The sequence below is a fragment of the Pinus tabuliformis genome, chromosome 7 (genome assembly GCF_031772625.1).
Source record: "Pinus tabuliformis cultivar Carrire ecotype Pingquan chromosome 7, CPIR1, whole genome shotgun sequence".
NCBI classification, from domain to species: Eukaryota; Viridiplantae; Streptophyta; class Pinopsida; order Pinales; family Pinaceae; genus Pinus; species Pinus tabuliformis.
In genome coordinates, this window is record NC_142293.1 from 1,585,864,195 (window position 1) to 1,585,936,283 (window position 72,089).

At 37.1% G+C, this 72,089-nt stretch overlaps 1 protein-coding gene and 2 pseudogenes across 1 annotated transcript; all 3 read right to left on the reverse strand.

Moving 5' to 3' along the window:
- Nucleotides 1-30,030: 30,030 nt before the first annotated feature.
- On the reverse strand, nt 30,031-30,620 carry LOC149254150 (membrin-11 pseudogene; annotated as a pseudogene).
- A 21-nt stretch (nt 30,621-30,641) lies between these two features.
- On the reverse strand, nt 30,642-31,092 carry LOC149254151 (small ribosomal subunit protein uS13z/uS13y/uS13x pseudogene; annotated as a pseudogene).
- A 5,750-nt stretch (nt 31,093-36,842) lies between these two features.
- Nucleotides 36,843-38,679, reverse strand: LOC149254152 (trimethyltridecatetraene synthase-like). The gene is made up of 2 exons (XM_089456993.1): nt 37,708-38,679; nt 36,843-37,629 (listed from the first exon to the last, which is right to left on the reverse strand). Exons 1-2 carry the CDS (start codon nt 38,650-38,652, stop codon nt 36,979-36,981), a joined length of 1,596 nt encoding a protein of 531 aa, XP_089313119.1. The 5' UTR covers nt 38,653-38,679; the 3' UTR covers nt 36,843-36,978.
- Nucleotides 38,680-72,089: the final 33,410 nt, after the last annotated feature.

A 72,089-nucleotide genomic window follows, 5' to 3' on the forward strand; every position in this document is an offset into this window, starting at 1 on the left:
CCTCCCTCCTGATATTGGTTTTCTATTGTGATTTCTTCATTCTCTTCCAGCACTTGAAACTTGTTCCAACTGACCTTCTACCCCTCGTTATGTTGTTGCTTTAGCCCCTTTTTTCCTCCTTTTCCTCTACTTGCAACTTTCTGAAAGATTTTTGTGTCCTTCGTTGTATTAAGTTTACCTTTGTTGTCTGCTTTCCTTAGAGGGAAGTCTCTGAACAAATGTCCATGTTCATGGCATCTACGGCATCTGAATGGGATATGCTCGTAGTCCACTGTCTACACCCACTCCTCATCAAAAGCTTCCAAGATAACTTCATTCAGAAGCGCTACTAATAGATCCATTTCCACATATATCCTTGGAAAGGAGGAATATTTTCCTCTTCTTGTGGCTTCAAAAGCTTTGACAAAACGTCCTAGTTTATTGCCAATGGTAGCTAGCGATTGAATTTGCCAATAATCAAGAGGTAGAGAATAGAGCCTTACCCAAATTGGAATTGAAGAGAAAGTCTCCTACTCTGGGACAAATTTCATCCTCCAAGGCCTCATATAGAGACCGACTGCTACAAAAAAGTAGGGTCCTCCTTCGAATATTTTGTCTTTATCTTCAATGTTTGAGAACACCACTATGAAGAATCCCTTTGACCCAAGATGTAGGTCAATTCTTCCTTTGGGTTTCCAGTGATACTTGATCCACATCTGTAAGGCTTTTTCAATGGGTCGCAGTCCCATGAATTTACAGATAATGGCATAGGTCCCCATGTGCTCCCTGTGCGCCTGCAGAGCAGGATCATTTAATATTACTGTAGGAGTGATTTCTGCTTTTGGTTTGCAAGGTCCTTTTTGTTTTTTGTCTTTTGAACCCTGACATTTGTCTTCTTCCTCTTTGTCCTTTGTGTTGCTATTTTCCTTGGTCTTGGTCCCATCTATCTCCTTTTCATTATCCCTGTTCCTTTCATCCGCAAAACCATTTCTATTCACCATGGGTGATTTACCTCTGCTGGCAACAACGTCTTTGTAAGAGGGAGCCAAGCTCCCTCCACTACCGCCCTCCATTAGAAATGATCCCTGCAATTTTCTGTAACCTTGGTTGGTCGCTTCAGCTCTCCCTATTATTGTAGGTCAGTGGTAATCTCACCTAAATTCGAAGGAGGTTGTTCGATTATAGCATAATAAACCACTCACTTCATTTTCCTTCATATTTTCCATTTACATTCACATACACTTTCCATTACTTTTTGTCCACTCCTAACCCACAAATAAAAGAAAAAGGCTCAATTACATGCTTATTGCCATTGCCATTATTACTTTCCATTGCCATCTTCCATTTTCATTTCATAGATAAACCCTGCTTCAATGCAAATTATTGAGTCCATAGTCCTTTGAGTCTAAATTCCTTGCAAAAACACCTTGAGGCTTGCATGCCTTAATGGCAAGTCCTCATGCCGACGAACAATGAGAATACATTAATGTCCCTTGTTCATCGGATCTTCTAGGTGACTCAACATTGGCAAATTTATTATTATCTAGCAAGATGTGTTTGGGCATCTTGACTCTCATTGTCATCAATGGTGAGAGTTCTCATGTTGACTGGTGGCATCCATTAATGGCCACTAAGTCAACAATTTCCTATTGTGCTCAACATCATAAAATCTATTCACATAGTAGGAATTGTGCCAATGAGTTTTGAAGACATGAAGACTATTATTTTCAACATTTTGGAGCATATTCAACAAGTTTTAGTAGCAGCAATAAAAAGTCATCTTGAATCTTTTATCCATGACTCTTTTTGTCCAGCCAATTGAAGAAGATTATGATTAGAATTTTGTAGCCACCACACATACAAATCATCCATTTCCAATGGGTAAGTTAAGGTACTTTATTTTCTAACTTTTTACCATAGAATTCCATAAAAATATATAATGATAATTATTGGAAAAACATTTCTCTTCCTCATTTCATAAAATTGCCAATACCATTAGCTGGGGGGGGGTACATTCATATTCATATCTTACCATGTTCATATCATATTCAGAAGCCCACATACTTCCAAAATATATTAACTATTACATTATTATTATGGGCATACAATGGCTTTTCAAAATTGCTTAAAGGATAATTCGATACAAACACAATCATGGTTGCTACACAAGAACCAACCATGATGCAATCCAATAAAGATATACTTTGCAAAAATAATCAAATTATCATTATGCAAAGTTCAAAGATCAAAATAGAATGCAACAACAAAATATCGTTGTAACACAAGAACCAACCATGTTGCAATTTAAGTAAAACACTTTGCAGAAGTATGAAGTTATCAAATGATATCATGCAAAGTTAAGCCAAAGCTCAAGGATCGAAATAATTAATGTAATATATATAGCATGAGGACATGCAATAGCTTTAGTCGGGGAGTATGTTGGGTCTTGAAATTGTCATTCACTTCCATTACACTTTCACTATCATGTTCATTATATCACCTCTATTTCACCTTCATTTCACTACCATGTCACTACATTCATCTCACTTTCATCATTATTGGGTCACATTTATGTTTTTCCAAAATTTATTAATTCCTAGCATTTTTAAGTGACTTTGTGGTTAAAAATTAGAAAATAATGTGCATATTCTTATAACTAACAAGTGGGATGAGATTGTTGACATGTGTAGGTCAAAAGGAAGCTTCTAAAAGACCTTTATGTGGCATCCTAAGGCCAAATTCGAATTTGAGTGGAGAAGATCATGGGATCATGAGGATATGTGTCACATTTCCTATTTGTATTGAAATTCTAAGAAGACATGTGTCTTATCATTTCTTATTTTGATTATAACTCTATAGGTATAGGGAGAGATTCGTGGACTCTCATTAATGAGATGACTTCTCATCTTTCTGTATAAATAGGAGATCTCTCTCCTTCATTTAAAAAGCTTTTTAAACTTTGTTAGCTCAACTTGTTGTACTTTGTAATTTTGAAGAATTTGAATGAAGATTTGAGGTTCCCAATATAGAAGGAGATGTGAAGTAGGAAATGTCACAGAGCATATTAGAATGTAAGGTAGAGTAGATTTTATTTTGTAGTTTTGCTTTGATTTCATTCAAGTATGTCATTTTATATTTATGATTGTTTTCAAATTTAATAGTTTAGATTTTCCATTCATGCAAGTGTGTTCAAACAGTTGATTGTAGATCTGTCTAACGGTGTAATCTATGCTGAACAAAATAGTCCAAGAAAGTAGTCCTCCTATTTTCCAATTGGTGCGAGCATTAAAGAATAGTAGATTTGATGTTAGTTTAATAACTCATGTTGTAAGTGAATATTTCTGAAAGCCCTTTCAGTTGATGGTTCATCTTAAAACTAAGTGGTGAAGTATTTCATTTATGAATGAGTCTTTCTCTGCATTTTTATGTTTACTTTTTCTTAGAACAATGAAGTATGGAGTCCCTCAAAATGTTGTCACAAGGAGGTAGTTCTACCAAAATTGTATAGCAGAGTGATAAAGCACTTCATTTAGCTCTTATAGTAGATTAGTTGCAATTTCACTTTCAGTCTTAGTCTTTCATTTAAATTTCATTTTTTGTTTTAGAACAATGAAGTATTGAATCCTTCAAAATGCTATCACGAGGAGGTCGTTCTCCCAAAATTGTGTAGCAAAGTGACAAAACACGTCATTTAGTTACATGTTTTGTATTTTCTTTCCATTTCAAATAGCATTGTCATTTTTTCTTTCATTTCAAAGACATTTTGCTGGCTTAGATTAATCTAACTATTCAAAGTTTTGATTTGTTTTTATCTAATGTTCATTTCCTTTTCTCCCTTCTTTAGAAATTAGATTTTAACATGAAAAGTCATTAGATTTAGTTCTCCATTAACATTTAGAGATTTCTTCTAGAAGCATAACTTTTCTCTCTTAGATTAATTTCCTTAACCATAAGAAACAAAACCCCCAAAAACAACATAAACTATAAAACAACGAAGTAAGAGAAAGGTTAACTAAGCACATATAGTGCACTACACTTCATCAGTTTATGATACCCAGATTAATAATTTATGTAAAGCAATTTAGGACATTAAATTGACTAGACATCATGTTACCCCTTCTCCACACCATCAAAGATGTTCCCATTTACAAAAAGCTTATTAATGAGGAATATTTCAAAAGGCTTAGGCGAAGAAAAAGAGATAACCCCCATAATCAATGTTGTTGGACAACTATCTGATCTCATGATTTGGAGGGTGATCTGTCATAAATACTTGGACTCTAGTAGCCCAATAGTGGATGTGCACATTGATGCCATTATGGTCCCTTATACTTTGATTGATCTTGGAGCTACAATCAATGTAGTGACCAGGGAAACCATGCTAAAACTCAATCTCCAAGGGGTTTTGAGGAAAACAACTAGAGTGTTGCAGATTGCAGATAGATCCACAGTATCTCCTAAAGGATTTATTGAGGATTCCATGGTTTCCATTGACTCTTGGGATTATCCCACTGATTTCCTGGTCCTCCAGCCAAAATCCAAGTTTAATGACTATCCTCTCATTTTAGGAAGACCTTAGTTAGCCGCTATTGATTCCTACATTAGTTGTAGGGTTGGGTACATGACTATTAAAAACAGATATTTATCAAAATAGCCTATGTTATATGCCCCTGATTAGCCTTCTATTAAGCATGATTTAGGCTTATGGCTAGAGGAGGAGGAAGAGGAAGAATCTTATCAGACATCCCTCTACCCAATCTGCGCTATAGACACTATTATAGGAGGGGGGAATCTTGATGAAGATGACCTTATTGAACACATCTTACAGAATCATCCTCTCACTACCATACCATTCAAGGAACTCACAAAAGAGTCCAAGAGTAGTCCTTGGACTAAATTGTGCTTTGTTGACTCTAACCTGGAACCTATCAAGATTGTGGAGATTGGCCCATCTAGGACACTAAAGATCAACCCCGCTCTTTCTTCTGAGAAGGAAGAACAATTATTCAGTGTGTTGAGGCAAAAACTAGATTCTTTTTCTTGGGATTATAAGGAAATTAAAGGTCTGCATACCTCAGTCTGTACTCATCATATTTACATCAAAGAGGGATGAAAGCCTATGCACTAACCCTAGAGAAGGATGAACCCATCTCTTAAGGAAATTGTAAAAGAAGAGTTGCAGATGTTACTAGATGCAGGGATCATATACCCCATTTCAGATAGTGAGTGGGAGTCACCTCTTGTTTTAGTCCCCAAGAAAAATTAGAAGTGGAGGATCTGTTTTGATTACAGAGAACCTAATAAGGCTACAAAGAAGCACCATTTTCCTTTTCCCTTCATTGACTGTTGAAATATGGAAACAAGAATATTCCAATTTAATTTGTCCTTGAATTATATTGTGAATTAAAATCAAATTTAGTCTTAATATCTACTTGGAAATAATTAATTTATTTATTTTAAATTAATTAGTTGGAGAAATTCAAGTTAGAAGTCTTTCTGAAATCATGAAAGAGTTATCCCTAAATTAAGGAGATAAGATTGAGTTATATTTGAATTGTAATTAGTTAACTCAGTTTACTGAGTTAAATCTAGTTAAATTAGTTCCAAACTGTTTGAGGAACTAATAGTGAGTTAACAATTAGTTGATGCATTAATGCACTCAAATAGTGCTACTCCAGCTAACTGAAGATTCCCTCATAAAAAACTCATGCATGTCTATTCTGAGAAAGACCCAGTTGAGATTAATGTTCAAGGACAGTGTATTATCAATTGCATGTGTTTTCTCATGGACAAAACTCATGCATGCAGTCAAGGATTCATCCTTGAGGATTGCGTAGTTTTGAAGGCTGGTTTTTCCACTTGGTAAGAGGCTAATCATCCACAAGGAATAGCACAAGGAAATAGGAGCTTGGAGGGAAGAGAGGAAGGTTGGAGAGAAGCCAATATTGCCTATGAGCATCTGTGAGGATTGTACTAAGAGGTGGCTAGCTATGAGAGCTAAGGCTTTTCATAATTCCTATGTATTTCCACCATGTATGATAATACAATAGTGTGGGGTTTTTATCTGAGACTTTCCCCAAAAGTATTTTCATGTGTATTGTGCCATTGATTTTTCCTCTTCTGGTGATATTGCTCATCTCGATCTTTAAGCTTCCACAAATTGATAGTAGAAGTAGGTTATAGTATTCTGCTTTGATTTATATTGCATTATCGGGTTAACCTATCACAAATTTTCTACATGGTATAAGAGTTATGAATAGTAGATTGAGAAGAGAATTCAAAGTTTGACATTTGGGGTTGCAGGTGCAAATTGAATTCATATCATACTTCAAGGTTCGCCAATGGCGTTTTATGGCTTGAGACATAAGTATGCCTTGGAAGGTAGCTTAGGTTACATAGCATGGAAAGATAAAATGGAGGTTGTATTAGAAGACAATGGCTTGAAGGAATTCATTGATCAAGAAATCCAAAAGCTAGCTTCAACTAATGCACAAGAGTTGGCAGAGTGGAAGAAGTGTGTGGCGAAGGCGAGACAGGTCATCGTTGAGGGAGTTTGAGACCATATTGTCTTGAGTCTCCATGGGAAGGATACTCCATTTTCAATGTGGAAAACATTGAAGGACCTCTACCAGAACAGTAGCGACCAAAGGAAATTGGTGCTCAAGGATAAGCTTCAAAGAATCAAGATGGAGAAAGGAAACACTATTTCCATGTATCTAAATAAGCTCACTACCTACAGAGATGAGCTTGGCAATGTGGGAATAACTACTACCGATGATGATATGGTGAGCCTCGCTCTGCTTGGCCTTCCAAAGAGTTGGAATAGCTACCAGGACTCTGTGAATGGAAGGGAGAAATTGTCGAATTGGGAACGAGTGTTGTCAGATCTTATGTAAGAGGAGATCAAGAGGAGCACACAAGATGGTTCTTCATCCAAGAATGGTGATGAATAAAATATGGCCTTAGCAATTAAGGCAAGGAAAGGGAAGGGGAAGGCTTCCCATTTCAAATTGAATTCTTCTCATGGAGGGAAGAAGGGTGACATGTCTAAAGTAAGATGCTTTAATTGTCACAATATGGGACATTATGCGACTAATTTCCCATCGAAGAAATCCAAGAAGGGATCCTCGGAAGGATTGGAAGGTGAGGCATTAGCCTCTTAGTTCGAAATGGACTTTACCCTCATCACATGCATAGTGTCATCAATGATGGGTTGTGTCTGGTATCTTGACAGTGGAGCCTCATTCCACATGACCGGTGATAAAAATTTATTCAGTGCCTTGGAGGAGAAAGACCTCAAGATGTGCATAGAGATGGGTGATGACAGAAGGTACAGTGTTTCAGGAGTGGGCACGGTTGCTTTTTAGAGGGAGCATGGAGCTCCTTTTACCTTGAGAGATGTGATGTATGTGCCTGGACTGAAGAAGAACTTGGTATTAGTCATGATGTTGGAGGACAAAGGCTACGATGTTGTCCTCAGTAAAGGAAAGGCATTCCTAAGACACATAGCCACAAGTTAGACCAAGAGGATAGGGATTCGGGTGAAGAATCTCTATAAACTAGAGGTAGATGATTGTGCAGCATTGAGTACGAAAGCAGAATTGGTGCAAAGCCAAGACATTGGCGAGTTGTGGCACAGGCAGTTGGGCCATTTGCATCATGGTTCTTTGAAGATTATGCAGCAGATATCTACAGGACTTCCCAAAGGTAAACTTGAGCAAGTTGACACATGCAAGGGTTGTACCTTTGGAAAGTACACCAATACTTCCTTTCATGGTCGAGAGAGTTGAGTAGAGGCTATCTGTTACACTAAAAAATGTCACCTTGACTACTTACAGTTAGTATGGCTCAAATCAACAGTCATGCTACCCTCTTAGGCAAGTCTTATGCCTCTGTTATCCATCTCAAACTCAAAGAAGAGAGAAAGTCTTGTAAAAACTATGTTTATCTCTGGGGTCGCAGGTTCTCTCTAGCCTTACCTGCGGGGACGCTGACCATGTTCACAAAATCTGCGTCCATGGACGCTCTGTATGTTAAGGGACAGGTGCGTCCCTCTGTAAAAGGCAAAATGCGCGAGTTTTATCTTGAAAAAGTTACTTGTGGTTACTTCTAGAACATTCTAGAGGTCGGTTTGATGAAATGGATGCGCCTCCAGTTGGTTCATGTATCTCTATTAAGGGGGAACTTATCCCATCAATAAGGGAGCTATCCCACCCAAAGAGGGGGATGATCCCATTGATAGTGGACCTGAATAACCTCTTTACAGCACTATAAATAAAGGCATTGAGCCAGAAGGAGAAGAGGTTGGAGCTATACATTTTCTTTGGGTAAATGCTGCAGGATTTAGGTCTTCCATTAGAGCCTTTGTGAGGAGAGATTGTCTTCACTTGATTCTACTTGGGAGAGGGTGAGCTTTGTCAAAGTAGAGGAAAACCCTTGATGGACCCTGGGAGGAACTTGCACAACACCAAGGCCAGGTTGTAAGAGTTTCTTTGTTTCGTTATTAATACAAACTGGTTTATTTTTCTCAATAGCTTGTGTTAATGAGTTATTTCATGTGTTCCTTGGTCTGCATGTTGAATATATGTTTTATTATATGAAATGCAAGTGCTTGGTAATTGTTTGATTGTTTGTGGTTGCAGGAATTGACTTGAAGGAGGAGCTCATCCGGATCGTCAAGAACGGACTTCAACAACAGCATTTTGGAATAAGGTAAGCCTAAACACTTGTAGTTTTCATGTTGTAAAAGGTGTATTTAGAGAAAGATCACTCCATTTTGTCTTGTTTGTCATTAGAATGTCTTAGACTTCTAGGAAGGTCAGTCGTGTCCGCACCCTTGACAGATTCCGTGTGACAAATTGGCGACTCCGCTGGGGAATCCATTAATGAGAGAGTCTTTTCCTTTATATGAACTTTGCTTTGAGAAAATCATTTTTATTTTCTGGTTTTTGACTGTGAGAATTAGTATTTGGGTGGCTTAGCTTTAGATTTAGTTAGATTTGGTTTTTCTTCATTTTTCCAGAAGGACGCACCCACTGAGTACTGCACAGTGCGTCTTTGGACGCGCTGTTGCCGTCTGCACAGAGCGGGGCCGCACCTGTGACAACGGGTTGCCTGCGTCTTCCTGTAAAACTTAAGAAAATTCCATTTTTGCTTTAAATTGCTTTTAGATTTTGTTTTTCCTTAGTGTTTTCTGCCCAGATCCTTTAGTACCCTGTCAAGAATTTTCACCTGAACTAGTTTTGTGAGCTTTGAGTGTTTTAGTGGTTTTCAACGAAGTTTAGACCTAGGGTTTGATTTTTGGAAAGGCTTTGTAGTGACTTTGATAGTAGAAAGTTGTCCAGCCTTAGATCTCTCTGGTTAGTCAACCTTCTTAGAAGTCGGGCCTGTCGTAAAGTCTCCTTTTGTGAGCAACTTGCCATTTGAGTTGTTTTGGGTCAAATTTCGAATTGCTTGTTTATAAAGTATTGATTTCCATTTTACAAAAAGAACAAAAAGATTAGAATTTTGTTTTGACTAGTTTTTGGTTCTGCAATAAGCTAGTCCTTGATTTGATTGTGATCAAGTAAAACACCTTAGAAATAATCATTGTTAGTTTTGGCCTCGTTAAGATTGCTTAGAGTAAATTTGCCTTTAGTTTGCTTATGAGTGCATTTTCATAGATTTTAAGAGTTGTTAAGATTGATTTTTGGTTATATTAGATTTATTTGTTTTATTAAAAGAAAAATACAAAAACATCTTCTTAAAAAGTCTTGTTTCAAGTAGCTTTTTGTTTTCGAAAGAAGAAAAGAGTTTTTTCGTGCATGTAAAGAGAGGTTATGTTTTTATGCTTGGAAAAGACAAACGAATTGTTTCTTTGATTGTCTTCAATTAAGAAGTTGCTTTTATAAAGATTGCATTCTCTCAACTTTTTAGTTAAGCAATTCATCGAAAAAGTAAAGTAGTGGATAAATCATTCTAGGTGCATTTTGTAGTGGTTTCGAGTCGAGTCAACACACCACTAGTTTCACTTCCATCACCTTTTGACTTAAGAAACAACCTTAAAAGTAACGCTTAAATTAAAATCAATCTAGTAATCTTTATTTTTCTAGGGCTCTGAAGCACCAACATAGCTTAGGCTAGGGTCTTGGAGTAGGTGAGTACTTAACTCTCCAAGACTACAAAACCAAACAGATAGTCTATCTTGAGTAGAACAAATCCAATTGTTTCAGTTACATTCTGGGAAAGCTCCTCTTAAAGGAGAAGCACGAGCTCGTGTCCGAACCAGTGAGGGGATCATTCCTCCCTCGTTGGGAACGACGCCAGGCAGTACGTATTACAAACGGTAAACCTCGGATTAACCATTGTCGAGGAGCCAGGGGTCACTTATCGGTAAACCTTGGATTGTTGTCAAGGAGCCGGTAAGGGGATTGGAGCTTGCTACTCTGCCCTTGCGTGCTGTCGGAGTTTAGACTGTTCCCCCAGGTGTAATTGTTGTGATTGGTAACCTTAGTGGCCATAATATCTAGGATTCTACCCAAGGTGACGGTGGAGGGAAGGTCCCACTGTACCTAGAGCAGACGTCGGTTATACTCACTTGGATTTTCTGGGGGGTTCGCTTCACTTCGAGACGGTTAAAGTGGAGGAACTTGGTCCAGTCTATTCATTAAGCAGGTTGCCGGGGTAACTGTTCCACCCACCATTTCTGTACTGAATCCTGCGAGGTTGGGCCTAATCACCAACTAGCGTTTTTGGTCCGGAAGACTACTGTTTGTGTGTGGTTTGACGCTCTAGATTATTTAGGCGTGTGCTTCAAATTTGTTTGCTTCTTTAGAAGACTTTAGGTGGTTTGATTTGAAATTTTTACTTTGTTTTCGTGTGTTGTAGTTAAAATCTTTAATTGTGGCGGAATTACCGAGACAGTCCCGTAGACTTCGGGGCAAGTCTCCTGAGATTGTTACCGGAATAGATTTGTTAAGAAAACTCCGTAAATCGCGGGGTGAATCTCCTGAAGACATTCCGGGTCATTTAGAAGGGTTAAAGGCCCTTGTAACTCCTCCTAGTGGCAGTAGAGTAGGATCACCTGAAGAAGGAGAGTTTTCCTTGGTAGTCCATCCAGATTACCAAAGTTTAGAAACAGGTTACAATCCCGAAGCAGTTACAGTTTCCGAGCTTGCTGGTAGCTTTTCATCTGCCAGTGAAACAGGCGAAGAACCTGAAATTTCCGAACCTGTTACTCCAACTCCTAGTGTTCCTGATTCACCAAGAATAGAAAGAATTATCACCGAAAATCTTCCTGTTGGATTAATTGCTATAGAAGAACTTGTTCCAGAGGAAGAAATAGGCGTTTCTGATTCTGAAGATCTAATTACCCTTGATCTAAGGGAGCGTGAATCCATCTTTTACAGTCCTCCTAGAAGTGAATCTTGGTACCTTGCATTAACCAATTTTTTAGACAACTCAGTAGGTTTTTCTACACCTCGTACTCCGGTTCCACCTAGAGGAATTCATTCTCCTGTAAATATGTCTGGTCAGTCATCTGTGTTTTCACAAAGTCCTGAATCATTTTTACATGGCGGTCCTTCTGTTCCTACTGGGTATCAATCACTTTCTGGTACCTTTGCGGGAGCATCTCCTCAACCCATTGATCATGGGTTATTAGTTGGAAACAGTGGTAATGTACCATTGAGTATAGGTGACGTTTATATGATGTCAGGTTCAACTCCCATTAACCAACCTCAAGGTGGCCAATTACCGCCTGGGGGGCAACCTTCGTTAATGCCTGGGGGGCAACCTCAAGGTACTTCATTCGTGACTGGGGGGCAACCTCAAGGGTATCAACCCCAAGGGTATCAACCCCAGCCTCAATATGTACCCCAAAGTCAACCTCAGTATCAATATCAACCTCAAGGATGGCAACCTCAAGGATGGCAACCCCAAGGGTATCAACCCCAAGGGTATCAACCTCAAGGATACCAACCTCAAGGTCAAGGTCAACCCCAGTATTCGTATTTACCTCAAGGTTATCAACCTACGGGTCAATACCCTGGTCAAGGTTATCAACCACCTCAAGGGCAATCATATGGGACTGCACCTTACAGTTATCAACCCTATCCTCAATATGGCTATGGATCTCAGTATCCTCAACCTGTTACGAGTCAATACCCTGGAATGTTAACATGGGATCCGTCACAGGGTCAACAGATGTCGCAACCAAGTATACAGTCGGTACCTCAAGCAGGACAACCTGCAGTTCCTGGTCCACCCCAGCAACTGCAACCTGTCCAGTCAAGTGTTCAGACCCCTGTAACTTCCGTAGTTACTCAGCCGCCAATTGCACCTGGTACTCCACCTCACACGGCTGTAGCAACTACCGCTTCATCTACCATGCTTACTTCTGGAGTATCGGCAGCTCCGGTTTCTACTGTCCCTGTAACCACTCCTCAGACATCTGTACCGTTGTCTGGACCCACGGTTCAAACCACAGTCCAGATGCCTGTAGGACAACCTGGTACAAGTACGGTTGTTACTACTCAACCTCAATTTGTTCAACCTCCGTACCAGGGACAGTATCAACCTGGGCAAGCTGCCCAACAACCGGTTTACCAGTATCAACCGTATCCTGGGTACACTTATCAACCACCTCAGCAACCCCAGTACGGTCCGGTTAATCCTGGTTTTCCAGGAGGATATAATATCCCAAATGCGACTCCTGTTCCTAGTTATCCTGGATATCCTCCTCCTGGGGCTGGTATTGTGACTCAGAGTTTTAGAGATCCTAACCGGCAGTTACCGTTTATTGCGACTTTAGATTTACCCGACTTGACGCGCCTAACGAACGATCCAATTCAATATCTTCAGTTCTGGCCGCCAATGCCAAATAAGTTGCCCAGCGATATACCCAAGTTCGAAGGTAAGTCTGGAGAGGATCCGTCTAATCACGTGATGACTTACCACCTCTGGTGTGCATCAAATTCCATCTCAGATGATTCCATCCGCTTACGTCTTTTCCAGCGTACACTCATTGGTCTCGCAGCCAAGTGGTACATTGAGTTACCACGGGCCTCTTTTTACAACTTTAGCCAGTTAGCTACCTCGTTCTTAACTCATTTTTAGTTACCAGTCAGATACGATAATGGTACAGAATTATTAACTTCGCTAAAACAATCGACATCCACGTACATTTCTGATCACATTCATGAGTGGAGACGTCGAAGAAGATTAGTGAAAGTTTTTATCCCGGACCAAATCTTAGCTGAATGGTTTGTCAAATCATTATTACCAAGAATTACTGAAGATGTAGCTAAGGCCGGGGTAGTTACTGAGGAGCAAGTCATTGCTCAGGCACAATACCTTGACTTAGTTTACACTCAGTCGGGTACGTTACACGAGAAAATTCCGGATCTTCCAAAGTCAAACCAAATCGCTGCTGCTCCTTCGGGATCTCATGCCGCTGATGGTATGATTGGTATCGTGACTACGAAGAGTAAGAAGAAGTCTTCCAAGGCCTCCAATACTCCAATTATCACCTTGCCTGATTCTCCGACAGGAGAGTCTTCTCCTCCTGAACTTACCGCCGACATTCACACTGTAGAGTCATCTACGGCCAAATCAAAAAACGGTGGAAAGAAGAAAGGAAAGAAGAAGGCTAAAGCAGACAAGGCTCCAAAGGAGAAAACGGAAAAGTCGGAAACCAATGACGAAAAACGCAAACCTCGATATCCTTGTCTTATTTGTGAAGAAGATCATTTTACGCGAGACTGCCCTCATCGGGCCGAGGTAGTGAAAATAGTCAAAGGTTCTCCCACTCCTGCTGTGTTAAAAAATCCATTTCCAGAGCAGGAGAATAAAATGATAGGTTCTTCTTCGAATGCCAGTGAAGAACCCATTTTGATGATGTCTCATGTCAGGATTGCGACTCGATCGCAAGATTATGGTAGTAAGGCTCCTGTTGATGGTAAGGAAGCAGAATCTTCTCACTCTAACCCATCAACCTCAGCTCCTGGTTCCGATCCACTACAGATCGAAAAACCTAACCCAGACTTAGTGATTAAGCCGCCCGCCAAGGGTGTACTTCGAAGGTCTGCTTTCAATCCACATGCGAGAGCAGCCCAGAATTACAACATTGTTGAAGACTTAGCTGTTTCACCTTCAGCAATGTCGGCACTCGAAGTGCTGCAATCATGTCCAGCGCAACGAAAATTGCTTTTGTCGGCTATTGGAGCTGTCGATGTTCAGGACCCGAACCTAATGATCTTTGATCTAGAAAGTAGTACACCGCGTCTCCCCCATCAAATGGCTTTCCAAATTCCAGTGATAGTCAAAAACAGGCCTATTCATCGGACTGTGATTGATGAGGGAGCTTCTACGTGTATTATGTCGATTCAATGTTGGAGATCGCTTGGTTCTCCTTCGTTGAACCAATCCCCCACCATCCTTAAGGCCTTTGATGGCCGTGGGTTCCGTCCGTTTGGTATTCTACAAGAATTGCCTATAGGGGTCGAAGGTAAAACCGTTAGTCTGGATGTGGAAGTGGTTGATGCCCCTCTAGACTACAACCTTCTTTTGGGTCGAAGTTGGTCATATGCTATGACAGCGGTCGTGTCATCGGTCTTCAGAGTCATTAATTTTCCACATAACGGTAAGATCGTGACTATTGATCAGCTGACATACTTTTCATCCGACCCAACCTCTTTAGAAACTAAACGACAATCCCTTATAGGGACATTGGTGTAGGTTTAGTTAAGGATTCCGGTTTACTGGGAACTTTTCCTCTCCCTCCACTCAATGCAGACCCTTCGTTTGCAACAATTCATATGATCACGTCAGAAAACATTATTTATGATGATCCCTGGTATGTTCCCTCTGACTCTGAGCTAGACTCACTCGGTGATGTTATGCCGTTGAGTCCGTATGAGATTGCTTATGAAGCTCTTATGTCTTTTACCGACTTTCATTCAACCGAAACCGACCAAATGAATGTGGTCAGTGAAGAGTCACTTTTCACCTCACCCTTAGAACGGATAACGTTTCCCGAAGAAGTGTCATCTGACGAACAACTTCGCGAAATCCTAAGTGTAGATGATCTACCATGGGAAGATCTCCATCACAGATCTTCGTTTTTACCTAAGGATGATGCATTTGAAAACGATTTTTCATCTATCTTTACCGCTGAATATGTCAAAGACGCTCAGGATCCAACGAAACATTCTGATTCAGAGCTGAATTTAGGGAATATTTCTCGTACTATTCCCATTGATATTTCAGTGAAGCCCGGAATCGAGGAGAACATTCATATAGGTGCCGCATGTACTGAAGAAGAAATCCAAACTTACAAGGCCCTATTCCAAGAATTCCGCGACGTGTTTGCCTGGTCTTACGAGGAAATGCCGGGAATTGATCCTGCCATTGTTGTTCATGAAATCAAAACCTACCCGGATGCTAAACCCATTCGGCAACGGTTGCGTCAGATTCACCCTCGAAAAGCGGCTGCGATTAAAGCAGAAGTCGAAAAGCTGTTGAAAGCAGGTTTCATTTATCCGATCCCATTAACGGATTGGGTATCGAATATTGTTCCCGTCAATAAAAAACAAGGAACAATAAGAATCTGTATCGACTATAGGGATATCAATCGAGCTTGTCCAAAAGACAACTATCCTACGCCTTATATCGATCAAATCATTGATGATTGTGCCGGAAGTGAGATGTTTTCCTTCATGGATGGTTTCTCAGGCTATAATCAAATCAATATTCTACCTGCCGATCAACCAAAAACGGCATTCATTTGTCCATGGGGGACATTTGCTTATTGCAAATTACCTTTTGGGCTTAAGAACGCCGGCGCTACTTTTCAACGGGCAATGTCTTATGCATTTCATGACATCAAGCACATTGTGCAACCCTATCTCGATGATTTGCCTGCTCATTCTTTACAACGAGCTGATCACCTTGTCCACCTACGAGCAATCTTTATGAGGTGTAGGCATTATCGAATTCGGTTGAATCCCCACAAGTGTGTTTTCTGTATAGAAACAGGTCGATTGCTGGGATTTGTTGTTTCAAAAGCCGGCATTCGCGTCGATCCCTCGAAAGTCGAGGCTATCATCAAATTGCCTCCTCCTTCGAGTTTGCGCCAACTCCAAAGTTTGCAAGGGAAAGCGAACTTTTTACGCCGATTCATCCCAAACTACGCCGAGGTCACTAAAGGTTTTACACGGTTGTTGAAACAGAACGCACAATTCTTTTGGGACGAGATTGCCCAACAATCTTTTGATGCACTGAAACACGCGTTGACCCATGCACCGTTATTGCATCCTCCCAACTACAACCAGGACTACTTCTTATACCTCGCAGCTTCGCATTCCACCATTGGAATGGTGTTAGTTCAAGAAGATGAATTCAAAGCAGAGCATGTGATATATTATCTTAGTAGAACCTTAAATCCCACTGAGTTAAAATATTCGCATGTGGAGAAATTGGCCCTGGCAGCCGTTCAAGCTGTCCAGCGTTTTCGTCACTACATTCTTCTCCGCAAGACTACAGTTATTTCGGATTGCAACCCTATGATTTATATTTTGACAAAACAACTGCTAGGGGGCAAGTACTCTAAATGGATTGTTATCCTGCAAGAGTTCGACTTGGAGTTCGAGAAGTCCAAGTCTAAGAAATCTTTAGTTTTTGCGGAATTGATGTGTGATTTCCCGAGTGCTGACACAGAGACTGTGGCAGAGGAGTCCATTGTGGACGAATCTTTGTTTCTTATTAGCACTTTAGATCCGTGGTATGGGGATATAATCATCTATCTCCAAACCCAAACCTTTCGGCCTGAAGCTTCCAAGGAAGACCGTCGAAAAATTCGGTTTCGATCCCAACAATACAGAATTATTGGAGATACACTTTATCGCCGGGGGGCAGACTTAGTTTTTCGACGTTGTTTAACTCACGAAGAGGCTGAGAGAGTTTTGAATGATTGTCACTCTGGAGCATGTGGCGGTCATATGTCTGGGTATGCCACAGCTCAGAAGGTGTTGCGCGCTGGCTATTTCTGGCCGTCTATGTTTAAAGATTGTATCCTTGCTGTCAGAACATGCCACAACTGTCAAGTGTTTGATCGAAAGATGCGCGCTCCACCTGCTCCTCTCCACCCTATAATTGCCGCTGGTCCATTCGCCAAATGGGGCATTGACTTTATTACTTGTAACCCTCACTCGGCCGGGGGGCATGCGTATATCATCCTCGCGGTTGATTATTTTACAAAATGGGCCGAGGCGATGCCTACATTCGACGCAAGCGGCAAGACAGCTGCAGTTTTCGTATTCAATCATATCATAACTAGGTTTGGTGTCCCACAAGCAATCATTACTGACCATGGGAGCCATTTTCGAAACGTCATGATGACTGAGCTTACAAGCCAGCTTGGTTTGCGCCACGATAGCTCTACTCCTTATTATCCGCAAGCCAACGGTTTGGTTGAGTCAATCAACAAAGTTCTAGTCATCATGATTCGACGGATCATTGGTATCCATCGAACGAATTGGCATAACATGTTATTTTCGGCGCTATGGGCATATCGAACTTCAGTGAAAAATTCAACAGGTTTCACCCCTTTCCAGCTAGTTTATGGCTTAGAAGCTGTGTTACCTATTGAATGCGAAATCCCATCACTTCAAATGGCTGTCGAATTACTTCCAGCTACTTCCGAAGAGGAGAAACGGTTATTATACTTGGCTAAATTAGATGAGACTCGACGTGACGCTACTTTAGCTATCGAGACTCACGCGAAACGAATGAAAGCTCAGTACGATAAAAATGTAACCCCTCGAAGTTTTTCGGAAGGAGACCTAGTACTATTATATGATCAAGCTAACGATAAGCTAGGTGCCGGAAAATTCGTTCCCATGTGGCATGGGCCCTACATTGTAAAGCGAAAGCTAGCAAAAGGGGCTTATGAGTTAGTTGATTTTGATGGGGACTCTTTGGGTAAACCCAGAAATGGACTTTACCTAAAGAGGTATTATGCTTAAAATGATGGGTATGGAGAAATTTTTAGATAGGTTAGATTTCCTTTCTAGCTAGCAAGTGTGTTAGTTTAGTCAGTGTGCTTAGCTTAGCGAGTGTGGTTTTTCGTCATTATTCTGGCTTATCTTGGTTTTACTCTTGATATTGTAGATGTCGACGCCTCTCCAAACATACATTGGATTTGCTGATGGTGCTTGTCGTAATACACGGAATATCTCTTCCGCAGCTTGGGTTATCTATTCGCCCTCTGACGAGTTAGTTTCTATGCATGGGGTAAGCCTCGGTCAAACAACGAATAACATTGCAGAATACAGCGCAGTGGTTGAATTATTATCCGAATCTATTTCATTTGGAATTCGACGTTTGATAGTGAGGTTAGATTCTGAACTTGTTGTATTACAGCTTAATAGAGTTTATGCCATTAGAAATCCTGTGTTATTAAGGTTGTTTTTGAGAGTGCGTCTCTTGGAACGTGAATTTGATTACATTGAATATCAACATATTCCAAGGTCTTTGAATACATTAGCAGATGCAATTGCTTCTCGAATGTTGGACAGACATTTACGATAATCATGCAAGTAAATTTAAAAACATTTCATCACATATGTTAAACAAGATAAGCCGGTAATAGTGATATATATAGATAGAAGTGTGTCAAAAAATATATACATCGTCTTCGATCATAGGTTTAAAACACCTTATGATCGGCAAAATGATAGTACAAAAAGTCAAAAATGTCACATGTGACTACAAAAGTGACTAGTCAATCACTGGTGGTGCTCTCTGTACGACACCACTGCGCGGGCTACCTTACGCAAAAATCTCCTAAACGGTCCAGGGACCGCGACTACGAAGCGCTGAAGCCTGATAGGAATGTCGTCCATAGTAGTCTCAGGTATATCTGCCGTGAGACGCTCTAGATCATGCTCCAACTCAGCTAGTACTTCTGCTGTCGCATCCTGTGGGGCCGGTACCGGTGCAGCTGGATGTAGTCTATCATAAGGCCGGAGGTTGGCTGGACGCTGTGGACCAACATCTGCATTTTGAAAGATTTACTATTAATTTTGAGACGATATATATAAAAAATACAAAAAATACATAACTAGAAAACTTGTGAAAATAAAAAGTACCTCTGTCATCCCATTGTTCTCCCTGTGGAAGAACCATGTCCGGATCACCTCTGAAATCCATTCCGGCATACGGAAAGTCCTGTATCACAAAAAGCTGGCCCTCTAACCAGTCAAAATAACTATCTGAGAATCGAACTACTGTCGCGCCCTCGTCAGGATGCCGGGCCATCACCGCAACCCATCGTATCAGCTTTGGCTGCCGAGGACCCAAGATATCAACAGTGAGTTGCTGAGGGATCAGCATTGGAATTCTCTCCAAGGCAAAGCTCACGACTATAGGCCCATATCCAAAAGTCTTTAGTCGTCCGTTCTTTGCCTTGGTCAGTTGGCTCTTCATATGAGCCGACACAGCTTCACACCAGTTGAAAATGGTGCCTTGGTAACAGTCAATTGCCATCCGCATTTGGGATCCGGAAGCAATGTGTAAAGCGGCCGCGCCGCAAATTCTGGTAACCGTGAACGCTATGACTTTGAGTTCCGGTAGAGTGATGTGTTTTATCTCTATGCCTTTTGAATGGTGAGCCCCACGTGTGCACCAATCCTCGCGGAGACTATCAAGGGATTGGCCACCCGGCCTAGTCCCCGCAAGACTGAGTTGCCCACCTCTGTTTGGCAAGCCAGTGAGAAAGTATACATCCGAGGGCTCTATCTCGAGCTGGTGCCCTCCTATGTAAAAACATTGTTCTTGTACGTTCCATCGCTCAACCAGCCATTCCAAGAATCTTACCTGGCCCCTCATGCCCGGTATGGTCCAATATTTGTATAATCCGCATGCTCTTAGGGCATCCAGGGAAGGTTGATGATTTATTGCAGCTTCATCTTCCTCTACATGCTCTCTTTCTCTCCAGTCTAACATGATTAATGCCCTGCATATCAAAAATAGCAATTAGAAATTGATTTGGGAATTTTTGGTGGTTTTTTGAGAGAGTTGGGGTTTTGAAATGCGCGTTTCTCGGAGGACGCACCCCGGCTTTGTAGCACAGGGCGCCCGGACGCAGCTGGCCTAAAGGCGGGCTGCGTCTTCCGACCGTTTTCCCGTATGAGAAAAAGTCGGGGGACGCAGGTCACCCGAAGGGCACCTGCGTCCGCCGAGAGGCGCATTCCAAAACCAAAACCCCCCAAAAAATGAAACTAAGACCTAAAAATTGATTCTAAACGGATAGAAATGCAGAGTAGGATGTGTAAAATACCTGGATGAGACGGCGTTCGATTCCGACGGTCAGATTTTCCGCAGCGACCACGGGAAGTTTCTTGTCAAAAGCTCCTTTTTCAACCTCAACAGTGAAACGGTAAAAATGACATGGTAAAAGGTCTTTTTATAGGTTTTTTGGATGAATTAGTTCATTTTTTACCATGAAAAGATGTTTTTGAATGTATTTTTGCCTATTTTAAACAGGTATGAGTAATGTGTTACTTTTGTGCAGGACAAAGGGATTTCGAGGGAAATTGTAATTTTTCACAAACAAAAATATCAGAGTCATCTTTTAAGCCCTTTTCTGACTCCTAAAACATGAAAAGATCGCCGAGTGTTTCTTTTTCACTCGTTAAAACGGAATTAAAAGACGGTCCCCTTTTAGCTTTTTTCTGACCGCAAAATCAGGAAAAGATTGCCGGGTTTTTGTCGTTTCAAACTCGATAAGGAAATAAAACGACGTGTCCTTGATCGCTTTTTACTTTTCAGGTTGACGACACTATTATGAAAGTACTCCTTGGTCGCAAGATCAAGCGGTTCCCCCAGGTATTATTTTATACTTTTTCGGGCTTGAGGGACACAAATATACGAAAAAGTTCAACGTGGAGTCTCCTTTAGTTTTTTCAGACTCTCTAAAATTGAAAAACGCCGAGTTTCTCCTATACTGGGCTCGTTAAACTTTTACAGTAGAGGACCTGTTCAATTACAAACAGGAACGAACCACTCCTTCCTAGGGTTCGAATTTAAACTAGGTTGGACTCGTCCGAAGGATGAGCTTATAATCAAGCATATGTTATCCTCCTCAAGCTTGTTAAAAATAAAGAGGTACTTGCCAGAAATGGTGGGGGAAAAGAGAGAAGAATGAACCTGTTTGTCACCTTTTGTCTCAGAAGAAACTTTATTACCACTCTTGAACACGACACTTTTCATTCACCTGGGTTGGGAAATCTTTTACCTCACAGTTGACCAAATCACTTTGAAAGTCTTAAACCGGGTTTCGGGGATTAACTTTGAGTTATTCGTCACCAAGCCATCTGTTGTGTCGTTATGTGTTCAAGAGGTCTGCAAGCAAAACTTTCATCTGCAAAATACTTGTCATCCATTTGACCATCCCTGAGTCAGTCCTTACAGCAACATTTCTTCAACTTGAACAATGATTTCGTGTTGCGGGCTTGCCTGCAACGGGTCACTTTCTATCGACATCGACACATTATCTAGAAAGATGACTTAGGAATCGACAGTACCTTGAAGTCTGCATGCATCAATGGCAGGTTTCTCGCCTTTGACGTCAGTTTACATCATTGACTTTCGATCAGAGGATTCCGTGAAGTGTTCGACATCAAAACATCTATTCACATTTCACGGGTTGTGCTTGGTACTTTGAGAACCATTGACATTACTGGTGGTTTCTCTCACGCTTGTTAACAGTTTACATCATTGACTGGTAATCAAGTGGTTTCTACCATGTTCGACATCGAATCATTTAATCACATGGCTAGAATCGTACCAATTCGGGAAGTAGAAGTGAAGACCCTGGATCTAGTTTCTACCATCCAGGCTGCGAGGAGTTTTGTATTCATTATCTATGTAGACTAATCATAAACAGATGGCTGCGTCCATACTGTGTCTACAAAAGTCTATTAAAATGATGTACTGCAAGATCATTCCTGTATCAGAATAGTTAGTCCATTAGTTAAAGTTTTGAATCTGAGTATGGGAATGCCTACCTCAGTGATGATATAATCTTATCCATGTATTTTGTGTTGAAAATTGCAGGTTCCAACCAGGCCATCCACAAGGCAATCCTTGAAATGATAAAGCGCTTCACCCTTCCTAGAATTACAAAACCCTATTCTATTCCAGGCTTCGCACTTTAGGGGGCAATCTGTTACACTAAAAAATGTCACCTTGACTACTTACAGTTAGTATGGCTCAAATCAACAGTCATGCTACCCTCTTAGGCAAGTCTTATGCCTCTGTTATCCATCTCAAACTCAAAGAAGAGAGAAAGTCTTGTAAAAACTATGTTTATCTCTGGGGTCGCAGGTTCTCTCTAGCCTTACCTGCGGGGACGCTGACCATGTTCACAAAATCTGCGTCCATGGACGCTCTGTATGTTAAGGGACAGGTGCGTCCCTCTGTAAAAGGCAAAATGCGCGAGTTTTATCTTGAAAAAGTTACTTGTGGTTACTTCTAGAACATTCTAGAGGTCGGTTTGATGAAATGGATGCGCCTCCAGTTGGTTCATGTATCTCTATTAAGGGGGAACTTATCCCATCAATAAGGGAGCTATCCCACCCAAAGAGGGGGATGATCCCATTGATAGTGGACCTGAATAACCTCTTTACAGCACTATAAATAAAGGCATTGAGCCAGAAGGAGAAGAGGTTGGAGCTATACATTTTCTTTGGGTAAATGCTGCAGGATTTAGGTCTTCCATTAGAGCCTTTGTGAGGAGAGATTGTCTTCACTTGATTCTACTTGGGAGAGGGTGAGCTTTGTCAAAGTAGAGGAAAACCCTTGATGGACCCTGGGAGGAACTTGCACAACACCAAGGCCAGGTTGTAAGAGTTTCTTTGTTTCGTTATTAATACAAACTGGTTTATTTTTCTCAATAGCTTGTGTTAATGAGTTATTTCATGTGTTCCTTGGTCTGCATGTTGAATATATGTTTTATTATATGAAATGCAAGTGCTTGGTAATTGTTTGATTGTTTGTGGTTGCAGGAATTGACTTGAAGGAGGAGCTCATCCGGATCGTCAAGAACGGACTTCAACAACAGCATTTTGGAATAAGGTAAGCCTAAACACTTGTAGTTTTCATGTTGTAAAAGGTGTATTTAGAGAAAGATCACTCCATTTTGTCTTGTTTGTCATTAGAATGTCTTAGACTTCTAGGAAGGTCAGTCGTGTCCGCACCCTTGACAGATTCCGTGTGACACTATCTTAGGGTGAGTTCATAATGATTTGTGTGGACCATTCTCGACATAATATACAACGAAGCAAAGGTATTATGTGGTTCTCATTGATGGCTATTCTTGTAAATGTTGGATTTATTTCATGCAGAAGAAGGACCAAACTTTCACAATGTTTTGTGAGTTCAAAGCTTTGGTTAAGAAAGAGTCAGGGAAGAATATCAAGGCCTTGAAAAGCAACAACGGTGGAGAATATGTCTCTCAAGAGTTTAAGGACTTATGTGCAGTGGAAGGAATTAAACGAGAGTTGACAGCACCTCATAACCCACAACAAAATGGGGTGGCCGAGAGGAACAACATAACTTTTATATGGGCAGCATGGGAAATGCTGCATGACCACATCCTACCACTTTAGTTGTGGGCTGAGGCATGCAACACAACAGTCTATTTGTAGAATAGAAGCCTGCATCGCATACTTGGGATGAAGACACCATATGAAGCTTTCTCTAGTAAGAGACCAGATGTGGGTCACTTCAGGATCTTTGGCTCATCGGTATATTGCCATGTGACAAAGGTTGCACAGAAGAAGATTGAGCCAACAATAGAGTTGGGGATATTTGTGGGATACACTGATATACCTCACAACTATCGGATGTACTTGCCTACCAGTCGGAGGATAGCGGTTCATAGAGATCTCAAGTTTGATGAGTAGAAGGCCATGCGAGTTTCCCTTGAGAGGGAGCTCCACGTACAGGATGTGGAGGAATTGTTGGTTCCTAAGGAGGAGGAGCCTCAGACTGATGTAGAGTAGCCACATGCAGAGGTTCTAGGAGTGGAGAAATCCACTCAAGTAGGGCCTTCCAGAGATGGACAAAAATGCACAAGAGAAGCTGTCAAATTGTTGGAGGATGTGAGAGAGAATGTGGGAGCGCCATTTTCACAATGCAGATAGAGGAAGTCACCTGAGAGGTACACTAGATACATGGCCCTTACTGGGTAATGTGTTGAGACCAAGCCATCTTCCTTTGAGGAAGTAGTGCAGCAACCGATTTGGGTTGAGGCTATGGTGGAGGAGTATGACTCCAGTATTTGGGATGTGGTTCCAAGACAAAACTAGATAACAAGTCAATTGTGAGTTATCGTTGGCTTTACAAGGTAAAGCAAGCTGCTGATGGTAGTGTGGAGAAGAATAAGGCAAGATTTTTTTCCCATGGCTTTTCACATGCGAGGAGGATCATGTTGCTACAGTATATTTCGACAAAGGAGCAAGATGATGACATTTTGGCAAAGGCATTGTCAAAGCGTAAATTCAAGTTCCATAAAGACAGGATCGGGGTGGTAGAGAATCCCTTTTTTGTTGAGAGTGAGTGTTGAAATATGGCAAAAAGAATATTCCAATTTAATTTGTCCTTGAATTAAATTGAGAATTAAAATCAAATTTAGTCTTAATAGCTACTTGGAAATAATTAATTAATTTATTTTAAATTAATTAGTTGGAGAAATTCAAGTTAGAAGTCTTTCTAAAGTCATGCAGGAGTTATCCCTTAAATTAAGGAGATAATATTGAGTTATATTTGAGTTGTAATTAGTTAACTCATTTTACTCAGTTAAGTCTAGTTAAATTAGTTCCAAACTATTTGAGGAACTAATAGTGAGTTAACAGCCAGTTGATGCATTAATGCACTCAACTAGTGCTACTTTAGTTAACTGAAGATTCCCTCATTAGAAACTCATGTATGTCTATTCTGAGAAAGACCCAGTTGAGATTAATTCTCAAGGACAGTGTACTATCAGTTGCATGTGTTTTCTCATGGAGAAAACTCATGCATGCAGTCAAGGATTCATCCTTGAGGATTGCACAGTTTTAAAGGTTGGTTTTTCCACTTGGTAAGAGGCTAATCATCCACAAGGAATAGCGCAAGGAAATAGGATCCTGGAGGGTAGAGAGGAAGGTTGGAGAGAAGCCAAGATTGCCTATGAGCGTCTGTGAGGATTGTACTGAGAGCTAGCTAGCTGTGAGAGCTAAGTCTTTGTACAATTCCTATGTATTTCCACCATTTATGATAATACAATAATGTGGGGTTTTTATCTGAGACTTTCCCCAAAAGTATTTTCATGTGTATTGTGCCATTGATTCTTCTTCTTCTAGTTATATTGTTCAACTTAATATTTAAGCTTCCGCAAATTGATAGTAGAAGTAGGTTATAGTATTCTACTTTGATTTATATTGCATTATCGGGTTAATCTATCACAAATTTTCTACATTGACCAAGTCCTAGATGGACTTGTAGGAAAGGAATTCTTCTCCTTCTTGGATGGATTTAGTGCACACAACCAAATCTAGATCAACCATGAAGGGAAGATAAGACCACTTTTACATGTCCTTGGGGTAACTTTTCCTATAGATTCTTGCCATTAGGTTTGTCCCATGCCCTTGCTACTTTCCAGAGGGCAGTTCTAAGTATGTTTATTGAACTTGTTCATGACTCTATTCATATGTACATGGATGATTTCACTCCTTATGGATGTGACTTCCAGGAAGCTCTTTGTAATCTGTGCAAAGTCTTAAATAAATGCATTGAAATTAATATTTCATTGAATCTTGAGAAATGTGAATTCTTGATGAATACAAGGACTGTCACTTGGCCATTCTATATCCAAGGAAGGGATACAAGTTGACCCAAACAAAATTTCCATCATTAAAAAGGAACCTCTCCCTAAAACACAGAGAGATGTCAGGAGTTTCCTTGGATTATATGGCTATTATAGAAGGATTATCAAATATTTTAGAAAATTGGCTTCACCCTTGTTTGGATTGATGGCTAAAGATTTAGATTTTTGTTGGACAAACAATTGTCAAGAAGCCTTCCAAGTACTGAAAGAAAAGTTGACCATTTCTCACATACTTAGAGGTCCCACCTGGGCATTACCTTTCCATAAACACATAGATGCCTCGGACAAAGTTGTAGGGGCGGCCTTAAGACAAGTGGAAAACAAATTTCCTTATGTTATCTATTTCATCAGTAAAAACCTTTCTAAATGTGAGTTTAATTATACCGTCACTGAAAAGGAACTATTGGCAGTGGTAAATTCTTTGAACAAGTTCAGGCATTATATCACTGATTATCTGAATTTTTTTCACACTAATCATGGAACCATTAAGTACTTAATGAATAAATTTTATTTCCATGTGTTGAGGCCTCAAAATTCACTGCAGCAACATTGGGGAATGAACACCCAGTCTGAACCTTAAAGCAGCTCCTTTTCCGTTTGGAATGGTGGTTCCAACTAGTTCAACTAGTTCCAATTACCTTCTCTCAATCTCCAAAATGGATTACAATATGACTTTCATCCACCAATGGAGAAGAGATATCAGATCAATCCTCTTGCTGATCAGGCAAGAAATTGATCCTTAAGCTGATCTAGGGCTCAACCAAGCCACAACTAAAGTTTTCCTCTTTGGGAAGATGACTTATAAGAATGAAAAATTAAATATAAATGAACAACTTATTCTATAATGCAAGAAAAATGAACTAAATCCTAATCGTATCTCAATTAAGTAGATATATATCTAACCCAACTGAGAGAAAGATAATTAAATGATTGGGATTTAAATATGTCTAGCTTATAATTAATATCAAACTAATGAAGTAGTTCAATTAACGAATATTATGTATACCAAAACATATTCTGTTTAGAGAACTCTTAACTGAAATAATAAACCAACAACATTTAGGAAGAAGTTCACAAAATGATATTAATTGTTTAATTAGTAATTCAAATAATTAAACAATAATATGAGGAAGCAGTTCACACCATATCATTATTTGTTAAACCAGTATTAAAAGGCGCATTTCTGAGTAAACAATTACTCAGAAATCAAGATTCAACTCAGAAGAGCAGAGATAAATAATATCATATGATTGAGACAAATTACTCATATTGACAATAGTGCACAAATATGAATAAAGTGACACATTTCTTCAACCATAAAATGAAACTAGTATGTAAAATAGTAGTATTAGAAGTACCAATTTATTGAATCCATTTATCTGGCTCTGGTCTCCAGTAGTCCTTTACATTGTTTGAACTTCTGTTGTTACAACAAGAGCTGCAGAAGTGCAAACTCTGCCCATCATACATAATTCAGAATATGAAAGAAAAATCCTCAATAATCCCCAGATCTAAGATTTTCTCTCCTCCCACCTACAACTCTAAACTCCTATTACAGAAGTGCTTTTAGAATTCCACAATTGCAGAGGGGAGAAGCCTTTCTTACATTCTACAATCTATTATTTATAATAGTTTAAAAACCATTCTTAACAAAAAAGTTTGTTGAAGGAGAAATATGTTTAATCAATTTTCATTGGCTCAAAATTTTATTCTTCTATTGTTGGAGCCTTCTCATTGATTGAGATTCTCTTCTCTTGATCTCTTCAACTTCTTTCCTGCAAAACAAATCAAAACAAAATTAAAATACAAAAATAAAATCAAAATGCTAAATTTGGAATTAAAAGAAATCCTATCAAATTCAATTAAATAAATAATTGAAAAGGAAATATGAGTTTTCTATTCATTCCTATGATGATTTAATTAGCCAAGGAGATTATTGATGAATGAGTCTGCACTCAGAAGAAGTCATGGGCAAATAAGAATGCAAAAATATGTCAGAAAATTGATTTTGTTAAAAGTTCGGAGCCTAATCTTTTGCTGGATTGTAGTCCCAATAAATGATAAAATCTAGAAATGAAACCACTTCATAAATTTTATCCATAATTTTATCTTTCCAATGAGCTGTCCTCAACCTCATTTGGCCAAGTAAAACTCCATTTATGAGCTTCCGAAGTTGGTATATTAAAATTGCCAAAATTCTGGAATTTCTATTGCTTAGGCTAAAAATCATAATTTTAAATTAAATTCTAACTCTAAATTAGATTACAATTATTATTTAATTAATGCTAATTAATTGTGATTATAAATTAAATTAATTATTTATAGAAATTAATTTAGATGGAAATGATTTAACAGAAACTAATTAAAATGTAATAATATTATATTAATATTATAATTTAAATTATATTAAAATTATAATAAATATTATAATTATAATAGAATTATTATAATATAATATAATATTAAATTAAAAAATTTATATACAAACCATTGAAATCAATCCAAAATCCATACAAAACAAACCATTGGAATTAATTTTTTTTCATTTATTACATGAGCGTGAAGAGGAGTGATGGAGTAGGGAAGTGAGTGGAGGGTGGAGTGAGTGGAGGATGAGGTGAGCATGAGTTAGGATGAGGTAAGGTGGAGTGGAGAAGGAACCTTATGTTAAAAAGTTCTATCCTCTCATATATTTCCCAAAATCGTACATCACACATTTTTAAGGGACGAGTTTGTGGTGCTTTAGATTTTTGCGATATGAGATATGCAATATCATAATATCACATCGCAAATTTTGATCGCATTTTTTTCTTAGATCAGAATTTTTGGAGGAAGGAAGTGATATGAAGTGCGGCCCACATGGAATTAATAATGCTACAAATTGGACTATAGTTATTCTGCAATTTTGTGAATTCGGTCTTGGCAACTTGTTTTAAAATAACAAATTGAAGTAAATTACCAAGATCTCGAAACATGTTTTTCATTTATTGTACAACTTAGCTAGGTCATTTTGTAGGACTGTTAGTGAAAAAATAGTAAAAATTCCCTAAAAGTTAATATTTACAATGAATGATTATTGAAATTAATTAGCTATGAAAAATCAAAATATTATACATTTTTTTACATTTTCAGTCCAGACGAGAAAACACTCAAACTTCAAAGGAGTTCCTTTTACAAACCGGTTGATCAAATGAGTCAAAACAAGTATTAATGGAAAACTTGTGAAAAAATGAATTCAATAGAAACAATCAAAATAGAAATCCGATAAAAATGAGAAAATTGTAAGACAATTAACTTAAATTAAAATCATAAAAGATGCTTACTAAAACATCTTATTGTTAAAGACAGTGTTTCACAATTAGTTGGTTGTTGTTGAATACTACTTATAGGCTTACAAGTGGGAGATTTTGGTAGAATGTTTCGTAATTGTTGTTGAATACTACTTATAGGCTTAAAAGTGGGAGATTTTGGTAGAATGTTTCATAACTTATCTTTGTCTTGGAGGTATGCATGATGATTTTGAAAAATGTACAGCAAAATTCAACTTTATAAGAACCAATGGGATTCGATATGATGATGTCAACAAGAGATCCTCGTAGACATGAAACCCTAATTCTTAGCAAAAATGCTATCTCTAGAAGTTTATCTTTTCACACACAATATGGATGTCTCTCTTTCCCATCATAAAACTCTATTTTTCCTCTCTTGTTATCTCTACCAAAATATGTTCTTCCTTTTTCCTCAAATTTCCCTTCTTCCTTATTCTTGCATGTGTGTTGGGTTCTTACAATTCCCTAAAAATGATTGTACTCAACCCATGTTGTCTTACATAATTGAGATAACTCTCTCACCCACCTCTTACATATATGCTCCCATGCTTCCATCACTGGGTGATATGACGATTTCACCAACTTCTTACTGTTGACACCTAATCCTCAACGGATGGGTGAACTAGAACGTGAACAGTCATCAAGAAGATGAACTGTTCCGTCTCCTTTTTGTATATAAACAATAGTTCTCTAATGAAATTACATATTAGTTTTTCTTCCGCTCATTCTGGAGTTACCCTGGCCTGACATGGTATCAGAGCACAGGTCCCAGGTTCTAAAAATAGTTGTAACTCCTGCCTCTGTCTTGAGCGCTCCTCAGTCCTGAGCGCTGCTCAGTCCTGAGCGCTGCTCTGCCCTTTCCACGCCAGTTTTCATTGTCTGTTGCTTGTCTTGCTCATTACTCTGACGCGCCCTTTCCATGCCAACCTGAATGCGGTATATGGTATTTTCTGCCCTAACAGACTCAAAGCCTGCTATGTAGTAAGAGGGCCGACGGTTTCTTCTGAAGCCTTACGGAAAGAAGCACGTCCGCTTTGTGAATTATCTGCAGACCTCCTGGAAGACATTCGCCGCCATGGTTGTTGTACAGCTCATCTCCAAACAATTACGATGATTACAACTGTAAGGAACATGCCAATGTAAGATATCCATTTATCTAACTGATGTCGTCTTTCGATTATCTTCAGTACAGAATTAGACAAACCAACAGTATTGAGAATGTCTAGAGCTTTCCGCTGTGCTTGCTTCAAACGATCTCTTTGTTCTGCATACTTTGAAAGAACAACCACTCCAGTAGCATAAGCCTCATCAAGCATGTATGATGAATTACGTGCCGACTGCCTGGCTCGGGTTTCATCGTCAAAAATTTGCATTACATGAGCAGAGTCCCCATTTTTTCTGTGCATTCGTTACTGTATTGCAGTAATCTACCCCGAGATTTGAGAGCTGTCTTTGTGTGCTGTCCACGCATAACTTCTTCGTCGACATTCTCCTGCGCTCCCTCCATCTGCCGATTTAAAACCCCGACTCCATCCAAATCGTCTGAGCTTGTGTCTCTTCAAAGAAAACCCTCTTTCCTTGCGAGCAGTGGTCTTTGTGTGCTGTCCACGCACCCGAAGGCCCCAGTAGTGACGAAGACCGCGGTGGTTCCTGATCTTCTTCAAGCGTTCCAAGTCATCCCTGAGTTTCATGTCAAGAGCATTGGATACCACCTGAGTGGTTCGGCCTGACATCGGCCTTCTTGCATAGAAGGTTGGCCAAACGTCGACCAATTCCTTTGATAGAAGTCAGGGCAAACATGATCTTCTGTCGCCCATCAACATTGGTGTTGAGGACACGAAGAATGTGTTGAAACTCCTCATTTACAATCAAAGACATTTTCGCAGAACGCGAGAAGCCTCAACAGTTGCCAGTAACGTTGGGTATTACAAAGACTGCAAGGGCTTTAGTATTATGCAGTTGATTTTTTAACTTCAGTATGGCGGTTTCTGTATAGCGTTGAGCAGTTTGTTGAATTCATGATATACGCAGTTTATATGATTCAAAGCGTTCAAAATATTGCGGTGTTTCCAGAATGTTTTGTAGTATTGCATGATATATTGAAGTGATATATTGAAGTGATCCCTTGCGCATTTTTTCAAACATAGTAGTATTGCAGTGATATGTACAATGAAATGCTGATGCTTTTAGCAAATATTAGAGGGATTTGAAGGCTGTAACGTAAAGTTTTTTTTTAGCAGAAGTAATTTTTTATAGAATGCATTCAATCATCTCTATGGTAGGAATAGTTCTCACTGGCAAGGAGAACTATTCTGAATGGTCTCGGATGGTAAAACACACCCTCATCTACAATGAGTTGTGGAAATGAGTGTGTGTCGGAGAAGAAGACAAAGACCCTGTGCAGCCTACATCAGATAAAGAACTTGTCATTTGGGAAAACAAGAACAGCAAAGCCTATGCATTGATCACAGCATCTGTAAATGAAGAAGTAAGTCGTCATATTTCATCCTATTCCACTGCCTTTGAAGCTTTACAAAAGCTGAAAGAACTCTATGATTCACATTCTGCACTTGAAGTTGTTCAGCTCATGATTAAACTCTTCACTCTTGAACTGAAAAATAATGATCCCCTTGCTCTTGCATCTGAAATAAAGTCTATAATGCATGATATTAAATCCACTAAGGTTGAGCTGGATATCTCTCTTATTGCCTTTCTCAAAGAACTCTATCCTACCTACTCCAATTATCTTGAGTCTTTACAAGCAAATGGAAATCTTAAAGACATAACCTTTGAGTCTCTTGTGAAAAAGTTTGCTGAAAGAGAGAAAGCATTTGGAAAGAAAACAGTCCCTGAATCTTCTGAAGAGACTGTTTGCCTTGCTCATAAAGAAAAGCATCCTGCTCAAGATTCTACAAGAGGAAGAGGTGGACGAAGAGGAAGAGGAAGATACTTCAGAGGCAGGGGGGGCAGACATTCTCAAGGAGAAAAGGCAGATCTGCATTGCATTCGCTGCAAACGAAATGGATCACATGATGCTTCTACATGCAAGCTACCATGGGACAAAATTGAGCAGAGAAGAAACCAGCAGAAAGGTAAAACTGATGACAAAGAAAAAGGTAAAGCACTTGAATCCGCTCACTATATTGAGGCGCAATGTAACATTGGAGTAAATGAAGATTTGTTTAATGCTTCACTTGCTTCTTCGAAAAATGATTGGTTGCTTGATTCAGGAGCAACCTGTCATATGACTCATAGGAAAGATTTTTTTGAAGATTTCACTGACAATGTTGATGGAGCAGTATACTTTGCAGATCAGTCAAAAATCAAGCCATCAGGGCTTGGCACAATCAGGCTTAAACTGCCTGGTCTTCCAGACTTTCTTCTGGATCATGTTCTATATCTCCCACAACTCAAGAGAAACTTGCTGTCCCTGGTCCACATCCGCCAGCAAGGTCACTCCATTCATATGTTTGATGGCAAGCTTGAGGTAAGAAAGGCATCTGACCACTCACTTGTCATGAGGGGTATAGAAGAAGCAAGACTTCTTAAACTGCAAGGAACTTCTGCTCATGCACAACATCTCTCATATATTTCTCATCATGAAGAAGGTACACTTCCATCAAGTTTATTATGGCATGCTAGATTTGGACATTTAAACTATGACAGTCTCCACTTATTAAAGAAAAATGGTGTTACTGGTTTGCCTACAATTCCTAGAAAACATAAGCAATGTGATGCTTGCATTCTAGGAAAGCATAGCAAATAGTCTTTTCATGATTCACATTCAAGAGCACATAGGAAGCTTGAACTCATTCATTCAGATTTATGTGGTCCAATGCATGTTCCTTCTGCAAATGGAAATAAATATATCATGACATTTATTGATGATTACACCAGAATGTGTTGGGTTTATTTATTGAAGAACAAATCTGATGCTTTTCAAACATTCAAGAATTTTCATAAGTGGATTGAAAATGATGCACAATCTCATATTGGGTCTATTCGCACTGATAATGGAAAAGAATATACATCAAATGAATTTGAAAACTATCTTCGCCAACATGGGATCAAACATCAAACAACTGTACCTTATAATCCCCAACAGAATGGTGTAGCAGAAAGAATGAATAGAAAAATCTTGAATATGGTACGATCCATGCTTTTCTTCAAAAATGTAAAGATAATGTTTTGGGCTGATGATGTTCTATGTGCTGCATATATAAAGAATAGATGTCCATCTAGTGCTATAAGAAACAAGACTCCTTATGAATTGTGGTATGGACATGTTCCTTCGGTAAAACATCTCAGGATTTTTGGTTCCACCTATTATGCTTTAATACCAAAGGTACATAGAAACAAACTTGGTGCTAGAAGTCGTAAGTGTATCTTCCTGGGGTATTCAAACACCTCTAAAGCATACCGTCTCTATGATGAAGTAAATAAAAAGTTTGTTGTATCTAGAGATGTCATTTTTCTTGAATCATCCAAATCTGACAGTGTTGTTGAGCGGCAACTTGATCGCTTGGATAGATTCACAAAAACAAAATCATTTCAAGAGTTTGATAATCAGATTCCACATCTTGAAGGGGGGATTCCTATACTAGATCAAGATGTGGAATCTTCTTCTGAAGAACAACCTCCCTTGCATGAAACTCCAACACCGGATGATCCTTTAAGTGATGTAATTGATAGAATTGGGAGACTCAATCTTCATTCAGTCCCAACTCAATCAACAGAGCAGCCTGGACCATCTCAGAAAGGTCCCCCAAAGTGGCTGACAAAGACACTTGAAAGTGTTCATCCTGATGAAATTGGAAAAACAGGAACCAGAAATACAAACCGACAAGATGGAGGTGATGTAGATGACTCTAATTCCCCTGTTGATATGGATGTTACTTATGATTGTGAATTGAACTTGTCTACAGATTTTGAACCAACTTCCTTCAAAGAAGCTGCTTCTCATGATGAATGGAAAGAAGCGATGCAGAAGGAGTATGATGCCCTCATAAAGAATGGCACTTAGAAGCTGGTTGATCCTCCATTTGGAAGCAAACCAATTGGCTGCAAGTGGGTCTACAAGAACAAGTACAAAGCTCATGGCTCACTTGACAAGCACAAAGCTAGGCTTGTGGCAAAAGGTTTTGCACAGAAGGAAGGGGTCGATTATGAGGAAACTTTTGCCCCCACAACAAAATGGGCCACCATCCGGACACTCTTTGCACTAGCTGCTCAGAACGGTTGGAAAGTCCATCAAATGGATGTAAAAACTACATTCTTGAATGGAGATCTAAAAGAGAATGTTTTTATGTCCCAGCCTGAAGGATTTGCTGTGAAAGGACATGAACACAAAGTATGCAAACTTGTGAAGTCCTTGTATGGCCTCAAACAAGCACCACGAGCCTGGTATGAAAAACTAACTGAGCATCTTCTGAAACTCAACTTCAAACATTTTGATCTTGATGATGCAACTTTATTTGTCAAGAAAGTTGGCAAAACAGTTGTATATCTTGTGGTATATGTAGATGATCTTTTAATGACAGGGAACAATGAAAGCTATATTGCATCCATAAAGAAAGAATTAGGAAAAAGTTTTGAAATGACTGATTTGGGCTATGTTCATTACTATCTTGGCATTGAAGTAACCCAACATCCAAAATCCATATTTCTTTCTCAAAAGAAATACATTGGAGATTTGTTAAACAGATTTGGCATGACAGAGTGCAATCCTCTTTCTACTCCAATGGAACAAAACTTGAAGCTCACATCTATTGAAGGAAAGGAATTTGAGGATGCAACAAAGTATAAACAGCTTGTAGGAAGTCTCATCTACCTCACTACTACCAGACTAGACATTTCATTTGCTGTTGGAATCCTCTCCAGGTTTATGCAAAAGCCTTGTGAGGGACATTGGTCTGCTGCAAAAAGAGTTCTAAGGTACTTGAAGGGAACTCAAGACCTTGGAATCAAGTATACACAGGTGGACGACTTCAACTTGATTGGATACTCTGATTCAGACTTCGATGGAGACAAAGAAACTGGGGTATCTACTTCAAGATATGCTATGAGTCTTGGATCAGGAGCTGTCTCCTGGAGATCACGCAAACAATCAGTACCAGCAGATTCCACAACAGAAGCAGAATACGTGGCAGCAGCTGAAGCAACGAAACAAATTGTGTGGCTCAGGAAAATTCTTGAAGATTTGCAGGTAAAACAAATAAAATCAACTCCACTCATGATTGATAACACCTCTGCAATAAAGTTGGCCAAGAACCCAAAGTTCCATGATCGTACAAAGCACATCAATACTAAATATCATCTGATCCGACATCATGTTGAGGGAAAAACAATCCATCTCCGTCATTGTTCCACAAACGAGCAAATTGTAGACATCTTCACCAAAGTGCTTGGAAGAGAAAAGCTTGAAAAATTCAGAACGATGCTTGGACTCACCAACATCCCTTCAGATTAATGGGGGGGAATGTTGACACCTAATCCTCAACGGATGGGTGAACTGGAACGTGAACAGTCATCAAGAAGATGAACTGTTCCGTCTCCTTTTTGTATATAAACAATAGTTCTTTAATGAAATAACATATCAGTTTTTCTTCCGCTCATTCTGGAGTTACCCTAGCTTGACACTTACATACATTCAACAATGCTTGGGCTTCAAAAAGTTAGAGGGGTAATTAGATAATGATGTTATGCTTTATGAAAGGTGGCATAAGACTCCAAGCGCATGAGAGTTTTAGTGGATCTCACCTTTAACTCCTTTTACAGAATCTTAGCCCTTATACCTCTTTCCTTAATTACCTATATTTACAAATATACATTGCTAATATAAATATTAAAAATTGAAATATTACAATAAAAGAATACAAATAAAAATATAAAATAAAATACCAAAAAAATAAAATATAATGTGAATGTTTTGGCTCAAACTAGTAGTTGAAACAAACTTAAGTTTATATTAACACTAAATTTATCGAACATTAATAATCACGAAATACCTAAGAAAATAAGACTTCACTCAATTATTTACGATTTAAAAAAATATACTTTTTATTTAAAAAAAATCTTTTTATTCTGAATAAAACCAATCTAAAAATGTACAACTCCTATTATTTGTTTTAGCTACATTTACTTATATAATATAGTTTTCCAACTCCTAATTATGCAAGGACAAATTGTCACTATTCAACGTAAGTGTATTCTTTATTAATTTTTATTATCATTTTTTTATTTTTAGTTTTATTTACATTCATTAAAATAGAGGTTGTCTATTGAGGTGTTAAATTTATCTAGACTCTTAAAAAATTTTGGAATTTGGAATTTTTATAGACGGTAAGAGTGTTTGAATGGCGTCCTTAATTAAATGGTATACGTTCCCCGATCATTCCCGGGTCGAGATGTATCTGTATGCCTTTATGGTACACTTCTATCTTAAATTTAGTGGTTATAATTTAATTTTAAATTTGCCTTATATAAATATAAAAATAAAACAATCATTTACCGCCCACCAGAATTCAATAATGTATGTATACGAAATTTTAAAGAAAGAAACTTTCCCTATACATCACAAAATTATTATTTATTATTAATATTGCAACCAGGACATATTTAAAGTTGATAGTCCGTTTACTCGTGAAATGTAAAAGTAAGATAGCTACAGGCCAGCCCTACATATTATTAACGGGCCTTTATTTGTGAAGCCACGAAAGAAGATGTAAGCAGATGTATCTTTCAGTAAATATAAGGATTAGATATTTAGGTCTGCTGTTCGGAGGAGCAGATGTCGTAGAGGTGCGAAGGTAGGCGAGGTCGGGCCATTGCAACGAGAGGGTGTGTTTTAGGGGTCGACAGCCCAAACGTCTCGCCCATATCCAAGTCCTTGGGGTTCTGCCCATCAGGCAGGCACCAGTGGAATCCATGGATGAGATTAGCTAAACCCAAATGAACTACTTTCAGTCCCAGATTATATCCAGGGCACATCCTCCTCCCCGTCCCAAATGGCAGCAGCTGGTAATCTCTTCCCTTCACGTCCAACACGCTCCCTTGGAATCTCTCCGGTCGGAACTCGTCAGGATTCTCCCAAAAGCCGCTATCCCGGGCGATAGTCCACACGTTAACATGCAACCTTGTGTTCGCAGGAATGTCGTAACCGCCGACCTTGCAGGCCTCCGTGGAGAGACGGGGAACCAGCATGGGAGCCACCGGGTGGAGCCTCATCATCTCCTTCACGATCGCCTGCAGATACTCCAGCCCACCAATGTCTTTCTCCTCCACCCACCGCTCTCTTCCCACCACTCTGTCCAGCTCTTCCGCCGCCTTTTCGATGGTTTCCGGTTTTTTAAGAAGCTCCGCCAATGCCCACTCCACCAGCGTCGCAGAGCTCTCGGTGCCCCCCGCTATGATGTCCTGCACACACACAATTCAAATGGTTCAGAGAATTATTAGAAAAGATTGGTCAAGGCGAGAAAGGTTGTAAGTGCATACCTGTGTGAATGCTTTGACTTTGACTCGACTCAGATTCAGCTGGGGATCGTCGGCCTGCTGCAGCAGAACGTCCACCATATCCTTCGCCACATAATTCTCTACGCCCGCCCTTCGCCTTTCGTGCTCTTCTATCACTTCCTCCAGGAAAACATCCAACCGCTTGCTCAACTTCTTCATACGCCTCACGTAACCCTGGAGATCCAGCCACGCCAGCCACGGTATAAAGTCTCCAATATTTAAAACCCCGTTCAGCACAAACAGCTCCTCCCACATCTCCCTGAACGCCGCCGGCTTTATCTTGTTGCCGGCCTTGTCGTCCAAATACCTTCGTCCCAAAACCATCCGAGAAATTATATTATTGCTAACATTTGTCGTCTCTTCCCTGATTTCTACAGGGAGGCCCCGCCGGCATGTCTCGAACACGGAACGTATCATTCGGCCCACCTCTTCTACTCTAATGTACTCGAAGGATTCGAGTCTCTTGGCACTGAAAAGCTCCATGAGGCAGAGTTTCCTTCCGAGCCGCCAGTTCTCTCCGTAAGGAGACCAGGTGATGTCGGAATAGTTGTAGACGGTGTATTTCCCGGCTGCCACACGGGGGCGGGAAGCGAAGATGACGTCGTTCGTCTTGAGAAATTCTTGGGCCATCTCAGCCGTGGAGGCGACCACGCAGGGAACGGATCCGAGTCTCATATACATGAGTGGTCCGTACGTTTTGCAGAGTCGATCCAAGGACCTATGAGGCAGTTTCCCCATGAGATGCAGGTGCCCGATTATGGGCCAACCACGGGGACCGGGCGGTAACTTCAAAGAGGGGCGAAGTCGCCTGTAAATGAAATAAGCAGATACGACAGCCACTGTAAGATAGCCGAGAATTCGCATATCTCCAGTGGCGAACACCCGCTGCAAATCCATGGCAAAGTAGAAGATCGGAACTCCCAACATTAGAAAATTGCTGCAAGAACTGAGTTGCTCTCCGTTGTGGTGTGTGATAACCCGGGCTAGCCCCATGGTTATATAGTGGAAAAATGGAATAATTTGTGTACACGTATAGCTCCATTTTCATTCCATCACTTTCTCTGCACTTTCCATACAGCTTACATTTCCATTCAAACTATGCACTTCAATGGTTGAAGACACGTGTATAAGCCTCCTATAATACATAGGTGGGTTAAATGTAGTTTAGTGTCGACAAATCACTGGTTCTAATCCTGTTAAACATTAATTACTGTGCATGCTGTTACAGGTTTCGTCACATCACATCACACACACCTTGTCACTTGTGTGACCAAGTTGATGAGAATGTATCACCTCCTGTGAAATCAAAATATCTGCCAAAGTTGCGCCTACGAGTTCATTACGCTTTTCTTCTTTACTGTACATCCAAAAGCTCACCTCTGAAAAAAGCAAGGCATATGCAAGACCAGAAAATTTCGGGGGAGGTATTTTTGAGGTGATTATTGTATATTCTTCTTCCGCGTAAAGCAAGTGGATGATAGGCCCATGCTCAGACCTTCCATCTTCAATACTCCAAGTTGCGAAAGTCTTCCTGGAGTCGATATACAGCCATTGTAAAGGGAGTCCAGTTATGTCAAATCACCATTTTTAAATAAAAGTGGTGGGTCTTCGTTCAAAAATGCGAAAATTTAGCACCGATTTAGTAGGCCTTGACCTAACATGGTCAAATTCGCATTTTACAACGCCGCTAATGTGGATTTTTCTTGAGGAGCATCTCTTCCTTCTCTTTGTAAGGGCTCTTTAATTTTTCTAATTTTTGGGCTTTTATTCGGATTTCTTTTAAAAGTGAGATATATAATTTTTTAAAATAATTTTTAAATATATAAATTAATTTAAACTTTTGGTTTTCCTTAATATTAAAATTATTAAATTATATAAATCAAATTTATTATTTCAATGAATTTGATTAGTTGTTAGATAAAACAAGGGTTGTTCTTGAGCAACAAGGACTTGGGCAAGTTAAATTTGTAAGTTTTTGAACTTTGACAAGTTAAATTCAACATTGCATCCATAAACAATGTTATCTCGCAGTAGCATGGACAAAATATGTGTCAAACATTCAATATAGAAGAAATACAATTTGGAAACAAAGCTAGATTGAGAACTATTTCATGTTAAGCAATAACTTTTAGCTCATACTAAAAAAAAATCTATCCAGAAAATGTGAAGGGGAAGCTATTCACTTGGAGGGTAGCTATAGCAACAGATGCGACATCACCTAATGAAAATCCTATAATACAATCATAAGTTCATTTAGCAGTAGATCAGAGTGACAATAGAGAAAAAAAGAAATGCATGTATGGTTTTGGACTTACCTTGAGTTTTGAAATGATGATATCCAATGGATGTGAATAAACTATTATATACTCTATGAACATGTTACATAACCCACTGATCAAAGAACACAAAATGTAATCTTCTTGATAAACTGTAGTGTTTACTTTTGTTGACAAAACAAACCCATTTGAGTAAGAGATCAAAGACTATTGGTATTGAAGGACTCCAAGATTTGAACATTTTTATTTTGCGGATCATAGACATGGTATCAATTTTCAGAGTGCCCAAGAGGAATAAATTGATTCATTTTACCAATTCTTTCATTTTCTCTTGCAATCTGGAAGTTGCCTTTAGGGTACAAGTCCCCTGTGTTCCCTCATTTCTCGTACTAAAATATTGTCCCTCACTCTACTAATAACATGACCAACAATTCCAGTGTCATGCCTTGTGGATCATGGCCAACAATTTCATTGTCATGGCTTATCGGTTGCCTTTGGCTTGTGGCAGTGATGCATGAGATGTTGCATGCTATCTTATTACAGTGCTATATCCCTATGTTGGGGTTTAGTTTTAGATTAATACAACAACATATGGTATTTTGTTTCCTCGGTGACCAAGGATTTGTAGAATACTTTGAAAGCTAATCTTTGATGGAAAAATGAGGTTGCAATTTTGGATAATATATGATGGATGTAGTGTTTTAGGTTTATGATGTTTGTGATTAATTGTGTGGCAAATTTTTACCCTCCACCTAGAGGAAGGCTTGTTATCCAAGCACATCATCCTCAACTCCTACCTAGAAATAACACAGTTGAAGAACGAGTAGTGGACAAGGATAACTCTCCACCTGGAGGAAGGCTTGTTATCCAAGCACATCATCCTCAATTCCTGCCTAGAAATAATGCAGTTGAAGAATGAGTAGTGGACATGGATAACTCTCTTCTCGTTCGAGATCTTGTCACTTTGCGAGAGCATGTTTTGCTTCTCTTGAAAACATGTGATGGATGTTTTTCCTTACAAAAAGATGAGTTTGAATGTGTGTATGGTGAGAGCCTCCGAAGTCTCGCCATCTAATATTGATAATCTTGTATGTGTTTTTGGTTCCAATTTGGACACCAATATACTTAATGCCAGGAATTTCAAGAAATGGGACACCATGGGTTTAGGCAGCAAGGTTTTTAAGACCAAAGTTTTGGTGGCTTCTCAAGAAGTGATAAGATGTGAGAAGCCTAATGGCTTAGAAATACAAGAAATTCAAGGGTTGAAGACTTATGTACCATGGCTATGTAGGTGTCCAGAGGTGGTTTATTTATGATAGCAACAGTTATGAAAAAATAGAGGAAGTGATAACATCCTTGGGTTCTTTCAAGGTGAGTAGAAATATGTGACCATGTATTAAAAACCAAGAGGTTGGATTCTCCCATTGTGCATTGTGAGCTTTGCAGGAATGTGAATGGGCGACATTCATGGACGTAGATGAATTTTTGAATCCTATAGAATATATTTAGAATGAGACTATGCCAATAGATTCTACTCAAACAGGCCCTACAGTCATGTAAAGGCTAATCAATAATGCAACATCTGCATATCCATGCTTATTCCAAATAGGAGAAATCAAGTTGATTACCATAGATTTGTCCCATCTGGATTGAAGAAAAGCCCAAATAAAGGTGTGATAGAAGGTTACGCCTAGAGGCTGAACAAAACATATAGGCATAAATCTATCATTCTCTTATTTGCATTAAACCAAAGACTGATAAACACAGTCCATCATTTTCATCTCAAACAGGGCTATCATTACATGAACCTTCCTATAGGATTTGTAGTGTTCAATCACTATAAATACCAAGTTTAGGACACATTCAAAGCCAAATTCTTCATAAGGGTGGAAACTTATGTAAAAGACTGGCAAGAGAATTAGAATGAAATTTCCAGGGACCGAGCTCCTAAACTTGTTCTTGCCAACCTTTGCCTGCAACAAACCAAAACTGATCAAATACTCTAATCAAAATATACACAAAATATTGGTTTACAAGTCTCAAGTATAACGTACAACTAAATTAGTGAAATTTCTTAGATGCTCGATTTTATATGTAGTATTATGTATGTTATGAATCCTTTGCTATTGTCCAATTTGTTATATAAATGTATCGTAGCTTAAATTATAATTAAGCATCCATTTTAGATGGGACAAGCGACATGGTAAAAGCATACAAAATGACCAATCTTAGACAATACTTTTCAATGTAATTTAACATTATTTCTTGCCATAATCAAAGCAAATGAAATAAAAATACTCACCAACCATCTAGGGGACTCTAGAATAAAGAAAAGGCCAAATATCACAAGAAAGCATGGGATAATCCCTTCCAATACAAATAAAATATAAGTACCACTGCAGCTGTCCCTTGAAATACCAAAGATACACCCTGATTGACATCAATATGATTAATATCTAAATTCATAAGCTCTTTGGTACAAAATTGTACTAAAACTTGTTGTGGAGGAATAGAGATACATCGAGGATAAGATTAGGGCTACAAAATCCTGTTAGGTTGAGGTGTGATGTCCAATAAACTCAAGTTTCTCTACAAATCATAGTATGTGAAAGCCAACCAAATTAGTGTTACATGAAGACTGATACTTAATCCTTTTATTGTATTTTGCAATTATCATGCATCACTAACAAACTTGAGAAGCCACCAAAACTCATGATGTGATTAATCTGAAAGAATTTATCAAAATGACTATTACTGTCAATGCTTCATTGTATTAGCTCAAATTTCTAGGGACCTTTTTACAAGACAAAAGGGCGAAAAGTATGAAAAGCTAGATTATCTCTAATTCCCTCTTTCCTAGAAAATAAAGCTCACTCCCATTGTTCAGAAACATCATTTTACAAATCATTAACAGTTAAGGGCACAAATTTAGACCATACAGGGCTACATACCCTATGGAATGGACATTATGATATAGAATGTACCACAACTCCATACACATGGCAATAAGCTATGGCACAATGTTTCTTATTTTTATTAGTACTCTCAGATAGAACCTCAGTTCTAAATCAACTCAGAAAATGAAAAAAAAATCTTAAAGTGTAACATTTGAAGGTCAATCAAAGACCAGGTTAATCTTCTAAAACTTGTGGCTTTTCCAAGTTGATAAGATTCAGGCTTCTGCCAAGTGATAAGACTTGATTCATAATATTTGTCTATGTGCCTAATTTGTGATGTTTGTCTCGCAATAGAAATCATTTTTGGTTCTGCAAAGCAATACGGCTTTGAAGATGCAACAATATGGAAACCCTTAGCAAAGGCAGTTTGATTCAGGTTCTCTTGGAATGCCTAATAGATAAGTCACTGAAAGGAATACCTTAAACTGACTGAAACTCTTGCAAGTTTACTGTGATGGATAGATCTAACTTTGGGGATCCCTATTTTCCTAGCTCTTATTCCATAGATACTCGTAGACACACAACAACATGCATGGACCACATGGAAACTTGTGGTACCATATGGAAACTTATTAACCACCGCTTTGAATGAGTTTAGTTTCCTGCACTAACCACCATAGCATCTAATATTTGCAAACTAATGCTAGGATTAGTTTTCTCTTGTGAAATATGAACGAACCAAATCAAACATGGTACGCTGGAATGTAGTCACCACATGACAAAGCTATAGTTAAGACATAGTGACTAATAAAAACTCTAACTTAAAGTAATGCTATAAAAACCTTTCTGATTCCTATAGCCCCATGCTAGACGACAAGGATTAATTAACATAAAATATAACAAAAATGACTATAATTTTAAAAAATTAAACTATCACTAAATTATATATTTTTATTAATTCTATAATATTAAATTTATTTATTTATTTTACATAAAATAAAATATGGAACTATTGACATATATCAATTTCAAAAGAGATATGATCTAAAGTATATATTTTATAGATGATATAGTGATACATTATATAAAATTATGAAAATTAAGGAAAGTAAACTATTCTGTTTATGCTAAGTTAAATTAGACAAGATTTATGATGATTAATATATATTTTATATATCAGATACATTATGTAATATTATGAAAACTTAGAGAAATAAGCTATTTTCTTTGTGGTAGTTTAGAATAAGGTTTTGTAGATCTTAGGTAGAAATAGAGAATTAAATAGATTAATTAAATAATATTTATAAATTTCGTAATCATTGAAATGTTGAAACTAAGGAATTTGTTTTTGGTCACTTCTATTATGAAATATGAAGATAATTTCACTAGCAACTTCAATCTTAAGGATAACTCTTTACATGCAAAAGACTTAAAAATTTAATCTTATACTCTTTAGCCACTCTCCCATTTTTTTATTTGTTAGAGGTTCACTTCATTCTTCTCAATACTCCTTATCTACATGGAGTACCAAAAACTAATGATTAATAGTAGCACCCGTAAGTTTAAATCAACGTGAACTAAAAAAACTATCATCACTTCATAGCAACCCCACCAACTTATCATTCTAACTCCACAAAAGTAACTAAAAACCTCTTAAGTTTTAAGTAAAAGCAATATTGTCAAAAAAAATAAAATAATGCATATCCATTTTTTTTTAACAATTTTTTACCATTCAAATCTCTTCCTAATTAAACTGAAATATTAAAAAAATAAATATAAACAACCCTAATTTCGTTTAGCTCTTTAAATTTCAAATTTAGATTCATCTCCACAAACTCAAATCTATATCATTAAAATTTAAGAACAATATCTATATTGCTGATTTGCATCCTTACATTCATTAAACATTTTTCAATTTATACATATTAATTATTTTATATTACTTATTTAAAAAATCAATAAAATAATAATGCCTAACATTTTTACGAAAATGACCATTTTTATAAAGAGCCAATAGAATATACGGAAGTTTCCTCCGCATTCCAGCTGAATTGCAAATTATATATTATCCCACTTCCGCTTTGACTTCAATATAAGATCATATATAAAATCCGGGAATGGCACTTACATAGATAAGACGGTGTTGCCTTTACGAGGCGAGATGTATAATTTTTTGTGCGACATTCTCGGTAAATGGTTAGCTAAAATATTTTCGTAGTTAATAAATAGATGGATCCACAAAATACATAAAGAGCAATATATCTCACAATATTAGCAATTGTTTTAAAACGTGTAAAAGGAAGTTGATAAAATTGTTAAATTAGAATTGTTGAATTGGAAAAGTTGTATTTTGATTTGAAATAATAATTTTTGTATTAAATTTAGGTTATTTAGCAAGTTTGTGTTATGCTGGTAATACACAATTAAAATAATAATTGAAATATTGAGATGATAAAAGTTAACTGAGGTATAACTTACCACTTATTTTACTAATAAAATATTTAAAATCGCTGTGAAGAAATATTGATTTTCTAGAATGGGCAATTTTTATTAAGAGGAAACAATAGGGACACATTACCTTTGCCTCATTTTAGGCATTCTATACGTTTTATGAATGACTTTTAATAAAAAAAATTGCCTATGTCTGATACATCGACATTCAAAATGTATGTTGTATTCTTATTCTCATTTGTATTCCCTATTTTTAATGATTATCTCATTTAGGAAATTATCTATAATTGTTCTTATCCAAGACAATGTATTATTACTCTCCATCAAGTTGAATTGGACCCAAAGGATGACAAATTAGAAGAATCCTACTATTGTTTTATATTCGTTGCTTCAATAGTAGGTTTTAGATGACATTTTTTGCTTAAAGAGATATTTGTTTAATGGACCACAGACAATTTCCATAGGTTCTTTCATAGTGCATAACATTCTACATATGCATTTGTGGGGTAACTCACAAACAATATAGAAAGGAGGAGAGAGGAACAAAAAGAGAGAGGACTTAAGAGAGAGAGAGAGAGAGAAGGAGAGAGGAAGGGAGAGGGAGATGGAATTATAGGGGGAGAGGGAAGGAAAAATACATAAAAAGAGAATGGTGGAGGTAGAGAGAGGGAGGGAGAGATGGATCCAACCTAGACAAGGTATTATACAAACCAACCTAGATCCATTTTAATCTTGGATCTATTGATAGAGATCAAACATCATGAGGTGCAAACCTCCTTTTTTAGTGCAAAAATTGAAGAAAAGTTTGTACTTCAAAAGATTTGATACCTCTCGGTGCTTGATAAATCTAAGGTTACGATATGGATCTAAGCTGGTTATTTTAAGCATTTAATATCCATTTTTAATTAAGAATTTAACTACTTTTATAAAAAATTATCATATGAAGATGCCTCCTCATTAAACAAATTGTCCACATGTTAGTAAATAATTTAAATTTAAATTATTTAAGTTAATTTAAATTTAAGTTAGTTATCAAATAAATTACCAACCTTCATAGTATTAAACTATCATATATTATGATATAGAAGATGTTTTTTCATAAAATTGTCCACATGTTATTAAAATGATATTAGAATTCAATAAAAACAATTATTAGAATTCAGTAAAAACAATTTATGTCTACATTATAGTAAAATAATATTAAAATAACTAAAACAATTTTAAAAATAAATAAAATTTAGACCAAATCATTTGAATTATAAACATTATTAAAAGATGTTTTTATTTAAAAAAAAATCATGAATATCTACATTACACCCAATCAACAAATAACAATTAAAAATAATAATAAGAATCGTAAATATCCAAATTACGCCCAATCAACAACTAACAATTAAAAATCATAATAAACGTGTCTATTTTTTCTATCCAACATCCATTCTTCAGTTAACATTTCTAATTTGAAAGAAAAACCCCTTGGCATCAATCAAAAAACAACCAAGGAGATGACAACAAAATATATTTCGTACTTCATTTGTATTTTACATAATAAAGATGTGGCGGTGCCCACATATTCCGGACTTCATGTCTACTTTGCCCACTTTCAAGAAAGTATGGGCATTATTTTCAGCATAAATCAACCAAAAATATGTAGTTGGGCACATTCAATTAGAATTTTCACATTGTGAAGTCTATCTGGTGTATCACTGTATGAAGTCCAACCAGACACACATGAAAAACCCAGAGAGGTTCTATGGTTGGAATTGCTTCATATGACACCAAACACACAATCACCATCAAAATCTAAGCCTACAAATGTGGTAGTGACACACAAAAAAAAATATTTTGGAAAGAAAATAGCCACTACCTTACCCCAACCAAGACTGGTTTATTTCAACAAGAATAGAAACAATGGTTGGTTAGTGCAATTTCCATGGTTTTCAAGTATGTAATATCTTCCATAAAACTTGTAGTAGCAAAGCCCAAATTGTATGAAGGTGCAAATATATTTTAGTCTTTTATTGAGTTGAGTAGGCAGAGATATTGGGAACATTAAGAGAGCATAATGTATATGTGTACAATTCGATGCATTTGCTCGAGGCAGAGAAGTTTTTGTCTGAGACTGAAGAGTTGTTGTTCCACTTCCATTTCCTCCCATTCTAAACCCAAACTATGAACAATCTGCACTGATCGAACTTGTAAAAAAAGCGGGGAAATCGGCATGGGATTCGAACAGGGGACCTTTGAAACATGAAGACAAGTATAGGGGGGAGCAATTTACATGGTCTGAGGCAAGGTCCTGCTTTCATATTGAAAATATTTTCATAGCCTTCATTGCAGTGACACTTGTTGTTGAACTCAGATTCGTCGACACAGGAGCCCTCTCCACACACAGAAATTTCAGATTTAGATGTTGCAAAGTGATTTGATTTAGTTGGATGGATTGATTCTATGGAGTGAAGAGAAATTAACAATGGAACTTACAGTTTAGAAGGTCGGGTGAAGAATTTCTAGATGGAGAATTAACAGGTAAGGGATCCGAGGAAGGGGCTTTACCCCCACAATCCACTTTAATTATGCTTGCAAATAAATAGAGAACACATTATTCAATTTGACTGTTGGGTCCCTATAATACTAGTGATTACCCATTACTATTGTAGTTATACCCCTTATTAATATTGTTGTGCCCCTATTGCCCCCATATTGTTATTACTGTGCCCCATAGAATCCCTCTATTGTTATTTTTGTGGCTTTATATTATTATTGTTAGGTCGGCTGGATTATATTGTGACTCCTTAGACTCCTATATATAGAAAGGAGGCTTTGTCATTTGAATCATCCAAGAATTTTTCATTTATGTAATGTAAAGGAGGTTTCCCCCTCGAAGAGGATGAATTCTAAGGCGTTGATCTATCTTTTCTTGAGCTGCCTTCATAACATTTGGTATCAGATCTTTGGATTCTAGGGTTTAGCTGCTCCAAACAGGTCTTCGTGGAATTTTCGCTATAACTTTTTTTCTGCGACGTTTCAGAAGTTGCAAAAATAACCCATTTGAGAAGAAATCGCGCTGAACCTCGGGTCCGAATTGCAAAGCTTTTCATGCTATATTTGCGGAGATATGATCTGAGGAAGTTGGTCTTTTTGCAAACTCCTGAATTACATTCCAAACAGGTGACTTGGGGAAACTCATCATAACTTTCTCTTTGGGGATCGGATTGAAATTTCGTAAGAAGGTATAGAAAGAGGACGGATTTTAGTTTCTTGTATGCATTTTTTAGATCCAAAGGTCGAAACAGTGACTCGTGGCACGTCGTACAAGTTCGCTCTATTGAACTAGTCTATAATCAAGTCACTGTGGGAGATTTCGCATAACTCTTCCTTGGAGAATCCAATTTGGGTTAGACTTGTGGCATTGGAAAGAGGGCACAAAGGGCTACTCTAGGTCACAAATTTAGAACTAGATGATCGGAAAGCACAGAGATACATCAGAGGCAATATCAAGCTCCTACAAAGTGAAAAAAAGGTGTGTAGTTTTTTAAACTTTTTGCATAAGATTGGTTTGAAAAATTAGTTTGAAGGAATTCGAAGGGCATAGTAAAGAATTATTATTGGTAATTGATGCCCCGAGGAAAGAAAATGCAAACACCTAGTAGGCAACCTGAAAGCTCTAGCATGACCCATGAAGAAGAGGAAGAAATGCAACATGATATATCAAAATTACGAGACCAAGTGCAACAATTGTCACTTGCACAAAATGAACAGAATCTAAGATGGATGGTTTAAAGAAAGATGTAGAAGCTAAGATGGATGGTTTAAAGAAAGGCGTAGAAGCTAAGATGGACGATTTGAAGATAGATTTGAAGACAGACATGGACGAATTGAAGATAACTATGAATAAGTTGCTACAAGAAATGGTCACTAAGGGTGAAAGGGTACTAAAGGAAACTCATGATGAGAACAAAAGAAATGTTAATCATTATTCCATAGACTCTAATGTTGGATCGAAGACTCACCATATTCCAAAAATCGATATGAGGAAGTTTGATGGAAAGGATCCCATCACATGGATATTACAGATGGAGCAATTCTTCGATCTCAATAATGTGCAAAACACACAAAAGGTACTTATGGCAACTTTATATTTGGAACCAAATCAGTTTGTATGGTATCAATGGCTTTGCTCTTGTAAACAATTTATCACTTGGGCAATTTTTACGGAAGAATTGATAGCACATTATGAGGATACAAAAAGCAACACTTTTTTTTAGCCAATTGATAAGTCTCAAACAAAGGGTTCAATAATGGAGCACATTGAGGAGTTCCAAAAATTGAACATAAGGGTAAAAGATATTCCAGAGGAGCATAGGATTGATGTGTTCATAGGGTCTTTAAAGGATCATATCCAACATGATGTTCGCCTTTGGGAACCTGATTCATTAGAGAAGGTATTCAGGTTAACAAGAAAAATGGAAAGCAAAATTATGGCAACTAGGAAGCATACCACTCACAACTATAAAGACGGAAGTGTTGTTGCCCCTAGCCTTCCACAACCTATAAGGTTGACACCACAAAAATTGGAAGAAAAAAGAGCAAAAGGGCTTTGTTATAGTTGTGATAGAAAATACACTAAAGCTCGTAAGTGTGATGAGAAGAAATTATTCTACATAGATTGTGAAGAGGAAGAAGAAAAGGAGCAAGAAAGGTCAAAAGAAGAGGATATACTCCAGGAACAAAGCCTAGATGAAGAACAAATAAATCCAACCATATCTTGTAATGCATTGGCGGGAATTACCACTCCTCAAACTATCAAGATAGAAGGACAAATCAAGAAGAAAAAGGTAATAGTGTTGATTGATTCAGGAAGCACCCACAATTTTATTCATTGTAAGGTAGCAAAATAATTGAATTGCTTCCTATATCCAGCACGAGAGTGTCAAGTGATGATTGTAAATGGAGGAACAATAAATCGCTCTGGAAAGTGCCATAATATCAAGCTATCCATGGGAGAATATGTATTGACTAGCCATATGCTTTCCATTCCAATGGGAGGTGCTGATGTTGTACTAGGAGTCCAATGGCTACAATCCTTGGGTACAATAGCTTTTAATTTTCAAGAACTTTTCAACAAATTTTCTACGGAAGGAAAGGAAGTTGAATTAAGGGGTATTGCAGGGAAACCAGGAAAGATAATCAGCTCTAATGGTATGACAAAGTTTCTAAAAAAGGAGCAAAGAGGTGTAATTGCACAATTATGTTCACTAGATGTTTCCACATCGGAATCATCTATTTCTCCAGATCTACAAAAATTCCTGGACAATCATTCCAAGGTATTTGAGACTCCCAAAGGTCTCCCACCTATGCGTAATCATGATCATGCTATTCATCCGATTCCAGGAAGTGTTCCTCCAAACATCAGGCCGTACAGATATCCCTATGTCCAAAAGAGTGAAACTGAACGTATGGTTGCAGAAATGCTAGAGGTTGGTATAATTCAACCGAGTCAAAGTTCTTTCTCTGCTCCAGTAGTATTGGTGCACAAGAAGGATGGATCATGGTGCATGTGTCCGGATTATAGGGAGCTCAACAAGCTCACTATTAAAGATAAGTTCCCCATTCCTGTCATTGATGAATTACTGGATGAATTGCATGGATCAATTTACTTCACCAAGTTGGATCTTCGTTTAGGATATCATCAAATCAGAATGAAGACTGAATACATTCCGAAAACAACATTTAGAACTCATGAGGGTCATTATGAATTTTTGGTCATGCCTTTTGGCCTTACCAATGCACCTTCAACATTTCAAGGTTTGATGAGTTCAATTTTCAAACCATTCCTTAGAAAATTTGTGTTAGTATTTTTTGATTATATACTAATCTACAGCAAGTCTTGGAAGGATCATGTTGAACATGTTGAGAGGGTGCTACAACTATTGGAGGAGAAAAAATTATATGCAAATAGATCCAAATGTTTCTTTGGAGTCCAGGAGGTGGAATATCTGGGTCATATTGTATCTCATGAAGGAGTTACGGTAGACCCTAGCAAAATTAAAGCCATTAAGGAATGGAAAATCCCCACATCCATAAAGCATCTGCGAGGATTTCTCAGGTTGATAGGGTATTATTGCAAGTTTGTTAAGAATTATGGGAGAATAGCAGCACCTCTAACAACATTATTGAAGAAAGATGCATTTTCATGGACTCCGGAAGCAACAAAGGCCTTTGAACATCTTAAAGAGGCAATGTGCCAAGCACCGGTCTTAGCTACACTGGACTTCACAAAAACCTTTATTGTGGAATGTTATGCTTCAGGAAATGGAATTGGTGCTGTTCTAATGCAAGATGAAAGACCCATTGCTTTTGAAAGTCGTCCAATCAAGGGAAATTTTTTAAGCAAAGCTATTTATGAGAAGGAAATGTTGGCAATACTCCATGCACTTAAGAAATGGCGACCCTACCTAATGGGAAGACACTTCAAGGTAAAAATGGATCATGATAGCCTTAAATACTTTTTAGAACAAAGATTATCCTCTGAAGAGCAACAAAAGTGGGTCACAAAGATGTTGGGTTATGACTTTGAAATCATCTACAAAAAAGGGAAGCAAAATGTGGTGGCAGATGCACTCTTAAGAAAGGATGAGGATGTGGAAGCATTGTTGAGCGCCATTTCGCCATTTCTATTATCCAACCAGATTGGATAAACGAAGCAAGGGAGGAATGGAAGAATGATGAAGAAGTGTGGGCACTTATTCGAAAGTTACAACAAGATTCCAGTACGTCTGATACATTTAGCTGGCAAAATGATTCGTTATGGTACAAAGATCGCTTATACCTCTGTAAGAATTCCCAGCTAAAACAAAAGATTCTTATGGAATTGCACACTTCTCCCTTAGGAGGGCACTCAGGATTTTTAAAAACTTACCACAGGGTTAAGAAGGAATTTTTTTGGGATGGCCTTAAATCAGATATTCAAAAGTTTATGGTGGAATGTTTGGTTTGCCAACAAAATAAAGTTGAAACAATTAAGACACCGGGTCTATTACAACCTTTATCCATTCCAAGCCAACGTTGGGAGGAGGTTTCAATGGATTTTATCACAGGTTTACCCAAGTCTGAGGGAAAGAGTGTCATCATGGTGGTAGTTGACAGACTTACCAAGTATGCACACTTTTGTGCATTATCACATCCATTTAGAGCTAGTACAATTTCTACTGCATTTATGGAAACAATTCAAAAGCTACATGGAAACCCAAAGATTATTGTAAGTGACAGAGATCCCATTTTCACTGGAAATTTTTGGACAGAATTATTTTCTTGTCTTGGTACTCAGTTAGCTCATAGCTCATCTTATCATCCTCAATCTGATGGAAAAACTGAGATATTAAACAAATGTTTGGAAGGATATCTTCGTTGCTTTGTATCTAATAAATAGACACAAGGGGTCAAATGGTTGCCTCTGGCTGAATGGTGGTATAACACTTCCTTCCATACAGCAACAAAAATGACCCCATTTATGGCACTTTATGGGTATCAACCACCATCCATCACATCATATTTAAGACAAAATTCTAAGGTTCAGGCAATGGAACATCACATCAAACATCAACAACAAGTCCTCCAACTCTTAAAGGATAACCTCGTGTTGGCACAAAATAGAATGAAACAACAGGCAGATCAACATCACAGCGAAAGAAGTTTTGATGTAGGTGATTGGGTATTCCTACGGCTACAACCATATAATCAAATGTCCCTCAAGCAAGCTAAGAAGGATAATAAATTATCACCAAAGTATTATGTTCCGTACAAGGTGTTGCAAAAGATTGGTACTATGGCATACAAATTGGAGCTTCCTGCAGCTTCTCGATTGCACCCAGTTTTCCATGTTTCATGTTTAAAGAAGGTTATAGGCGACAAGCTCCCAGTTCAAACAATATTGCCAGAACTTGACGAGGAAGGAAAAATTATACTGGAACCGGAAGCAGTCACAGAAACAAGAACTCGACAACTACGAAATCGATCAATTTCAGAGTATCTTATCAAGTGGAAGAACTTATCCCCTGAAGATTCCACATGGGAGGATGAGAATTTTATGCAGAAGTATCCAGAACTACTCAAGCATTGAGGACAACACTTTTTTGAAGGAGAGGGGCATGTTGGGTCCCTATAATACTAGTGATTACCCCATTACTATTGTAGTTATACCCCTTATTAATATTGTTGTACCCCTATTTCCCCCATATTTTTATTACTGTGCCCCATAGAATCCCTCTATTGTTATTCTTGTGGCTTTATATTATTATTGTTAGGTCGGCTGTATTATATTGTGACTCCTTAGACTCCTATATATAGAAAGGAGGTTTTGTCATTTGAATCATCCAAGAATTGTTCATTTATGTAATGTAAAGGAGGTTTCCCCCTCGAAGAGGCTGAATTCTAAGGCGTTGATCTATCTTTTCTATCTTTTCTTGAGTTGGATTCATAACATTAACCCTAGTGCCAATTGCAGCATGTATTATTTAAAATATAAATTAAACCAACATGCTTACAGTTGGGTATAACATAGGGAAGGAAGGAGAGAAAAAACCCAACTGAGGGTTGCTTCCATCCTGGGTCACATTTTCAATTCTCTCCTTTGGTTTACAGGTTGTTAGGTCCATAGTTGCAACCTCCATCATCTAGACAACAAAACCGGTTTGTGGTAGACATTTGTTGTGCGTAAGGTGAAAATTTTTGTCCTGAGATTTGACGGATGGTAGAAGGAAAAAGGACTAAGGTTAGTCTCATTTCTTAGGGCTTCTAATTTGGATGGTCCCAAGAGGTTCCTTGCTTATATGAAAACATGGCTACTGCCTCTAGTATTCCACTAGTTGACCCATCAAAACATGGCTACTGCCTTTGGAATTCCACTATTTGACCCATCAAACCTTTGTGTAAGAGAATGAAAGCTGTAAAAATTCCTGTAGTGTAAGAAATTTGTGCCAGTAAATAACATAACAAAGATGCTTATCAGAAGGACTAATAAGAAGCACATTTAAAACCATGGTCCTAGTAGGAGTAGTGGTCACATGCTAGTAAATCAAAGGTCCAGACTCTCAATCAATGACCTCTAAAAAATTGTATGAAAGGACAAGGTGAATATAAATATGAAGACACCATCATAAAACTAATGCAAATATGGAAATTGAAGAACAAGAGTCAAAGCATACAACTATAGGGTTGGAATAGGTTGCAAGCCAATCCAAGCCATAGTACCATTCATTAGTATATAATTTTTAAAGTCATCAATATCTTAATTCTCTCTTGGGTGTCTCTTACATAAGTGTTTTTGCTGATATAAATTATTTAGTTTCTAAAGTCAATTAAGAATATCAGAGTATTTAAGAGAAAAATCCCTAGTGAAAATATTATCCTTGAACCTCTATTGTTTGTTGAACTCAAAATTATAAAACTAAAACATATTCAAATGAACTAAAATATCAAATATCAAAGCTCCACCATTAAAATGGCGGAATCAAAATCCATTACAAGAATGGGGCAGAGGTCTACTTGGTCCTTTTTTGTCCAATTTGTTGATCGATGCACCAATACATGACCATCAATTGATGAAAACTGAGTGCAATAGAGTGCTAGTCACTGGAACAAAAATGTGGACCAGGTGATTTTCCTGTGAATGCTTGATGGCTGTTCCTATTTGTACAGGAAGGAAATAAAATATGAAACCAAATGCATGATCATTATAAGAGGAAATATATTGCCACATGTCACTTTTCAATGCTACAAATCGCACCAGGTTCCTATATCCTAGGTCATATTCATTAAAAACACAGTGGCTAATGGATGGAAATGAAAACACTTCAGTGGAAGGGGTTAGTTATTTAGAAACTATTGCCACATGTCGGTGAATCTATACGAGGTAGCTAAAGTGGCACAAATATCAGGCATAAATGTGGTGTGGTCATATGGTGCACACATGTCACTTGCAAAGGAAAAAGGTAGACAATATTCTAAGGTGAATTGATTCAAAAGAAAGGCCTATCAGACTAAATATTTTATATTAAATTTAATTATTAAGATTAATAATAAAAAAATTAGTTCAAATTTAATTATTAGTTATAGTAATTTATTTGCCTATGTATCACTATTAGGTTAGCTTGACCAATGCAAATTATAATGTTTAATTTTAGAAATGAATAAAGTATTTATTGGGTGAAAGTATGGTGTTGGGTTACACTTTTTAGCGAGAGAGGACATGTTTGGGTGGAAAAGACGATAACTCAATCAAGCCATTTAAGTGCTCAAGTGAGCATTTTTTTAAGCACACGATTGAGTTACTCGAGTGCTAAGAGAACAGTTTCATCGAGCATTAAAACTAACTCTCAATCGAGCTCTTGTGTAACCCCAGGTTGGGAGCTCGATCAAACTTTAAATCCCTAAAGCTCTATAGAGCCTCAAAGTTGGAAATTTTAAAATTTATGTAAATATCAATAATGATATGCAAACTTTAAAATTGTAAGTATTGGATAGAGAAAAAAAAAGCCCAAATTTAATTACTAATTACATTTGAATAGGTAATTAAAAATGGTGTGGATTAATTGCTCAGTGAATTTTAGTGTTTTAGTGTATAAATTTGGAAAAATATTCCATCCCACTTGCAATTGAAATTGTAATACTCCTCTTATATTTATAATTTGGTAACTTAAAAATTAGTTTTGCTAGATCTAGGACTTTTGTGATCCATAATGTAGATAGATGTCTTTTAGATTAATCACATAATAATGAAATTGTAAAACCCTTATATTTATAATTTGGTAACTTAAAAATTAGTTTTTAATATGATTTAAATTTTCGATGTTATAATTGAAATAATAAATTTATTATAAATAAATTTAAATAATAAATTGATTAAACATAAGAAAAAAGATCAGTTTGATTTAATAAATATTATAAATTTTTTATATAGATAAGTATAATTCAAAAATGTGAATTTGAGGTTGCTCGAAATGTATATTTTATAAAATTCATTGAAACGTTAATAAACACTATTCCTTAAGTAATAATCATATCTATTAAAATGAAACTTTTTGGAAGAATCTTCAATGAAAATCACATAGAAAAACTTTTGTCGACGCGTTTCGAACCAACCAGTGTGGTTCATCGTCCTGACGATGAACCACACTGGTTGGTTCGAAACATGTCGACAAAAGTTTTTCAATGTGATTTTCGTCGAAGATTCTTCAAAAAATTTATATGGATCACAAAAGTCTCAATTCAATAATAAAATCAAACTTATATATGTGTGTGTGTGTGTGTGCGCAGTAATAATTAGCGTAATTGTAATAGTTGTAAGTTATAATTAATATAGTTGTAATGGATACAATGGTATCTGCAGTTATAAATCTCTGTCAATCTATAAAATGTGATTGCACTCAATTTTGTCTTTAGTCAGCACAAGTGAGAAGTATATATATAGGAATTTTTACTATGACTTAAGTTTGCAATATATATTTTTAAAATAATAAAAACATAAGGAAATCATAAATTTTAAAACATTATTTGACTAATTTGATTTTAAGTAATCTAGATTTAAATGTGCTTATGAAATTAATTTTAACACAATAATATTATAACATTTAGTTTAGTTTAGTTTTTTCTATTTATTTATTATGATTTGATTTATTTTTATTGAAAAATTCTACATAAAAAGTATAAAATAATTAAGTATACAAATATGTTATATTTAAAATCAAGACAATAAACGAATTACCATTTTTATAATATTATTATAATTATTTTCTTGGTAAAATAAAATAAAATTTGGATTTATAATTAAGGAAAATTAGAATTTGGAATATATTTGAATATTTATAAAAATTAATTTTGTGAAATAAATAATTTTTATAATTGGCTTATAGACAAGTTTTGAAAGGCTTTGTTTTTATTTAAAGATAGTTATGATAGCTTGATCTAGCTCGATCGAGCCTTTATTTAACAACGTTAAGCGGTCGATCGAGGCTTTAAGAAACCCTCGCTCGAACTATTTGGAGTTTGAGTTTCAAACACTTGATCGAACATTTTAAGTGCTCGATTGAGTTGTTGAGGGCTAAAAAATACAGTTTTAGCTCCTCTTCGGCAGATTTCTCTGCAACACCATTTTGTACCATAGTGGACTCCAGACAGAATTTGTCTTTAAGTGGCTGAGTTGATTATGCTGGATTTGGGAAGGAACCGTCTATCCAATGGTATATGAGTTTGACATTTTCGAATTCATATGATATTTTTTATATAATTTCTCTTAAACATAATGCTTGAAATTGTTTTGAACAATTTTAAAGAGGTTGAATAAAAAATAATACACAACAAAAAAATTTCAAAAAATACCACTATCTTTGTTTACGAGTCCTCTTCAAAAGAGTACTCTTAGTTGTTCAATTTATTTAAATAGCTGAAAAAAATCCTATGTGAACACGTGCCTGCGAAGTGCAATTGAAATATTACTTCGCAAACTTTGAAAAATAATAAAAAATATAATTTTGCATAAAAAAAATATTTTTAATATGAAAAACTTAGCTTCCTCTCTATAGATCATGCTCATATATATATATATATTATATATATATATAGACTAAGTTATACTACGTAAACACACACATACCTCTTAAGATGTGTGAAAATTCACAAGGACAAGCATTTCATTTAACAGAAAATTAACATATTATAAGACATTAAATATTTTTGCAAAAAATATCATTATGACAACGACATAATTCTCCATAATTTGTATTTTTACTCCAAATCAAAATTCACAGTTCTTATATGAATTTTGAGGGCTTCAATTTGATAAAAGAGGAAAAACTTGAAATTTCATCCCCACATTTGGCCCAAAAGTGTAACTCATCTTCATGCTTCCACCCTATTATTATTATTGACGTTAACATATAATTGGACAAAGATTTGGATCTTGTATTTCACACTCAGTGCCATTTGTCCCATGCCATCGATATAATTTTTTAACCTTGAGCTTTCATTAGTATTCACAGGCATCATGCTTTTGGCAACAACCTTTTCACGAAAATCTTGTAACCCGAGTTCTGGATGAAAGCCTACAAAGTTTTCTAAATCTTTTGGCTGAGTAAACCTTTTGTTGAGTTTGTTAATCTATTTGTTTTCTATGTTCATTTATGAGTTTTCTTTTGGTTTCATCTCATCTTAAATATGATTTTGTTTGATGTTATGCATCTTACACTTTTAATATTGTGCAGTTAATTTTAATTTTTCTTTATCATATATATATATGACATTGCCAACTCAAAGCTATAGTGCCCCACTCTAGTTGACTGACCTTGATATGTAATTAACATTGATTTAGCCTTAAGGCTTACACGCTATTCTTTGAGGACCTAAGGTTGAGGATCCGAACACTTGACTCTATTATTAGTGGATGTGATGGTTATGTTTTCTGGTTGATGTTATGATGATGACAATTGTGATGGATGTGTTTATTTCCTAGTCGGTGTTATGATGATGACAACTTTGATGGATATGTATTTTTTCTACTAATATTATGATGATGATATTTGTGATGGATGCGTTCATTATGTTGGCTACATACATTAGCTCTAGTTCACGGTGAACAATGTTGTGAATGATTATATCATGTTAATGATTTGATTTAACATATGCAATTATGTCAATGACTGACACTATGAAACATTATTATTTATGATTATCGAGTATGGCGAGAAACCTCTAGATGCACTTGCATGTGACGAGTCAAAAACACCTAGTTTGATGAAATTGAATATTTTGTCTTTGAAATTTTAAAGGTCCATCTGAATTTTGCTATAAATTCTATTACATATTAGTGGTTGTAGGCACATCTTAGTTGCTTGCACGAATGACTCACATATGGGTGATGGGGCTATGCAGATAGATGGAACTTCATGCGAGGGTGTGATAGTGTCCCAAATTTCACCTACTAGCACTCCTGCCATGACTTGGGATATAAGGGTTGGGATACTTTTTCCTTGAAGATCATGATGTTGTGAGGGCAAACCCCATATTGCGTCACTCATGAAGATTTTACTAGGGGTGTGCATCTAGGAAGATTCCTCGATACTTAGAACCATTAGCCTCACTATAGAGGGAAACACGAGAGATGATAACAATGTCTATCATTGCACCTATAATTTCCCCCTCCCAGTCACTAGATGCTTGAAGGGAAAGCGACATGACACCCTTGGAACTTCGAGGGAACTTCTTGAAGGGCATGAATGACTTGGCACCCTTGGCATCAATAAGAAACTATCAGGTATGACACCCTTAGAACTTTAAAAGGAATTTCTTGAAGGGCATGATCGACTTGACACCCATGGAATAGAAAAGAAACTACTAAATATAATCAAGATATGAAAATCCTACCAATTCAAATCATGTGATAAATGAGGTTAGAACCAAAGAAATTAAATAAACAATAAAACTTTGGGAAAAGGGAGAATAGGAAGAAATAAAAATATTGTACCGTGAGAACTCTACCCTTCCCATGTTGGAAAATATTAGGTAGATAATGTACATAAGTATTTTAATAGGTAAAAAGGGGGAAGAGGGAAATAAAGTTAATTATAAATATTAATCCTAAAATAATTAAACTTCATTAAGAAAAAGGGTGGTGAAGTAAAATAAAGATTAATAAATTAAATTAGAGAAATTTAGAGAACCTCCATGTGGCAAGATCCAACATAAGAATATCCATCTAAGAGAAAGATTGAGTTAGATTAGGAAGTATTTAGGGGATAAAATATGAAACTTATTAGTTGACTTTAGTAATGAACATAAATTAAGGAGTAAAACAGGGGGATCAAGAGACAACTAGAAGAACAAATAGGGAGCCTTGTTGGGGTGAGGAAAATATTATTTTGAATTAAAATTGAAGTAAATAATTTTGGAGAGCCTTGGTGAGAGGGTGAACCATGGGTGGGTTGATAATCAAACTTTTGGATTAACAAAAATAATTAATTTTGTATGAAGCACCAAGTGTCATCTATGAAGCCTCCTATAAAAGGGGGGCAAGCTATGGGAGAAGGGACCTTTCATTACCACATTATTGGATGGATGAGATTATGTCATTATGAGTAGCTACAAGCTATAGTAAGTTTGGTCAGGTGGAGGTCTATAGAAATGGGACTCTTGAGCCAAGAAGTTCTCACCTCTATCAGCTAGCACATTTATTCTATTGTATAGCCCCATTGCAGCTTGGGGGTCCCACTACAACAAAACAAGAAACAGTGCCTAAAATAGCTCTAGAATTTAGTGTACTTTAGTTCACAAATTAGATACATTTCCTGGTGCAAAATGGGGCACAAATAGGGATGTTTATCATAGCGCTAGATTTTGCGCTGGAAATAGTGCAAAAAATAACGCAGGAAAAATAGTGCTAGAAATAGCGTTAGGAATTGCGTCAGAAATTGCGCTAGAAATATTTCTAGGCATAGCACCGGGAATAGAGCTAGGAATAGTGTTATTTTATCATCGTGATTTGCTTCCAATTTGGCTTCATGTTTTTCCATGCAGTTTTAATTCACACTTCTCTACTATTGTGGCTTCCAATTTTGCTTCCAATTGGGCTTCCATTGTTGCTTCTTTTTTTGCTTCCAAGCAATGGGAATAGTGCTAGGAATAATGCCAAGTTTAGTGCTAGGATTTGTTTCCACTTTGGCTTCCTATTTTTATTTTCATTTTTCTTCTAGTTTCGCTTCCCTTTTTATTCTCTTTTTTCTTCTAGTGTGGCTTCCGATTTTGCTTCTTTTTTTGCTTCAAAAAACGATTACTTTTTTGCATATAGTTGAATTAATATGTTTTATTTAGATTTAATTAGTTGAATATATCATGTCTCTTAAATAAGTTATATAATTATACAGTATGTCATATGAATGCATTTGAAATATTTTATAGGATAACGTTAACAAATAATTTTTAGGGAAACAAACATCCACACAAATTAACAACATCATTATACTTATTAAATCTCCATCAAAATAGAATCTAAAACATATAGTACATATAAAATAATAAGATAATTATTGTAACATGATCATCATCTCTAATTACAACAACTGAGTCAAATATCAATAATTTAAGTGAATTTGACAACATCCATCATGAGAAATAAATCAAAAACATCACGTGTAATAAATATGCATCCAAATCATCAACCACTTTCCATATATAAAAATTGACATGTCAATACTAATAAGATCACCATCATATATAACTAAAACAATTGAAATTCACATATACTAGTAGATCAATAACTTGTGAAAATGAAACATCTCCAACATTTGACATAAGTCAAAATGATACATCATGTACAAATGATATAAATAAAAATGATATATTATGTAATCTAAAATGATACAAGTCAATATGATACGTTATGTCCAAATGATATAAGTCAAAATAATACATGTCAAGAAGATACAACTCAATAATATTGTACTGGAGGCTATGAAAATGATACATATGATAATAAATATGAAAATAAACATCATAACAATATATAAAAAATGATCAATGATGGAATCTATAGGATCATGAATGTGATTGGATGCTACCAAAAACTACCTCATCATCATCATCACCATTGTGATCATGACCATAATGATCATCATCATCACCACTTGTATCAGCATCAGCCTCATTGTCATCTGTATTTGTGTCATCATGAGTATTGTAACAAACCTTGGTTAAAAATCCATGTAATAAAGTTAATAAAGGAAAAATAATACCAAGGTCATGGGACACGTATTCCAAGTTGAATGTTGGGGAAAACATCCTAGTGGGTGTTCATTTGGTTTATTATAGCTAAGGAAATTAGCAAAGGCAATTCAAAAGGATTTGGAAAGGCAAGATGCATTAATTGACATTTTATTTATGAAAATAATGGAAATTAGGAGAAAAGGGAGATGAAAGGTCACAGGTTTCATTTGAGGAGGAAAATGAAGGAAAAATAATGGAAATTGAAGGAAGATAGAGGCCTCATTAATAAAAAGGCTTATGAAGATCAATTCATAACCTTTTATTAGTTCAGTTTTGTTGCTCTCTCTATTCTCTCTACACTTTCCTACTCTTGCACACTTAGAGCATTTTTGGAGCACTCTAGCATTGGAGGAAGAAAGACAAAGTAAGGAAAAGCAAGAAACAAAATGAAAATATCAAGAAATTAAGAGTTTGTTCAGTGTGGGGCCTGATTATATTCTTTATTCAAAGGTATCATCACGTTGGATGCCAATTCCTAACAGGGCGACAATGCCATCCGTTCAGGGGGGACTCAGGGGTAGCGCCCTCGAAGCAAAGAAAATGAAATTTTCCTTGTAAAATATTGTAAATTCGTAGTCAATCTAAGTTGTTCATTAGGCAGATGATATAATGGCAGAAGTTTTGTTAATTTAGGGTTTTTTCTACTAGAATGAAACCCTTAGTTTATATGAGGGAATTGTATTGCGTGTATGTATTATTATTCAGAGCGAGAGAGAGAGAGGATATTGTGTGAGAGCGAAGAGGAAACTCCAACAAATCTGCTGTAGGTTTTATCTCTTTATTTTTCTAGATGATATAAAGGAAGGAATGGCTATTTCTCCATGGACATAGCCCAAATTGGGTGAACCATGTATAATTGCGTCTCTCTTGTTTTATGCATTTTCTTTGTTTGTGTTTCTGTAATATTTTATGTTGTCCATTGCTCTGTAATATATAATTTTCTAACAACTGGTATCAGAGCTAAAGGTCTATTTGGTTGATAAACTCGTAGGAGAGAAGGGTCTCTAGTTTGAGTGGGAGCAATGGTAGAATGTTATGAAACCAGCTCAAGAAAAGATAGAAAAGATAGATCAACGCCTTAGAATTCAGCCTCTTCGAGGGGGCAACCTCCTTTACATTACATAAATGAACAATTCTTGGATGATTCAAATGACAAAACCTCCTTTCTATATATAGGAGTCTAAGGAGTCACAATATAATCCAGCCGACCTAATAATAATAATATAAAGCCACAAAAATAACAATAGAGGGATTCTATGGGCACATTAATAACAATATGGTGGCAATGGGGGCACAACAATATAAATAAGGGGTATAACTACAATAGTAATGGGGTAATCACTAGTATTATAGGGACCCAACATGCCCCTCTCCTTCAAAAAAGTGTTGTCCTCAACGCTTGAGTAGTTCTGGATATTTCTGCATAAAATTCTCATCCTCCCATGTGGAATCTTCAGCGGATAAGTTCTTCCACTTGATAAGGTACTCTGAAATTGATCGATTTCGTAGCTGTCGAGTTCTTGTTTCTATAACTGCTTCCGGTTCCAATATAATTTTTCCTTCTTTGTCAAGTTCTGGCAATATTGTTTGAACTGGGAGCTTGTCGCCTATAACCTTCTTTAAGCATGAAACATGGAAAACTGGGTGCAATCGAGAAGCTGCCGGAAGCTCCAATTTGTATGCCATAGTACTAATCTTTTGCAACACCTTGTACGGACCATAATACTTTGGTGATAATTTATTATCCTTCTTAGCTTGCTTGAGGGACATTTTCTTATATGGTTGTAGCCGTAGGAATACCCAATCACCTACATCAAAACTTCTTTCACTGCGATGTTGATCTGCCTATTGCTTCATTCTATTCTGTGCCAACATGAGGTTATCCTTTAAGAGTTGGAGGACTTGTTGTTGATGTTCGATGTGATGTTCCACTGCCTGAACCTTAGAATTTTCTCTTAAATATGATGTGATGGATGGTGGTTGATACCCATAAAGTGCCATAAATGGGGTCATTTTTGTTGCTGTATGAAAGGAAGTGTTATACCACCATTCAGCCAGAGGCAACCATTTGACCCATTATGTCTGTTTATCAGATACAAAGCAACGAAGATATCCTTCCAAACATTTGTTTACTATCTCAGTTTTCCCATCAGATTGAGGATGATAAGATGAGCTATGAGCTAACTGAGTACCAAGACGAGAAAATAATTCTGTCCAAAAATTTCCAGTGAAAATGGGATCTCTGTCACTTACAATAATCTTTGGGTTTCCATGTAGCTTTTGAATTGTTTCCATAAATGTAGTAGAAACTGTATTGGCTCTAAATGGATGTGATAATGCACAAAAGTGTGCATACTTGGTAAGTCTGTCAACTACCACCATGATGACACTCTTTCCCTCAGACTTGGGTAAACCTATGATAAGATCCATTGATACCTCCTCCCAACGTTGGCTTGGAATGGATAAAGGTTGTAATAGACCCGGTGTCTTAATTATTTCAACTTTATTTTGTTGGCAAACCAAACATTCTACCACAAACTTTTGAATATCTGATTTAAGGCCATCCCAAAAAAATTCCTTCTTAACCCTGTGGTAAGTTTTTAAAAATCCTGAGTGCCCTCCTAAGGGAGAAGTGTGCAATTCCATAAGAATCTTTTTTTTTAGCTGGGAATTCTTACAGAAGTATAAGCGATCTTTGTACCATAACGAATCATTTTTCCAGCTAAATGTATCAGATGTAATGGAATCTTGTTGTAGCTTTCGAATAAGTGCCCACACTTCTTCGTCATTCTTCCATTCCTCCCTTGCTTCATTTATCCAATCTGGTTGGATGATAGAAATAGCACACAACAATGCTTCCACATCCTCATCCTTTCTTGAGAGTGCATCTGCCACCACATTTTGCTTCCCTTTTTTGTAGATGATTTCAAAGTCATAACCCAACATCTTTGGGACCCACTTTTGTTGCTCTTCAGAGGATAATCTTTGTTCTAAAAAGTATTTAAGGCTATCATGATCCGTTTTTACCTTGAAGTGTCTTCCCATTAGGTAGGGTCGCCATTTCTTAAGTGCATGGAGTATTGCCAACATTTCCTTCTCATAAATAGCTTTTCTTAGAAACTTTCCCTTGATTGGATGACTTTCAAAAGCAATGGGTCTTTCATCTTGCATTAGAACAGCACCAATTCCATTTCCTGAAGCATCACATTCCACAATAAAGGTTTTTGTGAAGTCCGGTGTAGCTAAGACTGGTGCTTGGCACATTGCCTCTTTAAGATGTTCAAAGGCCTTTGTTGCTTCCAAAGTCCATGAAAATGCATCTTTCTTCAATAATGTCATTAGAGGTGCTGCTATTCTCCCATAATTCTTAACAAACTTGCTATAATACCCTGTCAACCCAAGAAATCCGCACAAATGCTTTATGGATGTGGGGATTTTCCATTCCTTAATGGCTTTAATTTTGCTAGGGTCTACCTTAACTCCTTCATGAGATACAATATGACCCAAATATTCCACCTCCTGGACTCCAAAAAAACATTTGGATCTTTTGGCATATAATTGTTTCTCCTCCAATAGTTGTAGCAGCCTGTCAACATGTTCAACATGATCCTTCCAAGACTTGCTGTAGATAAGTATATCATCAAAAAATACTAACACAAATTTTCTAAGGAATGGTTTGAAAATTGAATTCATCAAACCTTGAAATGTTGAAGGTGCATTGGTAAGGCCAAAAGGCATGACCAAAAATTCATAATGACCCTCATGAGTTCTAAATGCCATTTTCGGAATGTCTTCAATCTTCATTCTGATTTGATGATATCCTGAATGAAGATCCAACTTGGTGAAGTAAATTGATCCATGCAATTCATCTAGTAATTCATCAATGACAGGAATGGGGAAGTTATCTTTAATAGTGAGCTTGTTGAGCTCCCTATAATCCGGACACATGCGCCATGATCCATCCTTCTTGTGCACCAATACTACTGGAGCAGAGAAAGAACTTTGACTCGGTTGAATTATACCAGCCTCTAGCATTTCTGCAACCATACGTTCAATTTCACTTTTTTGGACATATGGATATCTGTACGGCCTGATGTTTGGAGGAACACTTCCTGGAATCAGATGAATAGCATGATCATGATCATGCATAGGTGGGAGACCTTTGGGAGTCTAAAATACCTTGGAATGATTGTCTAAGACTTTTTGGAGATCTGGAGAAATAGATGATTCTATCGTGGAAACATCTAGCGAACATAATTGTGCAATTACACCCCTTTGCCCCTTTTTTAGAATCTTTGTCATACCATTAGAGCTGATTATCTTTCCTGGTTTCCCTGTAATACCCCTTAATTCAACTTCATTTCCTTCCGTAGAAAATTTGATGGAAAAGTTCTTGAAAATTAAAAGCTATTGTACCCAAGGATTGTAGCCATTGGACTCCTAGTACAACATCAGCACCTCCCATTGGAATGGAAAGCATTGGGCTAGTCAATACATATTCTCCCATGGATAGCTTGATATTATGACACTTTCCAGAGAAATTTATTGTTCCTCCATTTGCAATCATCACTTGACACTCTGGTGTTGGATATAGGAAGCAATTCAATTCTTTTGCTACCCTACAATGAATAAAATTGTGGGTGCTTCCTGAATCAATCAACACTATTACCTTTTTCTTCTTGATTTGTCCTTCTATCTTGATGGTTTGAGGAGTAGTAATTCCCGCCAATGCATTACAATATATGGTCGGATTTATTTGTTCTTCATCTAGGCTTTGTTCCTGCATCATATCCTGTTCTTTTGACCTTTCTTGCTCCTTTTCTTCTTCCTCTTCACAATCTATGTAGAATAGTTTCTTCTCAGCACACTTATGACATTTAGTGTATTTGCTATCACAACTATAACAAAGCCCTTTTGCTCTTTTTTCTTCCAATTGTTGTGGTGTCAACCTTATAGGTTGTGGAAGACTAGGGGCAACTGCACTTCCGTCTTTATAGTTGTGAGTGGTATGCTTCCTGGTTGCCATAATTTTGCTTTCCATTTTTCTTTCTAACCTGAATGCCTTCTCTAATGAATCAGGTTCCCAAAGTCGAACATCATGTTGGATATTATCCTTTAAACACCCTATGAACACATCAATCCTATGCTCCTTCGGAATATCTTTTAACCTTATGTTCAATTTTTGGAACTCCTCAATGTGCTCCATTATTGAACCCTTTTGTTTGAGACTTATCAATTGGCTAAAAAATGTGTTGCTTTTTGTATCCTCATAATGTGCTATCAATTCTTTCGTAAAAATTTCCCAAGTGATAAATTGTTTACGAGAGCAAAGCCATTGATACCATACAAACTGATTTGGTTCCAAATATAAAGTTGCCATACGTACCTTTTGTGTGTTTTGCACATTATTGAGATCGAAGAACTGCTCCATCTGTAATATCCATGTGGCGGGATCCTTGCCATCAAACTTCCTCATATCGATTTTTGGAATATGGTGGATCTTCAATCCAACATTAGAGTCTATGGAATCATGATTAACATTTCTTTTGTTCACATCATGAGTTTCCTTTACAACCTTTTCACCATTAGTAAGTATTTCTTGTAGAAAATTTGTCAAATATGTCTTCAAATCTGCCATGTCTGTCTTCAAATCTGTCCTCAAATCTGCCTTCAGATCATCCATCTTAGCTTCCATGCCCTTTATCTTAGATTCCACGCCATTTATCTTAGCATCTGTTAGCTTTTGTGAGCGTGACATTTGTTGCACTTGTTCTTGTAATTTTGATATATCATGTAGCATTTCTTCCTCTTCTTCATGAGCCATGCTAGAGCTTTCAGGTTCCTTACTAGGTGTTTGCATTTTCTTTCCTTGGGGCATCAGTTACCAATAATAATGCTTTACTATGCCCTTTGAATTCCTTCAAACCAAGCTTATGCAAAAAATTAAAAAAAAAACTACACACCTTTTTTTACTTTGTAGAAGCCTCATATTGAATCTGATGTATCTCTGTAATTTCGAATCATCCAGTTCTGAAATTGTGACCTATAGTAGCCTTCTATGTCCTCTTTCCAATGCCACTAGTCTGATCCAAATTGGATTCTCCAAGAAAGCGTTATGCACAATCTCCCGCAATGACCTGATTATAGACTAGTTCAGTAGAGCGAACTTGTGTGAAGTGCCACGTGTCACTGTTTCAACCTTTGACTCTGAAAAATATATAAAAAAAAACTATAGTCCGTCCTCTTTCTTCACCTTCTTACGAAATTTCAATCCGATGCTCAGAAAGAAAGTTATGACGATTTTCCCTAGGTCACATGTTTTGAGTGTAATTCAGGAGTCTGCAAAAAGACCAACTTCCTCAGATCATATCTCCGAAAATATCGTGCGAAAATCTCTGAAATTTGGACCCAAGGTTCAGCGCGAATTCCTCTCAAACGGGTTTTTTTTGCGACTTCTGAAACATCACAGAAAAAAAAGCTATAGCAAAAATGCCACGATGACCTGTTTGGAGCAGCGAAACCCTAGAATCCAAAGCTCTGATACCAAATGTTATGAAACCAGCTCAAGAAAAGATAGAAAAGATAGATCAACGCCTTAGAATTCAGCCTCTTCGAGGGGGCAACCTCCTTTACATTACATAAATGAACAATTCTTAGATGATTCAAATGACAAAACCTCCTTTCTATATATAGGAGTCTAAGGAGTCACAATATAATCCAGCCGACCTAACAATAATAATATAAAGCCACAAAAATAACAATAGAGGGATTCTATGGGCACATTAATAAAAATATGGGGGAAATGGGGGCACAAAAATATAAATAAGGGGTATAACTACAATAGTAATGGGGTAATCACTAGTATTATAGGGACCCAACATAGAAGATGGTAGGTTTAGGGTCGAGAAATTTAACGACCAAAACTACCAGCTATGGAAGATGCAGATGGAAGATTATTTGTATTAAAAAGATTTTTACCTACAATTGAGCAGAAAAATAAAGAAACTAACGAGTATGACATACACAGAATGGGAGATTGTCGATAAAAAGGCACTTGGGACAATATGGTTGTGCTTGGTGGCATTGGTAGCCTTTAATATTTCAAAGGAAACGATAACACATGGCTTAATGACGACATTGGCCAAAGTATATGAAAAACCCTCAGCCTCAAACAAGGTATTTCTTATGAATAATTTATTTAATATGAGGATGTCAGAAGGTGGATCTATTGTTGATCATTTAAATGAATTTAATACGGTTACTAGTCAATTAAGTTCTGTACGGGTAATTTTTGATGATGAAGTTAGGGCTCTGCTATTTATTTGCTCATTTCCAAAAGGTTGGAATGGTTTAGTCATTTCCATTAGTAAATTTGTCTATGGATCTAGTACTTTAAAGTGTGATGATGTTGTTAGTGCCATCCTTAGTGAGGAAATGTGATGAAAAATATCTGGTGAGACATGAGGTAATTCTTTGATTATAGATACTAGGGGAAGAAACATGGAAAGAGGAAAGAGCCTAGGATATCATAGTAAGTCAAGGAAAGGAGGATCCAAGTCCATATCAGGGATAGTGTATTGGAAATGCAGGAAGAAAGGACACTTGAAGAAAGACTGTAAGTCTTAGAAGAGAAAAGAAGGAGATGCACAACAAGAAAACAATCATGAAGTGAATGTGACAGGTGATGTGTTGCAAGATGCTTTGATTCTTTCATTAGAAAATATTATTGACACCTGTGTGGTAGATTTAGGGGCTTCATTCCATGCCACACCTGAAAGGAAGCATTTTCATGATTATGTTCAAGAAAATTTTGGACAGGTTCGTCTAGGTGATGATAAACCCTGTAAAATCGTTGGAATGGGTCAACTTTTTATAAAACAACAAAATGGAAAACAATGACTATTAAAGGAGGAAAGGCATGTTCCATGTTTGAAGAAAAATATAATTTCAATAGGGAAGTTTGGAGGGGAAGGTTGTGTAACTAAATTTATAGATAAAACCTACAAGGTTACTAAAGGAGCCTTGGTAATATAAAAAGGAGAAAGGGTTGGTACATTTTATTTATGCAATGGTATTTCTAATTTTGTTAGTTCTTTAACCTCCACAGGAGAAGAGACAACATTGTGGCATCATAGGCTTGGGAACATGAGTGAGAAGGGGATGCAAATTCTTCACTCAATAAATTTGTTGCTAGTTTTGAAGCATGTTGATTTGAATTTTTCTGAGAATTGCGTTTATGGAAAAAAAAGGAGAGTCAGATTTCTTAGAGTTTGGAAAGAAAAGAAAAGTGAAAAGTTAGGGCTTGTGCATACGAATGTATGGGGACCTGCTCAGGTATCATCTCTCATGATTTTGTTCAAGAAAATGATGCAACTAGGAAAACCTGGATTTATTGTATTCAAAACAAATATGATGTATTTGATACTTTCAAGGAATGGAAATCTTTGGTTGAGAATGGGACAGGAAAGAAGTTGAAGTGTCTTAGATCAGACAATGGAGGAGAATATTGCAGCAAAGAGTTTGATAAGTACTATTTAGAGAATGGAATTCACAAAGAGAAGACAATTCCAAGAACACCATAGGAAAATGGTGTGTCAGAAAGGATGAACATGAAAACCATGGAGCGTGCAAGGTGCATGAGATTTCATACAAGATTACCTTTACAATTTTGGGTAGATGTGATAGATACTGTTGTTTATCTAATAAACAGAGGGCCTTCAAGTTCTTCGGATGATGGTATTCCGGAGGAGGCATGGACAAGTGAAAAGGTAAACTATTCGTTTTAAAGACTTTTGGTTGTGAAGCCTTTGTCCACATTACTAATGAAAATAGAATAAAGCTTGAGGAAAAATCAAAGAAATGTACCGTTATTGGATATGGTGTGGATGATTTTGGTTATTTCTTATATTATTATGAAAATCATAAAATCATTAGGAGCAGAGATGTCATATTCAATGAAAATATCTTGTATAAGGATCAGCTGGAGGAAAAGTAATAGGAAAAAGAAAATGGAGAATACAAAGTGCTTGATGAGATCACAGAAAAAGTAAATGTGCTTGAAAATCATAATTATCAACAACCATAACAACAACAACTACCACAACAACAAAAATCACCTCAAACACCTGAAAGTCGTATCAAAAGATCTACTAGGATAAGTAGACCCCATGAAATATACTCTCCTTCATTATATTATGTATTTTTCACTGATTTTGGTGAACCAGGATGTTATGAAGAAGCAATGTAGGTAGAAACTAGGAAGAAGTGGGAGCTAGCCATGAAAGAAGAGATGGACTCCTGGTACATAACCAGACTTGGGACTTAGTCAGGTTTCCTACAGGTAAAATAACATTGCAGAATAAATGGGTTTACAGGTTGAAGGAAAAAGATGGATGTAGAAAAAGGTAAAGATAGATGTGTGGTGAAGGGGTTTGAACAAAATAATGGTATAGATTTTGATGAAATATTTTCTCATGTTGTTAAAATGATTTCAATTAGAACTATTTAAGTGTAGTAGAAGCAAAACATTTTCATCTTGAACAGTTAGATGTGAATACATCTTTTCTCCATGGGCATTTGGAGGAAGAGATCTATATGTAGCCACCACAAGGGTATGAGGTCAAAGGGAAGGAGAAACTAGTGTGCAGGTTGAAGAAGAGCTTATATGGCCTAAAACAAGCTCGAAAGTAGTAGTATATAAAATTTAACAAGTTTATGTCTGAACAATATTATACTAGATTTCACTCTGATCATTGTGTTTATCTCAAAAGGAAAAATGTTGGCAGATATACTATATTGTTATTGTATGTAGATGACGTACTTGTTGTAGGGTCTAACATGCAGGAGATAAATGTTCTCAAAGGAAAATTGAAAATTTCATTTGCAAAGAAGGATTTGGGTGCTGCAAAACAAATCCTTGGTATGAGAA

Coding starts and splice junctions, on each gene's coding strand:
- LOC149254152 (XM_089456993.1), bottom strand. CDS start 38,652: ATGTTGGGAGTTCCGATCTTCTACTTTGCCATGGATTTGCAGCGGGTG. Junction 37,630..37,707: donor AAGTCAAAGCATTCACACAG/GTATGCACTTAC, acceptor GTGTGTGTGCAG/GACATCATAGCGGGGGGCAC.